The sequence below is a fragment of the Ictidomys tridecemlineatus genome, chromosome 11 (genome assembly GCF_052094955.1).
Source record: "Ictidomys tridecemlineatus isolate mIctTri1 chromosome 11, mIctTri1.hap1, whole genome shotgun sequence".
In the NCBI taxonomy this organism is placed as follows: Eukaryota; Metazoa; Chordata; class Mammalia; order Rodentia; family Sciuridae; genus Ictidomys; species Ictidomys tridecemlineatus.
In genome coordinates, this window is record NC_135487.1 from 46,092,228 (window position 1) to 46,164,316 (window position 72,089).

Below are 72,089 nucleotides of genomic sequence, written 5' to 3' on the forward strand. Positions count from 1 at the left end.
GTTCTAAGGAGAGGAGAAATTTTAGTGGATGAAGGTGAATTGGCAAAATGTAAATTTTAAATATAGAACATTGTTGTATTAGGCAAACCTGATTTTGGAACCAGAGATCTTCAGGGAGGATTGAAAAGACATTAGTAGCTTATGAGTGTATTAGACATTCATAGATAGGGAAAGGACACAGAAAGATTAGCCCTTAAATTGTATCTTTGAATTTTTTGTTGGGACAGCTTTTAGCTCCTCTAAATTAGACATTGTTTCATGTTTGTTAGTTATACTTTCTTTATAATGAAATAGAAGCAAACTTCAATTTTTTTTTTTTTGGCCTGGAAAGGGCCAGATATTGAAGTCTTCCCTTATCCATGAGGTATATTCTAAGACCCCCAGTGGGGGATAGTACAGAACCCAATATATATTATGTTTTGTCCTACATATACATACTAATGGTAAAGTTTAACTTATATATTGGGCATAGAAATAGACTAACAAAGTATTAAAGTAGGGAAATTATAATAAACATATAATAAAAGTTGTAGAAGTGTAGTCTCTTTTTTTCAAGATATCTTATTGTACAGTATCAATTGTGTTTGAGGGTAACAGAAACTGCAGAAAATGAAACTGGGTAAGGGGAAGTTTTTGTATTGTGCTAAGAATTTTCATATGTACTGTAATTAGAGCCTAAAAATATCATTAATGTTAAATAAATATTATCTTCCTCACTTTGCAGAGAAAACAAATTCCATTATCCAGCATGAGGGTAACTTTCCCCTAGTACCCAAGTATATGTGATGATAACCAGGCCCCACATGTTCAACTGCACAGTGATAGCTTCTTTAAAAATGACCTTAATTTTTATTCCTGAAATCCTTCTTAAATATTTGCAAAATGTTTCTCAATGAGATGAGGTTAAAACCGAATGTTAATAGAAGAGATAAGAGGGTGCATTCTCCACCAGAGACAGGAAATCAAGTCTCTTTTCTGTCCCCAGGAAGAGATTAAGAAGCATCAGCACAAATGTCCTTTGGTAGCTGGGCTCACTGTAAGTCTGAGAAAGAAATAGTTCTGAAAAGAATATAGCTTTTATTAAATTGATTTGCTTACTTCCTTAGATATTTGATTGCCCTCAAAGTTTTCCATCATCTCCTCACCATTTACAATATTGGACATAAAAGTAAAACATTTTATTGAACAATAAAAATGCTCTAATAAAATAAAGGTGGTAAATCCTTCCAAGTGGCAGCACAGAAGTCCTTCCATGCAAGCCAAGAGAATGGGCCTGAGTCAGGAAATGCAATCCTAGCTAAGGGCTAATACTTAGTTTTATTTGTAACAAACAAAACAAATACTAAACCCTTGCATATTTAGATCTACAGAAGAGACACAAAATGCTGTCTATGAGGGATGATTCAAGGCCCTGGCATGTACAAAATAGGCCACGATATTTCCACTTATGCATGTCCTGCCTCGACACTGAACATTTAAAGCCATCTCAAGTCACTTTGGTGGAGGGATTTATGGTTTTGGAAGGCAACTTGATTAAATGAGCCTCTGCAAATATGCTTGGTGTATACTTACCTGTCATAGACAATGGAACTGTTTTAAGAGGGTTTCCAGATTCATCCCAGTCTCCTTGACATTTTCCTTTAATAATACAGCTTGAAAAATAAGATGTTTAGCTAAGGCTGCTAATTCTTTGAAACTCTAATCATTTAAGCTGTCTAGTCTTGTTCAGGGTAATTATTTCTATCCATTATCCATCATGCTAAGAAATGACAGCTCAGGGACAAGGAGACTTTCCAAGCAAATGCTTTAAGACAGTGTTTTAGTTTGCCGGCACTAGCCAATGTTAATTAAATTATGTAAACAATGACTCATGGTATAAATACAGTATGGAGAAGCTCAAAAGAAAACAGTTCAGTAACTTTAAAACTATTTGTTCTTCAAGACAAAATAAAAGGTGGGCTTTCTTGTTTTGCCTTTGTGTTTATATTCCTGAAACTTTGGTGGTTGTCAAAGTGCTTCATCTCAGATTTGTGGGCGAAGAGAGTGGACATTTCTTTATTCTGCACTGGAGACACATTTTTTAAAGAGAGAGAAATAAGCTCTTTTAAAAGTCACAGGACCATGAGTCAAGTCCCTAGTCATTTTCTCTAAGTGGGAAACAAACCCCAATAAATGGAATTCTCACTATTATTAGTATAACCATCAATATATAGCTAATGCACATTGTTGTTGAGTGTAATAATATTTCTTTAGCATCATTCTTTTTGATGAGTATCTGAAAAGTTCACGAAGGTTAACATTTTTTTTTTGAAATTTTTATCCTGTCATATGGATAACAATGTCAGAACCAGGGGCATATATTAAAATGGATAGTCACCATGCTTTACCCATTAATCACCTTCCCTACTTTGAGGGGAAAATATCTGAAAGATCACTCATGTCCTTTTATGTATTATAAAGCCAACAGCATATCAGCCATCTAGAAATTTAAAAATCTGCAGGGCTGAATTAAAGCCTAGAAGGAGAAAGAAGTTGCTGGGTCACTCTTGCCTTCCATGGATTTCCCTTTTCCTTTTTCATGCATGGTGGAGCCATAGGGAAAATTAATGTCCACAAACATACCTTCACCATGTCAACATACCCTCCTAATTTAGGGGAGTCAGGTAAAGTAACTTGAAGTTCCTTGAGGTTGGAGACCATGTCTCATTAAGGTTTGTATGGCCCACAGAGCTTAAAGGGGTGCTTCGTAGGGCCTTAGTGGTACAGCTCGTGTAGCAGCTGTTGTAGTCTGAGGAGATAAAAGATCACCATAGGACCCAAGCATGTTCATAAAGGAGAGGAGACTATGTGCAAGAGCCTATTATTTGAGCAACTGATAAACCTGGAAAAAATATATTCTAAAGCAGGAAAAAAAAAACAGGATTTGAGGGTTTGAGAGTAAATTCAATCTTTCTCTGCCCCCCTTTTTTTTTCTATTCAGATCCTTATCAATTGGATGAGGTCACTCACCTTGGGGAGGGCCATCTGCTTTACTCAGTCTACAAATTCTATTGTTAATCTCTGTTGGAAACACCATCATTGAACACACCACAAATAATGTTAGCCAGCTATCTGGGCATCCTGTGCCCTAGGCAAGTTGACACATAAACTTAACCATCAAACATGGTGTTGGAGAGGAGGAGTGAGTATTTTACATTTATTGTTCATTTTTTCCATTGATCCAAACCCCCATCAATTCCTAAATGAATTTTAGCTTTCTGTAACTCTGATAAAAATGGGCAAGTAATAAGTAAACACAGGCTCATGGTTTCAGAGGTCTCCATCTATAGAGAGCAGACTCCATTACTCTGGGTTCAAGGTGAAGCTGAACATCATGGAGGAAGAGTGTGGCAGAGGAAAGCAGCTCACATAATGATCAGAAGCAGAGATTGATCTCCACTTGCCAGATACAAATATATATCCTAAAGCCATGCCCCCAGTGTCTTACTTCCCCCAGCCACACCCCATCTGTCTTCACTTACCACTCATTAATCCTATTAGGTGATAAATTTACTGATTGGGTTAAGGCTCTTGTGTCTCACATGTGAGCTTTTTGGAACACCTCACATCCAAACCATAGCAACAGGAGTAGCTATATTAATTTCACATGGAGCAGAATGACGACCAAGGAAAGTTATCTGGGATAAAGAGGGATATTCTTTAATGATCAAGGAGTCCATCCTCTAAAAAGACCTAATCCTTGACATTCATGCACCTAAAACAGAGCCTCAAAAACCGATAGAACTGCAAGAAGAAGAAAAAATATAGCTGAATCCTCTATTTAAGATGATGACTTAAACATCTCTATCAGAAACAAACAGATTCATCAGGCAGAAACTCAGTAAGGACATAATTGAACTTAGCAACACCATCAATCAACTGGGTGTAATTGACATCTATGGAATACATCATCTAGGAAGAGCAAAACTCATTTTATTCTCAGGATTGCATGGAATATTCACTAAGGCCATATGCTGGGTTGTAGAACACACCTAAACACATTAAAAGAAATAGAATCTATGCAAAAATATATACTGAAAGCACAGTGGAATTAAACTAGAATTAAGTAACAGGAAAATAGCTATACTACCCCCCCCAAAAAAACCCACTTGGCAATCAAACAATACATTTTAAAATAACTCATTGATCAAAGAAGAAATTTCATAATATTTTTCACTAAATGAAAATAAAAACAGAACTTATCAAAAAAATTGTGGAATGTAGCAAAAAACAATTATTAGAAGGAAATGTATAGTATTTAATGCATATATATTGATCTAAAATCAGTTGTTTTCATTGCAGGAAACTGGAAACAGAAGAACAAATTAAATCTTAAGTAAGAAAAATAAATCATAAAATTAGAGCAGGATTAAATGAAATTGAAAACAGGAAATCAATAGATAAAACTATTGGATCCAAAGTTGTTCTTTGAAAAGACACATAAAACTGATAAGCTGTTATCCAGGATTAGTAAGCAAAAAAAAAAAAAAAAAAGAGAGAGTTAACATTAATTACTAATATCATTTCTATAGATCTCTCACTCATTGAAAAATAATAAAAACTCTGAACAACTATAGGCCCATAAATTTAATAAACTAGATGAAAGAGATCAATTCCTAAAAAAACCCACAAATCTGTCAAAATTCTCACAGGAAGAGATAATGCATATATTCTAAATTGTAATTGATTCAATGATTAATAATCTTCCATACTAGAAAATATGAGGGTCAGATGATTTTGCTGGTGAATTCTACCCCAAAGTAAAATTACCAATTTTGTACTATTTTAAAAGATTGAATTTTTCAATCTTTTAAAATAGTTAGGGAATGTTTCCTAACTAATTTCTGAGGCAATCATTACTCTAATACCAAAGCCAGATAAAGATATTTTAAGAAATATAGACCAATATCTCCTATGAACATAAATGAAAAACCATCGATATTGAAAATTGAATCCATAAACTCAACTAAACAATTGTGCACCACCTAGTTATGTATGACTGATTCAATATTCAAAAATCAATTAATGTATCAACTAAACAATTGTGCACTACCTAGTTATGTATGGTGATTCAATATTCAAAAATCAATTAATGTAATCCATCACATCAGCAGGGTTAAGAAGAAATATCACATGGTCATATCAATAGATGCAGAAAAAGTATTTGGCAAAATTCAACACCAATTCATAATAAAAAGAAAACTAACTAGGAATAGAGGGAAACTTCTTCAACTTGATAAAGAATATCTACAAAAAACAGACATTTAACATCATACACAAAAGTAGAAGCTTAAATATTTCCCTCTAAGATCAGAAACAAGGCAAGTGTGTTTCCTCTCACCACTGAGTTTCAATATCATACTGGAGTTCTTAGCTATGCAATGAGACAAGAAAAAGAAATAAAAGGCAAATAGTTTAGGGGAGAATAAATGAAAAATTGCTTCTTACAAAGATGAAATGATCATCTATGTAGAAAATCCAAAAGAACTGACAAAAGAACTAGAATTAATAAGGAGTTGTAGCAGAGTTGCAGGATATAAAGTCAATGCAAAAAGTCTTTCACTTTCTTATGCAAATGAACAATGATAAATATTCCATTTACATTGGCATCTTGAAAAATGAAATATTTAGGCATAAATTTAACAATGTATGTACCAAATCTTTATGAAGAAAACTACAAAACGCCAATGAAAGAAACCACTTAAGAGCTAAGCAAATGGAAAAATATTCCATATTCAATGATGGCAATAGTCAATTTTGGCAGAACATCAGTTCTTCTCAATTTGGTTATAGATTCAATGTAATCTAAATCAAGTTTTCAGAAAGTTATTTTGTGGAAAGCAAAAACTTGAATTTTAAACTTATTTGGAGAGGAAACAGACCCAGGATAGCTAATGCAATATTGAAAGAGGAGAATGAAGATGGAGGACTGACACTACTCAACTTTAAGACTTACTACAAATTACAGTCATCAAAAGAGGATGGTACTGATAAACGCTTAGACAAATAAATCAATAGAAGAATAGAGAGCCCAAAAATGGATCCATAAAAGGTTTGACAAAAGGAAAACACAATATAAAACAGGTAAATTTTTCAACAAAATGTGCTAGAACAACTGGACATCACGTGCAAAAGACAGGCTAGCCACAGACCCTACACCTTTCATAAAAATTAACTCCAGGTGGATCTCAGACCTAAAGTAAAATGAAAAACTATGCAACTCTTAGAAGATAACAAAGGAGAAAATCTAGAAGACTTTGAATTTTTTAGCAAGATGATCTTTGGGCTTTTTACATGCAACACTACCATAGTTTGCTTTTGGTTCCTCTCAAAAGCATATGCTGGAAACTTAATTCCCTAGGCAATAGTGGAAACAAGTGGGATCTTTAAGAGGTGATTAAGCTGTGAGGATTTTGCCTTCATGAATGGATTAATGTTGTTATCATAAGAGTGGGTTCATTATAGCAGGAAGGATTCCTTTTAAAGGCAAGTCTAAGCCACCTCTTCTCTTTCTGTCATGTTACAATGTAGCAAGAAGATCCTCTCCAGAGGCCAGAACCTTGATCTCACACATCCCATCCTCCAAACTGTAAGAGATAAGTTTCGATGCTTTTAGAATTCCTTAGTCTCTGGTATTCTGTTATAGCAGCACAAATAGACAAAGACAAATTCTGAAGTCATGATCCACTAAAAGAAAGAATAGTAAACTGGCTTTCATATGAATAGGTTATTTTTCCACAAATGATATTGTCAGGAAAACAAAAAGACATGCATCAATCTGAGAGAACATATTTGGAAAATACATATCAGATAAGGGACTGTTATCGAAAATGAACAAAGATTTAAAACTCAATAATCACACAACCTGATTAAAAGATGGTTCAAAAAACCTTAACAAACACATCAGTGAATAAGTTATACAGACAGACAATGGGCACATTAAAAGATGCTTAACATTGCCTGTCATTAGGAAATGTGAATTTAAACAATAATGATCCCAATACACATCAACTAGAACGGCTGAAATTTAGAATGGTGACAACATCAAATTCTGGGAAGGATACAGAGCAAAAGGAATGTTCTCTCATTCATTGCTAGCAAAAAGGTAAGCCATGGAAGAAAGCATAGCAGGTTTAAAAAATAAGAAAACATATTTTGCCTATACAGCCCTATACTTGAATTCCTTGGTTTTTGCCAAAGAATTTAACAGTTTATGCTCACTTAAAAACAGGTGCATAGTTGTTTACAGCAGAATTATTTTTACTTAACATTTTTTTTTTAAATTTTGGGAGGTACTGGGAATTGAACTCAGTGACACTCAACAGATGAGTCACATCCTCAACCCTATTTTGTATTTCATTAAGAGACAGGGTCTCACTGAATTGCTTAGCATCTCACTTTTGCTGAGGCTGGCTTTGAACTCATGATCCTCCTGCCTCAGCCTCATAAGCCACTGGGATTACAGGCGTGTGCCACTGTGCCTGGCACCAGAATTATTTTTAATTGTCAAAACTTGAAGTCACTGAGATATACTCCAGCAGGTGAACAAATACTCGTATATATAGATAATGTAATATTATTGTTTGATGACAAAAAGAAATAAACTATCAAACCCTGAAAAGACATAAAGGAAACTTAAATATTTATTATTATATCAAAGAAACCAATCTGAAAACATTACTTAATGTTTGATTCCAACTGAATGACATTTTGGAAAAGGCAAAACTATGGAATAGTAAAAAATTTAGCAGTTGCCTGGGGATAGGGGCAGGGAGGCAGAAATCAGAGAATTTTTAGGGCAGCAAAAATATTCTGTATGATATTATAATTGTGGCTACATGTTATTAAAAACTTGTCTAAATTTCTGGAATGTACAAGACCAAGCATAAATCCTACTGGAAACTATGGACTCTGGGTGATAATGATACAGCAATGTAGGTTCATCAATTTCAGGGAATGTACCATTCTGGTAGGGGATAATGATAATGAGGAATGTACCATTCTGGTAGAGGATATTGACAATGATGAGGCTGTGCCTGTGGAGGCAGGGGCTATATGAGAAATCTATGCATTGTTCTCTCAATTTCTCTGAAAATCTAAAACGACTTTACAAAATAAAGCCTGTAAAAATAATGTATGCAGTTTATTTGCATGTATTTTTTATAAGATACACTTATAAGCAACACAAACTATAGTGAGTTCTTAAATATATTTGAGACTCAGTTTCCTTACTTACAATATGAGCATAATAGTATGGATCTCAAGAGGCTGATAATACCAATCTATTCATCTAACTAGAACTCATCAGATATAAAGTCTGCTCCTTAGAGGAAGACCACTAAATGGTTCTGTCATATAATTAACAGTCATAGAAATTGTAGTTTTAAAAGTGGCAGAATTCTATAGTTACTTGTATTTGTCTCCTGTTGATTGTAAAATAATCTTCTTCTATAAATCAAACAACCAACTAGATGCAAGTTAAAATCAATGATCTCATATTACTGTATTTTAATTATTCTACCATATCAACAAGGAATGCACTGGTGCTCCCCTTGTGCCAACATTTAATTGACTACTCATTTAAGTAATAAATTTATTTAGCACCTTTCACAAACCACAAGGAATTAAAAACTAGGCATATAGGGTCATTTAAATTTCTTCTATCTCTGGCTCTTTGCCACTACTGTATAGAACCCACACAAGATTCTAAAATGCTATTCCAACTCCAAATCTAAAACATACATGCTATTCTTTTTCTTTATTAGTAAGATAGAATACAGATCCCAATAAGCCAGCCAAAAAATTTTTGAATGTCAGATAAAAACTTATTGAGTTTTTAAGCTGACTTCCTTACTCTGTTAGTTGGGCTAACAAAGATAAAATCCACCAAGAGTATAGGTATAGCCCAGGACCTTGGGAAAGGTACAGCAGTGATGAAGACCGCTCAGTTCACTGTCTAAATAATCCAAAAGTGTCTGATCTCTTTGGGAACCTACGGATCACTTAGTCCTAGGTGCTCCAAACGTGGAAAGGGAGCAGTGGGAAACAGGAAGGGAACTGGCAGGACTCTCAGCCTTCTTTTTTCTTGAAGAATAGCTTCAACATTTTTGGGGGGGGCATTACAGTATGAATTCATTGAAGAAGAAAGTGTTGTTCCTTGCCAAAAATTTTGAATCATGATCTAGTATAATCGCTTCATTTTCTGGTTGCAGAATGACACCCAAAGAGTGACTTTGTGCAAATTTACATAGCTAGTTAATTGCATTGTTGTGATCAGCATTCAAGTTTATGGTCTTTCAGTTTGCTATTTCTTACCAAAAAAAAAAAAAAAATATATATATATATATATATATACACATATAAAAGTTTGCTTATTTTTTTATTTTATTTGTTTTCCTACTTTGTTCAAAGTCATGTGCTAGGTGACAGGGAAATGTCTAATGCAAAAATCAGATCACTAAAGCAATTATTATGATGCAGTATTGTGCTTCTTGGTGATATGCAAAGTCACCACGGTGAGGGAGAAGATTGTGCTCCATGAATGGCAAGCAGATTGGCGTAGCAGGAAAGCAGGCTACAAGGGAGGGAATCTGCTAGAGTTCAGATCTGGAATGTCTCCCAAAGGCTCATGAATTACAGGCTTGGTTCCCATATTTGCACTACTGGGAGGTGGTGGAACTTTTAAGAGGTTTGAGGTCAGTGGAGAAGTGCCCTTTGATGGGACATTGTGATTCTCGGTCTCTGTGTCTTTCTCTTTTTGATTCCTGGTTGCCACAGGTGAATGGTTTCCTTGGCCACTTGCTACTTCCATAATGCATTGTATTAACCCAGTCCAAAAGCAATCAGGCCGGCCTGGATTGAAATCTCCAAAGATGTTTGGAATTTTGTTTCAGGAATGCCAAGCTGACAGAGTCATGTGAGAGAAGAGACCTGGGAGGTAAACAGATGCCAGATCACAGAGGTCTAGAGTATCTCAGTCCAAAAAAGCTGAGGATGGAGTCACAGATAACCACTTCTGTGTCCTGCTGTCCCTCTGGTCTCTATAGTGATGGATGGCCAGACTTTCTTCCCTCACCTGATCTAACCACTTGCACCCTAATGAAGACACAATATTCCAATCCATTTCTAACTAATTGCCTGCAACATTGTCTCTGCTCTGTCATTCTTAAGGGGAATTTCTCCAGCTAACATCTTATGACAATTAATAAATTAAGGAAAGAAGATTAGAAAATATGTGTACAAGATATTGGTTTTTATTAATGTTTTCTTTGCTCAATCTGTAAAAATACTCCAACAATGAGAAAAAACAATCTGTCCTGTTTCTGTTTCAGGTCTTGTCCTGTAGATGGTTTATAATCTGAGCATGGGTTCAGATCTGTAGTAGAGACACTGGGAATGAAGGAAACATTTTGAATCAGAGCTCTGATTTGACACTGCTTTAAGTATACAAAAAATGAAAATAAAAGCAAAAACTCAGGTAATAAGGATGAAGGCATTGATTGAATCAGAAGTGAAAGCTTCTCATAACAAAATGTACCTTATATTAGTAATATCCCTGCTCCCCCTGGGAAAACATGCATGCACATCTACACCAACAAGCAGCACCATAGTGTCAGAGGCCATCAAGATGAATTGCAAATTTTGTTTGTTTTTATGTTATTTCTGTCTTAACATAATTCTGGAACACTATATGTCTCCAGGAGAGTGAACTTTGGAGAGTCAACATACCTGGGTTTAAATTTCAACATTTTTTCTTGCTAACAAGGTATTCAGAGACCAGTTATGCAACCCTTTTAACTTCAGTGTTCACATCTATAAAATATAATAATAATAATAATAATAATAATAATAATAATAATAATAAGTACTTTCTTTTCTGTGAAGCAAATTTAATTGAGTTAATTTGGAATATATAACTTTTATTTGGGTTTTTATTTGAATCTATGGTACACATCAGAAGACATGGGGTTAAGATTCAAATACACATCTTTAGGGACTTGTAGCTAAAAACTGGCCACAACTAATCCTTCCATAGCACTGATTTAACTGAAACATTAAACCTGGCAGGTAGGAGGAGGCAATTGAAAGACTACTAGGAGGGTTATAGTTATTAAAGGTAAAGTGTTGTAATTCAAGTAAGAACTCCATGACTTGGGTTAACATCAGAGGCAAGAGATGGATATATTATAGAATCTGAATCATTTGCTTTTAAAAAAAAGCAATTAGCTGTTCACTGCCACATAAACCTTAGGTAATTATAGTCCCCAGAATTCTGAAAAATTAAAATAAACATCATTAAAAAATGAGGAAAGTAATGAAAGCTATTTGTATGGTTCCTAAAGTGCTTTTCCACAGATTGGTCTACCAGGACTGTCAAGAACATATCTTGAGTCTTGTTAATGTGATCATTTATCATTGAAACCTCATTACTACTCTAGCTAATTGAAACCATTTAAATTAAGCAATAGAAAAATTTAAGGTAGATATGGGGCTTGAGACTTGTCTACTAAGTGATGTTCAAAATAACTCACCAGGACCCTTGTTCCCTTATGATCACAGAATCTTTATTTGAAGGGACGGTGTTAGCTAGCTTAGTCTCTAAGGAAGCTGTGCTGTAAAATGTCACTTGGTGTGCTTTTCCAGAATTTTCTTGAATAATTTTGCAGACAAAATCTCACTAATTCATAAGAAAGCCTTTGTGAGTTCTAGTTATTAGAAAGATTTTTCCATATTTATATGAAATCTCTTTCTTTTGCACATATATTTTTTTTAATCTCCAATTCTGGTTCTGGATTACAAAACACTCCCTCTTCTGTGCAAAAGCTTTTCAGCCATGAAGACATTTCTCCTGCCTTCCTTGAATCTTCTCAACTCCAAGATAAACATTGCAGTTTCCTTAAATGTATTCCATGATAAACTCCTAACTTTCCTCTTCTTAATGTGATTCAGTTTGTCAGTGTTTTTCTATAAAATGACCAGGTATCATGGAACATAATTTTTTTTTTTCAGTACCAGGGTTTGAATCCAGGTGCGCTTAACCACTGAGCCACATCCCCAGCACTTTTTAATATTTTATTTAGAGACAGAGTCTCACTGAGTTGCTTAGGGCCTTACTAAGTTGGTGAGAGGGGCTTTTAACTTACAATCCTCCTGGCTCTGTCTCCCAAGCTGCTGGGATTACAGACAGGCCTGAGCTACCAGGCCAGGCTGGACCAGGTTTGGAACATATTTTTGATGTATGAACTCATCTGTATACATTTTTTTTCAATTTTTTTTTCCTTGAGTTCTTATATTGACTTTTTGGATTTACATATTTGTGGGTGGATAAAAACCCAGCAATTGGATAGATGAACAATTATTTCATAAATCTTAGATAAATCCCCTTTTAAAACCAATATAGAATTCTGAGTTAACAACCTATGAACAAGAAGATAAACATATAAACAAATGTCAACATTAAAATAAATAAATTAGGATAGCTTGGATTAATTTAGTGTGCTTAATTTTTGAATATTAAGCCAACTTTGATATATGCCATTTGAGCATGGTGTACAATTTTTGTTTGTTTGTTTTAATTAGTTACACATGACATGGTGTACAGTTTTTAATAGTCTGCTTATTTCTGTTGGATAGTTAAAGATTTTGTGTTTATATTCATGTGGGGTATTTCACTGTAGTTTCATTTGATACACTGCCTTTGTCTGATTTGGTACACTGGGGAAAATTTGCCTCATAAGACAAATTGAGCACTCCCTCCTCTACAATTTTATAAAAGAAATTGTGTAGAATTGGAGTTAATTCTTCTTTAAAGGTTTGAGAAGAAACTAACAAATCCATTTCCAAGCCTGGAAATTTCCTTTTTGAGAATTTTAAAATTATGACTACATTTTCTTAATGGTTGAAGGGCTATCAAGTTATCTATTTTTTTGTACAACTGTTTTTTTTTCTTTTTATATATACATGACAGTAGAGTGTATTTTGGCATCTACATACATAGAGTATAACTTATTCTAATTAGGATCCAATTCTTGTGGTTGTATGTGATATGCAACTTCACTGGTCTGTACATTCATATATGAACATAGGAAAATTATGTCCAATTCATTCCACTGTCTTTCCCATTCCTCTCCCCCACTCCCTTCTCTTCATTTGCCTTTATCTAATCCACTGACCTTCTATTCTCCACCCTCCCTTGTGTGTTAGCATCTGCATATTGAAGAGAACATTTAGCTTTTGTTTTTGGGGGGAATTGGCTTATTTCATTTAGCATGATAGTCTCCAGATCCATCCATTTATGAGAAAAAGTTATAAAGTCATTCTTTTTTATGGTCAGTAATATTACACTGTGTATAGACCACATTTTCTTTATCTATTCATCTGTTGAAGGACACCTAGGTTGGTTCTGCAGCTTAGCTATTGTGAGTTGAGCTGCTATAAATATTGATTTGGCTGCATCACTGTAGTATGCTGATTTTAAGTCCTTTGACTATATACCAAGGAGTGGTATAACCAGGTCAAATGGTGGTGCCATTCAAAGTTTCTTTGAGGACTCTATATACTGCTCTCCATAGCTGTGGCACCAATTTGAAGTCCCACCAGCAGTGTGTGAATGTACCCTTTTCCCCATATCCTTTTCAACTTTTATTGTTGCTTGTATTCTTGATCATTGTTATTCTGCCTGGAGTGGGTTGAAATCACAGTAGAGTTTTAATTTGCTTTTTCCTAATTGCTAGATTTGTTGAACCTTTCTTTCATATTTTTTTGACCATTCATGATTCTTCTGTGAAGTGCCTGTTTAATTTTTTAGCCCATATTTGTTTTAAAAGGGCATTTATCTAATACTTGTGAAATAATTGTTCATCTTTCTAACTGCTGGATGAAATCTTATTGACAAGAACAGAATGTTCTGTATGTTTCAAAATAGTTCCTTTTCCTCTCCCCTACCAGAAGCATTAAGAGATTTTCCTCTTATATTCATTGTGAGAATCTGGTCAAGCTCCAGGGGTAAAACTCAGAAAAGTGTGAGGGCCCTAAAGGACAAGAACCCTGGAATTTTGTATCATTCAGACTTACCCATGCTGAGCTTTCAGCCATTTGTTAGTTTGGGTTCAATTTTTCCTGTCTTGGCACTGGTTCCCACGGAGGCTTGTGCTCATGGGGTTCTGCTGCAGCATACCACAATTCTCATGTTTTTCCATTGCTTATTCCAGTTGGAGGGTAGTGTTTCCCTGTGGCCAAAATTCTGATAGGAAAAAGTCAGCCCCAATCTTTACCTTGCACTATATTCATAAATTAGCTCAAAATGGATTGTAAGTCGAAATATTAGAGTTAAAATTGTAAATCTTCAGAGAGAACATTCATGACTCTGGGGCAGGCAAATTTCCTGAGGTAGAACACAAAAAGTACAAATTATACTCTTTTGGATAAGAGGGGCAAGGGACTTGAAACCTGCATGTGTATGTGTGTGTGTGTGTGTGTGTGTGTGTGTGTGTGTGTGTGTGTGTGTATGAGAGAGAGAGAGAGAGAGGGAGAGAGAGAGATATATAGATATCAAGGTAGTATTAATCAGAAGATTTAATCGATAAACTGAGATTAAATACTCAATGTACATATATTTTAAAAATATCATTTTGGTGAAGGTTTAGGTCTGATTTAAGGACTGATCATCAGAAAAACTAGGACATAAAAACTATGAACTCTGGGCTGGGGTTGTGGCTCAGTGGTAGAGTGCTTGCTTAGCACGTGTGAGGCCCTGGATTTGATCCTCAGCACCACATAAAAATAAATAAATAAAATAAAGATTTTTTTTAAAAGATAGTGCTGTAAAAAAACAACAACAACAACAACAACAAAAAACTATGAACTCCTTGAAAAAGTTTTAATATGTGCAATATAGAAAATGTAATTTTAATGCAAGTGACTGAAGTGAACAATAATTGTATGATTCTATAAGTATTGACTATTCACTTAACACTTTTTAAAACTATGCATTTTAGGAGAATGCATATAGAGGGAAACAGAATAGGAGAACAGGTTGTAAAAGACATAACATGTAATCTTTGATGGTGGGAAGTCAGTGAACATGTCTCAAGTTGAAAAAAGTAAAGAAAAATAATATAAACATGTTATTAGAAATAAGAAGCTAAATATCAGAGTAACAAAACCACTAGACAACTTGAAAGTTAGGAGGGGAGTAAATCTAAGGTGTGTATGGTGTGGGCGTGATGTGGAAGTCCAAAGAGAAATGAAGCATGGGTTTTCTGCTTTTAAAACATTAGTAATATTTATCTTTAGATGCAGTGAACAGGTCTTGCTTTGGTTAAAGCAAAATTACACACACACACACACACATACACATATACATATATGGAAAGGAAGTGGGATAGGGAAAGAGGAAAAAAAAAAGAGAGAAAACATGGTAGTAAATTCTTTCATTGTGGGCTGGGGATGTGGCTCAAGAGGTAGCGCGCTCGCCTGGCATGCGTGCGGCCCGGGTTCGATCCTCAGCACCACATACAAACGAAGATGTTGTGTCCGCCGAGAACTAAGAAAAAATAAACAAATGTTAAAATTCTTTCTCTCTGTCCCCCTCTCTCTCTCACTCTCTCTTTAAAAAAAAAAAAAATCTTTCATTGTGCAGATAATGAATGTAACCTTGCAGGATAAATGAACTAAAACTAGCTGAATGTTATTGTAAAGGGTATTTATTGCTTGGAACAAAATTTGTTATGACAACATCTTAGAGTTGTAAAAGAATCTCAAATGATTTAAGCAAAAATGAAGATATTTCTCAGATGATTTCTTGTGTGTCAGTATTGAAAATTAAGACATTAAAGTGCAAGATGCAGATACAGAAAGTAATCACAATGGCTAATATCTATTTGACACTAACTATACGCCAGGCAATTGTCTTAAAAATTTATTTTTTAAAAATTAAATACCCACTTAGCCCTATGGGGTAGTAACTGTAATTATCACCATTTTATAAGTGATGAAACTTGTCCAAGGTCACAACTATTAAGACAGTGCTAGGATTCAATCCCAGGCAGTCTGATACTCTGTGAGTATCAAGTGGAACAAAGCCATATTTCTGATATAATTTATTATTATGCATAATACATTAGAATGTGTATAATTCAGTATGTGAATATGTCAAATACAAAAAGTAAACATTTTGTTATTTCATCTCTATCATTAAGACTTTATATATATATACAGTTAAGTTAAAAACATTTTGGTTGGTGGAGGGCAGGGAATCTTTTTTTTAATTAATTTATTTTAATTAGGTATATATGACAGCAGAATGCATTTTGATTCATTGTACACAATTGCAGCACAACTTTACATTTCTATGGAAGTACACAATGTAGCGTCACACCATATGTGCAATCATACATGTACCTAGGGTACTGAGGTCTGTCTCATTCCACCATTTTTCCTACAGCCATACCCCTCCCTACTCCTCCCTCCCCTTTGCTCCATCAAAGTTCTTCCATTTTTCCCATGCTCTTATCATTATGGATTAACATCCACTTATCAGAGAGAACATTCAGCCTTTGTTTTTTGGGGGACTGGCTTACTTCACTTAGCATGATATTCTCCAACTCTACTCATTTACCTGCAAATGCCATAATTTTATTCTCTTTTAATGCTGAGTAATATTCCATTGTGTATATATACCACAATTTCTTTATCCATTCATCTATTGAAGGGCATCTAGTTTGCTTCCACAGTTTAGCTATTTTGAATTGAGCTGTTATAAACATTGATGTGGCTGCATCACTGTAGTATGCTGATTTTAAGTCCTTTGAGTATAGACTGAGGAGTGGGATAACTGGGTCAGATAGTGGTTCCATTCTAAGTTTTCTAAGGAATCTCCATACTGCTTTCCAGATTGTTTGCACCAATTTTCAGTCCCACCAGCAAGAATGAATGTGCCTTTTCCCCCACTTCCTGGCCAACATTTATTGTTGTCTGTATCATTGATGACTGCCATTCTGATTGGAGTGAAATGAAATCTTAGAGTTGTTTTGATTTGCATTTCTCCAATTACTAGAGATATTGAGCATTTTTTCATATATTTATTGATCAAATGTCTATCTTCTTCTGAGTAGTGTCTGTTCTGCTCCTTAGCCCATTTATTGATTGGGTTGTTTGTCTTTTGGGTGTTAATTTTTTAGAGTTCTTTGTATCCTGGAGATTAGTGCTCTATCTGATGTGCATGTGGCAAAAATTTGCTCCCAAAATGTAGGCTCTGTCTTCACCTCATTGATTGTTTCTTTTGCTGAAGAGAAGCTTTTTAGTTTGAATCCATCCCATTGATTTTATTTCTTGTGTTTTAGGAGTCTTATTAAGGAAGTCAGGACCTAATCTGACATGATAAAGATTTGGGTCTACTTTTTCTTCTATTAGGTGCAGGGTCTCTGGTTTAATTCCTAGGTCCTTGATTCACTTTGAGTTGAATTTTGGGTAATAATAAAATCCATGGACTGTGCAAAGAATCTTATTATTAGGAAAATCAGACAATTTGCATTCATCATTGCTACATTTTATAGCAAATTTGTCAATTTAGGAAACTTTTCCTGACCAACATCCTAAGATATTCATTTCCTCTTATGTGCTTTCACAGCAACCCATACATTTTCTTTATGACAACTTAATATAATTAAACTTAAAAATTTCACTGTAAATTTCCATAATTATAAGTTTTGCAAAGGTAGTTGCCCTATCACTGATTTGTTTCCTAGCATCAATAACAGGGGTGTCATATAACATGAACTTAACTTTTGCTTAATAAATGAATAAAACTATCCAATATGTGAATATGTGAATATATTAACATTTTAGAAAGTTGTGAGGTATTTAAGTCATTTCTCTTCTTTATTTGTAAACATGCATTAAAAATAATGCCTAAATGCATGTATGTCTTTTACATTTATCGGATAGTTTTAGTCACCTTTTTCACCACTATGACTAAAAGACCAGACTAGAACAACTGTAGGAGGGGGAAGGTTTATTTAGGGCTCACAGTTTCAGGTCTCGGTCCATAGACAGCAGCCTCCATTCCTTGGGGCTCAAGGTCAGACTAAACATCATGGCAGAAGAGTGTGGTAAAGGGAAGCAGCTTACATGGTGATCAGAAAGCAGAGAGAGAGATTCCACTGGCCAGATATAAATATAGATCCCAAAGCCAAACCCTAATTCCCACTTCCTCCAGCCACACCCTACCACTTCAGTGGGATTAATTCACTGATTGGGTTAAGACTCTTACAACCCAATCATTTCTCCTCTGAACTTTTTTGCACTTTCTTACATGTGAGTTTTTTTGGGACATCTCACATCCAAACCTTAACACTGATTTATTTCCTTAGGACCAATATCTACGCATAAAATTTTAAGGTAAATGTCATTTACTGTAAATTTATAACTCAGCCACATTGTATGCATTCACCAAAGGCAATGTAAGTTATTTAAATGGATAAACTCAATTCTCAATGGCTTAACAAGAGGAAAATTTATTTCTAACTCAGATGAAGTTCAATTGGTGTGGATTCCATAGTGGAAGTCCATACAGTCAATTGGCAGACCCAGACTGATGGAATCTGTCAACTTCTCTCTGTGGATTCCAAAGTCTCTCCTCACTTCCAAATCCAGCCAACAATTACAGGAGGCAGAGAATGGAGGTATACATGTGTGCAGGGGGTGGGCAGTGGGGAACAGGAATGTGATGGGGCTGGACTGAAGGTAGCATTACACCACTTCAGCCACACATCATTATCCAGAATTGTTTCAAATGACAATTCCTATGTTCAAATGAAGAAAACGTGCCTAGCTGTGTACATACCTGCTCTCTGTCAGTGTAAGAGTGCCCATTCTGCGCTTTATCATAACAGAATATAAGCAAGCTTTTTAACCTTTGCCAGTCTGAGAGGGTAAAAGGTCTTATTTCAATTTCTGTTTTTAAAAAGCTCTAGTGAAAATGAACATATTTTATATGTGTTCTTGGTCTTTGAATATCTTCTTTTCTAATTGCCTGCATTTACTCTATTGGGCAGTCTTTATTTGTAACCTCTTAACATGTGCTTCATACCTGTGTTTGAACTCAGAATTAAGTTAGCCTGATTCAACTCCTATTCCTGCTATCACCATTATGACTCAATAGAAATTAAATGCTTATTTGCAAGCCGTGTATCCATAAGTATTGCTGTCTGACAGCTCAAATTCTACTAGCAAATTTACACAAAACTATAGATCTTGTCCTTTACTGAGTGACCCACAGAAAGGACTGCAAACCTGAATCTTCAGAGTATCAGAGTCAATCCAGAAAATCCCCAATCAATCAATAAGTTCAAAGATAAGTCCAAGAGAGGTATGAAAATAAGGGAGGAGGTCAAGGCTAAGGATGTTAATGGAAAGGGAAGGAGTTCAGAAGAGACATGAGCAGAGTCTTGGACTATAACAAGTGGAACTGACTTGGCTTTGGTTTATTTTTATTGGCAAAATAACATTTAGTTTATGAATTTAATTATATTCACACTTTTAAAATTATATATTATATAAAATAATAGCATAATTAAAATACATAACTTTTCCCATGCTTACATTTTATGAAATTATTTTATTAGGATTTTTGACATGCACATTTGACCTAAATATCTTCATAATTACAGGACCCATTTTTCTCTTTTACAGATTTTTCTTTAAATAAACACACTTTAATACTCCAAGCACCTCCCCTCTCCAACATTTTTATATCAATTCTGGTTTTTCAGTTTTCCATACTATTCTTGGTTTATCAGTTTTGCATACTATTTCTAGTATTTTTAGTGCTAAACATATATTAAAATTCTAAACTAACATTTGCCTTTCTCTCCTTTATTTATAAGTTATGTTATGTTTGGGTGCATATAAAAGAAAAACTAAAGTAGCAATAGTTTAAACAACATGAGTTTATCTATCACATAAAATCAATTCAGAAATGGGAATTATAGGGAGGGCTGAAATGAAAATTCATAGTTATTATTAGTACCCAGAACATATCCACTATTTGCTCTATCTTTCTGAGGTGTAATTTCCACCTTTAAAATCAGTTTATTATGGAATTTGAGCTATTTAACTTACATTTCATGAAGGAGGAGGAGGAAGGCCTAACTGAATCATATCCACTTAAGATAACATTAGAGATATCTCAACCAATATTTATTTCTTGTTGACAAGAATATTCACTAATAAAAATACCTCATTGCAAGAGGCAACTGAGAAATATGAAACTTTAGTCACATTGTCAAATCTCAAAATATTTTACTTAATAAAGCAAAAAAAAAAAAAAAAGGATATACTAGTAGGTAACTAGTAGGCTTTGCAGCCTGTCCTCCCAAAGAAGATGAGGGGCTCAAGATTATCATCAACTAAAAGTTCTTTAGTTTCTTCTCCCATTTATATGTTATGACTAGTATCTTTTTTTTTTTTTTTTGGTACTAGGGATTGAACCCAGGGATACTTAACCACTGAGCCACATCCCCAGCCCTTTTTAATATTTTATTTAGAGACAGGATCTCACTGAGTGATTTAGGGCCTTGCTAAGTTGCCAAGTTGGCTTTGAACTTGAGATCCTTATGCTCAGCCTTCCAAGCTGCTGGGATTTTACAGACATGTGCCACCGCACCTGGCTTTTGCCTTGTTTTTAATTCCTCTTTTTTTCTTAGTCTTCTTTTCTTGTTTCTTATGCTCAATTCTTATTTAGATTTATGGTGTCTCTTTTACCTTCTAACTAAAATCCCCTTGCTGAAATATAGCTTTCAGAAGTTCTCTAAATGAGGGTATGTAGAAGTCAAACATTTTTAGGCTAATTTCTGAATATCTTTATTTCACTCCTAGTCTCAAATGATTGTTTACTTGGTACTAGGAGAAGAATACATTTTCTCCAGATTTATGTGTTGAACCCCTAGTCCTCAGTAAGACTGTATTCGTTATAGTGCTTTTGTAATAATAGTTCATTTCCTGTGCTGAATTAGGAGATACTCTAGAAAAACAAGGTCAAAAGCAGGAGGTTCTGACCCATAGGGCTGGTATCTTCAAATGCAAAGGAAAAGGCACCGGGGAAGCACTCATATAGAGGATAGCCCGTGTGAGGGTCCAATGAGAAGGTGGCCCTCTGCAAGCCATGGAGGATTTCCTCAGGGAAAATTAAACCTGTGAACACCTTGATCTGGGATTTTCATCCTCCAGAACTGTGATAGTCAGTCTCTGTTGTTTGAAGTGTGTGGCTGGGTATTTTGTTATGGCAGTCCCAGAGGATTACTACAGTTCTGGATAGAAATCTGTATTTGTGTTATTTGTCCTTACCACTTAATCTGCTACTGTCTAGCATCTGCTACTGTTACTAATAGGAAATATTGTTGTTATTGTACGGACAGTCTGCCTTTATTCTTTGGTAGACCTTGTTTCTTCTTTTTTTACTTGATGAAAAGTGTACTCCCATACATTCATGTATTTCTTAAGTGATTAAAAACTTTCAGCCATTATTCATCTATGACTTTTCCATGATTTCTTTATTTCCTTTTTCTGGAATTCTCAATTAACTAGTGTGCATTGTAACGCCTCTTTCTTCCCATATTTTTTTTACATTTTTAATATTTTGGATAGCTTCTAAGATAATTTTTTAATAAATATAAATTACTCTGTCTTTTATTTTTAGATTTTAATTTTGTTGGCTTTATCCAAGTGCGGTTGTTTCATTGATTTATTCTTGACTTGGCTCAATTTTTGTTAAAATGTAGTTTTTAATTGTAGAATAGTTTTTGATTACAGAAAATTCACCAAGATGTATTCTTAAGTCAATTTCTCCCAATGGGGGAAAAAAATCTGTCCCTCCTAATATATTTGAACATAATGAAATATTTGCTGTGTCTTCATTTTCAATTTATTTTATTATGTTCAGATGCTTGGGTTAGAAATCTTTCCACATACCTAATCTGTTGATTCCTTCCTATGGTAGACATATTTCCTCATCTTTATCATTTTTATAAAACTGAAACTATTTTTGTAAAGGGAATTGTCTTGCATATTTTTCCCAGTTATAATTTAACTAAAGAATGTAGAAATGTAGCTACAGGATGGATTCCTGCTTTTTTCTAATTGGTCATATGGGTTTTCTAAATTTTACACTCCCTGCCCCCATTATTTCTCAGATGGGATTTTGCCTAGTATGAATTGTGTGATGTAAGACTTTTTAGCCTGTATTTTGCACAGATTTGGAGTTCTGAAAATTAATGGATGGTTCTTTTTTCACTCACAGGTCAAAACAGGTGATGAGTCTTCAGGATACCTGGACAAGTAAGTGGACATGTTCTAGATATAAGTATACATGTGGGACAATCCATTACTTGCACATAGCAGGGAACTTCCTTTCAGCTTCATACATTATATCAGTTCCTATAACCTCAAGAAGACATTAAAATACCAGGTCTTAATTTTATGTCCTCAATCTCATCTATATATTTTAAGTTTGTGATTTATAGTTTATTTATGCTTTTTACTTTTGGTACTTAGGAGTTTGAAGATAGTTGAAGGGTGTTGGCCAACCTCTGTCTGCTCAGTTCATTACAGTAACTGGATTTTGAATCTGCTTATTAGTTTAGAGAAAAAGCTCATCAACAGAGAAGTGAAACTTGGAAAATATGATGAAAGAAAAAAAAACAGAATTCATCTGGACCTCATTGTATTCATATTATAAATAAAGATAAATGAAGTTTGATCTAACATTGCAAATTCAGGGCATAAAAAGAAATAGTGTGGTAGCTGATTAACATGTGTCTAAAAAGAGCCTGAGAGGCATAGTGACTAATTTAGCCATTACATTTGAGATACACATTTCTAGACTGTTAATTTAAGAACAATGATGGAGCTTGTATTTTTCAGTGCAGTTCATATGTTGCTCAATAGGTGCTTAGTAAACATTTTTTTTTGAAACATTTAAAGGCAATTGCCTTAAATCATTCCTCATCTTTCACTGCTTTAGAACTTGACTATCTCCTCTACCAGATTTTTTCCTCGTTTTCTTATGTACATACACACTTCATTCTATAGTTCAGTTATCTTCCTGGTTATAGCTTTAGCTCCTCACCCCAAGTAATTCCTGCTTTATCCATCAGCAATGAGATGGCACCCAGCCATTGCTAATAGTTGTAGGTCTAACTTAGAGCTACAAGAATCCTTTCTCCTTTGGTAAATCCTCTAGCCATCCACATTATATTCATCACTCGTACTCAAATATCTAAATTCAATCATGAGGAAATCTTTCTTTTATATTTATATTTAATTAGAAGCACAAAACAATATTCTAATTTCAATGATGTGGGGAGATTAAAGTTCTTTGGAGGCCTTTCCTCGGTATACAAGTGAAACAGTGTAGTTTTGTTAACATCTCAGGTTCAGTTACAAACAAAGAGATTGATCTATTTTAAATAGAATTGACTCAATAATTAAAGGTAGGCAATTAGGACATCATTGAAGAGGGAGGCCTATAAGAATGGCTCTCCCAAACCATATGATTGACATTCCACAAGGACTATCATCTCTGCTACTGTCAGGAAGGTAGTGCCTCAGGAGTCCACTAGTCCATGCTGGTCCCAGGATCCCAATATCCTAATTTGATTCAGGGATCTGAGAACTGCCACACAGACTGTTGAGTCCAAAAACACATTAGTAAACTCTGATCTGGAAGTTAGGAAGCTTCTGCCAGAAATTTTAGCCCTTGTCACAATGCACCTGCTGGTCCCATACCTTGGAATCAGACAGACTTGGATTTGAATACAGGTTCTCTTATATATTAGCTATGTAAATAGTTTTGTATTTATCAGCCTTAGCTTCTTCATTTGTAGAATGTGGATGGTAACAATTCATGGATTTGATATGAAAATGAAAAAGTTTCTGAGCAAAACGTGATACATAATTAATTCAACTACATATTATCTCCTTTCTAATTTGACTCTGCCTTTAGCTCACTCTGTGACCTTGAGTGTGTCAGCCTGCATGTGATTGCATTAATTTTCTTACCTGCAAAATGCAATAGATTTATTCTTTCTCTTGTCACAGGATTATTGTGGGAACCTGGTAAGATGGTATACATATAAAAATACAAAGCTCTTTGGATTGTTAGGTAATATTATTTCTTTTGTAGGCTGATTGAGCTGATGTAATGGATTTGAACAACCAGCTTTGTCTGAGGATATAGTTGAATCCTTTGCAAAATCATTTCCCAACCACTGCGTTTCTTTCACAGACAATATATCAAGTCAGTCAAAATTGTTAATGAATTTATATATGTGGATTTGCATCTAGAAAGACAAATGATAAAATAATAAGATGGTGCTATTTATGAGGAAGGCTTAAGGGTACACAGATTATTCTACCTGTAAAGATGATTTATGATGGGTCTTCAAGCAGGGAAGCAGGCCTGCTTCAAGAAAACTCAATACCTAAATTCTGATGCTTACAAAACCCAAATGAGAGGATAATCAATCACTCCACAAGAGGATTCCTCATCCTTCAGACAGATTTTCTTTTATATAGGGAATATCCCAAATAGAAATCAATTAAGTTTATAAAATTTAATTTGCCCAAAACATTTCAGCAAAAGGAGATCCATCTGTCTAAATGTCTCCTACCCTGAGGATGGTCACCATCTGTTTTCTACGCCTTGTGAGGCAGCAAATAAAAGATTGGATTCTAAATCGTAAGATTCGAGTTGATCTAAGGAAGGAATTCATGTCTATGTTACCTTGTTAGTCATGAGCTCTAATGAGTGAAGGCAAGTTATGAACTTTACTACATGTTTTCAAAACAAAATGGCCTTCTCTGTTTTCTCTAGAAAGATGGATGGAGAGTGCACTTATCTGAAGACTGGGGTGGTTTCGATGACCTTTGGAAAATTGCAGATCCTGAGACACCAAAGCTTTTGGGAGTGCAGATAGTATTGGAAGCTATTTGTGAAAAGCATTAGGAGATATCTTGCCATATGGAATAGATTTCTCAATTTGAGTTGTGTGTAGAAGACAGAGTAAATATAGAGGCAGCGGAGGGCTGGAAGACTTCTCTACAGCAATATGCTTTCTGAAATCCAGGACACTTGTTTTGCCAAATTGGGTAGAAAACCTGGAGAGAATGTACTTTCTTGTAAAGATTTTCCTGAAGATTTCCACAATTTCTCTTCATGTTTAGCATAGCCCAACAGGCGTATACAGAAGCACAGAGGCAAAATGAGAGAAAGGATGTTTTATACATGTTTTAATGACTCAATTCAAATTTGGCTTTGTTCATTTGTTTATTTGGTGATTTGATTTAATTTGAAGAGATGATAAGTTTAAGATAATTGATCTTTCTTTACTGAAAATCATCTCTGTAGCACCATATTTCTAGTAGAAAGCTAGTAAATATTCAACAAATGGCTCTCCGAGGGGAAAACAATTTCTTAAAGCTCTGACACATAGCATTTTTCAATTTCTACAATGTATATTCTTCCACTATGCACTATTTCAAAGGCCCAACAGGATGGCAGGAAAGGCAGAGCTGTGAAGAGCTGTGCGTGATCAGTTCTCATGAACAGGCACCAGCACATGACTGCTTCTCCTTTCTGACATTTTGTCTCTATTATTGAGTGACAGACTCATACCTGCCTATCTTCCCCATTTTGCTGTAAACCTACATTCTTGGTTCTTCTACCTAGGGGCTTGGTTTCTTTCTCTGACTGGTTTCTGTCCTCCACTGTTCCTATCACAACACCTGTACTTATTCAGTGCTTGACTGATCTCTATGGAGAGAATGACTGAACGAATTAATGATGAACTTTTAAATTCTAAATTACACAGAAGGCCTATGAGGAAGAGTAAAATCGTACTGTCTTAACTTTAATTTTTTTTGGTATTTCAATAGTTTTATAATATTACAGATATCACTGAGCTAATTCTCCTCTTCTTTGGCATTCAATCTCTGATTTTTAACTAGGTTTTGGGCAGCAGTACACTCAAGGATTGTGGTCCCTCCTTGGGCCATTATGCTGATACTTCACCATACTTCTGAGACTATTTGCTGACAGAAGAAACAGAAACCAATTCTATTAACAATACACATGTGGGAGTCTGCTTGGAGCCTATTGCCAAAGTTCTCCTCCACAGTGAAAAGAAATGTGCTAAAAGAAAGCCTCACTTCTTGTCTTTTCCTGGTGCCATGTTGACAGGATGCCTTTAACATGAGCAGAGTCCTGTGCTCTGTAATGAGATCTAAGAGAATCATAGAGAAACAGACTCATGTACACTGTTGACTCACTGAATTAACCAACTCCAAATTGCCTGCCCCTAACTTTTATTATGAGATAATAAACCCATATTATTTAAGCCACATTTAGTTAGGTATCTCATTATGCACAGTCTGAAGGCCTCCTAATCCATCCACTGTGGTATACATTCTGCAGACTCCTCCATTGCGCTCACAGGTTCTCCATTGGCTGATGCAGCTTCACTCCCTCCATCTCACCGTATCCCAGCTATTTAAGTTCTTTTAGATATGCAATGTGGCTTCTCATGTTTACTTAAACATTTTCTTCTTTTGGGAACATATACTCTAACATCTCAAACCTCCATGCCCCCTTTGTCTACTCAGGAAATTCCTACCTCTTTAGGACACATCTTCTCTGTCTACTTACAAAAAAGATTTCCGTTAATCTACATTGATTAATTACTTCCTAGTCTGTGGTCCATATTGTACCTTAAATATACTGCTATAGTATTTAAGTTGTTCTTTGTTTATCTCTTTTACTAATCTTTCTCTTTCACTTCACATGTGTGTGCATACTTATGCGTATTTCCTTTGCTTTATGTCTAATGTCTAGTTTGGTGGCTGGAATGTGGATATAAATAGTAAGTTAAAACAAATGAAGATTCATAAATATGTACATAAATGCTGTATTTAATTGAATTTATATGCTACTGAGAAATTTTAGTATTCAATATCTTTATTCTTCAATTTAGGAAAATTCATGGGAGTGTTGTATCATATTCCATTTTGTAATATTTAAAAATTTTAAAAATTCATGTTTATAATACATATAAAGAATTTCTCCCAAATTCTTGCTGCCATCTACATGGCACTAGATAGTTACTAAATTTTAGATTTTTCTTTTGTTCTGTCTTCTGTAGAAGACTTAGTTAAGTGTCTGTCATAGTCTCCAACTTCATCCAGTAGGATTTTGATTCCCAAAATTTGACTACTATTATTTTTAACTAAAGACTGAGATTCTGACTTATTAGGTGCAGATTGAGGAGGAGCTCTGGAGGGCGAGGGGCCAAAGCTGTTGTATGAGGAAGAGTTTAATTTGGGGCCCTCCAGGTAGCAGGGATCCAGGTCACTTCCTTACTCCTTCACAACTCTGCAGAGAAGTGGTAGAGTTCTCCATAGGGAAATAACACTGGACAACTTGACACCCACTTTCAAACAATAGTCCCCATGACGAACTGTGAAATGAGTGCAGCAGAGCTCTGTGGCTGTACGTGGTCTTGGGCAGTAAGTGTTTCAAGGTCTAGATGTGGGTTGAACATGGGGATGCTTGTCTTGAATATTCCAGATAGTGTTAGTCTCTGGGTGCCACCTTGTGTGAGGGAGAGAACCCCAGCAATGACTAAAATTGAGACAGGATGAAAGTTCAAAAATAGATGAAATGATACAGAAAGTTAAAATATGTTGTTGTTGTTTTCTTAAAATAGAACCCAAGTTGCTTAGTATACCAGTAATATAAAGGGGGAAAAATCAGGTGGATTGGGATTTTTGTTTCAAATTGGCCTCAATTTACTGGTGTAAATGTGGCCTGAGAATATGCAACAACCAGGCTGGGATTTCTATTTTAGAGAGGTAAAAGATGAGTTCCATTTCCCATCAAAGTTTTCTACTTCTTTTGGCATTTCCTTACCCCAAAGGAAAAACACACACACACACACACACAAAAAAAAAAAAACCACAGAATTGTGTAAAAGCATCAGTAAAATGAAAGTGTACAGATGGAGAAAATTTATATTTATGGTACACCAACTATATGGGTGACACTTGAAATGCATTATCTTATTTAATTCTCAGAAGATGGTGAAATGTGGCTATTCGTTATTCTACTCACATGTGAAAAATTTAAGGTGCAGGATGATAAAAGAGCTTTCTGGAGTCATTCCCCTCAAAGGGGGTAGTGATAAATTCCTATCAGAGACTGGAGATTCCTTCTTTCAATACAAAAAGGAAAACGGAAACCAAAACACAAAGAAGATTCCTCACCTGTGCAATAGAGTGTCTAACATTTAGAGAAAGGGCTTCTGAGGATGTCCTCTGGAATAAAGTTTGCAGTTTGTTGAACTTGACTCGGCTTTCTAGCATCTTACATCATTCCCAAGGTACCATTTCTGACTGACTCACCATACATGGGTCAAGTAGTCCTCCGTTTCTATTGTGCATTCATTCTTCAGAGAAGCAGTTATTAATATCTCCTCCTGAAAAACATGAATGCATGCATTTACATGTAATGTTAACAGAGAAATAAGATAAAATTCAGTTTGCCTCACATTTCCAATCCTAACTGACTCAGCTTGGTTGTAATCCAATTCAAGTGTAGTCACGATCAATCTAAAATATGCTCTTAATGACACAATGCAATAACCTGCTTAAAAACAATTTGAAAAATTAAGGAAACCTGCCTGTGGGCTAGTAATAACCTTCTTTGTCAAGCTATTTCAATAATTCTAAAAGAGAAGACAGCTCTCAACTCCATAGGCCCATATATAAAAGAGTGAACCCTTCCCAAGCGACTAAGAAAAGAGCTTGTAAAAGAATTTCATGCAATTACATTCAGGGAATATTAAACCTTAATTAATGTATTGGTAATTTCAATAATAAAATGCCCAGTGTTGTCTAAGAACAAATGGAAAGCATTAAACCAATGGTTAGATTTATGGCTGAATAAATCAAGCACATTGTCAAATTCGTCAAGGAAATTTCTCCACCTATATATGTCCTTGGTTCTAGAATGCTCCCTCCCAGAACGCCAGACATTCTATCAATGACACTCTGCACTCATGAATTGTGACTATTGCAATATATTTAAATTATAGATGGGGCATTTTCTGGGGAGCTGTGTGTCTGTAAAGTGACCGAAGGCACAGAATCCTCTGCTTTGCTTCATCTAGTCACTTGTATACATCTGTGCATGTGCTGAAGGTTTGAGACTGGAGACAGGGTGGGAATACGGAGCCTGTGGTTGCTGGGCTTAGTGGAAGAGAGAAGCAGCTGCATTGAAACATAGGAAAAACAAAGAGCCAAAAAAATAAAAAAGTTTTTTTTCTTATGAATATATTTAACGTGTTAAACAGATTCTGGCAATTTCCTGATGGCTCCAAAAGAAGCCTGAGCTGAGATTTTCACAGAGAGTGTTCCAGGCTCTGAATACTGTACCTCGTGTATTGAATCACATCTGCTACAGAGAGGAAGCAATGAATAATTAACTCGGCCTCCACATTACTGCCATAGATTACAGTCATCTTGACTGCTGGACTGCCTTGCCCAACATAAACCATTTAGAAAACTTGGTTCCTCTCTTTCCTTTTAAATTTGTCTTGCTATCACTTACCACTTAAAAGGGTAAATCTTTCTCTAGTTTTAATTAAAGCATTTAAAATAATTTACATTGAAATCATATGTGCTTGGGTCTGTCAGAATTGATGCTTTAATAACATGCCATCCCTTTCTCCATTGCCCTGAAATCTGTTAAAATTACCACTAATCTAATTGGGAACAAAGTTGTCAAATGCATGCAGCTCTGACAGTTTGTCTTTCTGCAAACTGCCGACAGATTGCAAGTTACGCATGTGTTGAGCAGATGGGTAAGTTAAAAGGAACACCCCCCCCCAAAAAAAAAGCAATTTATTAAATCACCTGGAACCAGCAGCTCCAGTCCAAAAATAGTGAGAATGAAATATAGCAGGAGCTGGGAGTGCTGGCACTAGAATATACCAGAAGGTACCGGTTACAAAACAAGATAAACATTTGGAGATGCCTCAGCTGTGTTACAGAATAATGAGGAGTTATTTAACCCGATAGAGATTACCAGCCAAAATTAATTTAGGGTGCAGCTTTTTTGGAAAACGGTTTGCAAAGTGATTGCTTTAACCCTTTGCTGTCTTCTTGTTATCACAGGACAGGCATGCTTTTCTCCTTCTCCTATTCTCATAAGCAGAAGCACAAGTTTGCATGTATGTTACTGACACCTTTGCACACACAACACCCTGGCATACATTTGCACATATTTCCATACTCATATTCATATGGACATAGGTAAATATGTGCACCCCATACTAACATATGTGCAGATGCATGATCTCATATGATCTTGTATGTGTGTACACACAACCATGAAACACATATGTGAACATACATCAATACCTGTCTGCCTTTCTGCCTGTTTACCTACCTTTGATTATGTCCATGAGGGTTGCTTGTTTTCTACCACCTGGAGCAAGGTTCAGCGTAAGTCATCTGTGCGTAGATCACTCAGCCTCCTGCTCTGCTGCTGCCATAATGGCCTTCTTGTCTTCTATGGGGACATCATCTAGGTAGGTGGTGAGGAAAAACTGAGGTAAGTGTGTGGGAGAAGGAAAGTAGGAGAAGGGGAAATGAAGCCAACAGCCTCATTTCCAGTTGGCTTCATATACCTACAATGTGATCAGGACTCTTGAGAAATGGTCTCAGAATACTTATGTGGAAGGACCCCATAAACATTAAGAGGCAGTTGATAAAGAAGGCATATTTTAACTTACATTTGTCTCATTTAACTAGCATAGTCCTGTACAAAATCATTTATTCAGTTTTAAAGAACGATAAATCAAAGTTAAAGATTTATTCTGTCTCTAGGAGGAGATTTTGACGGGCCCAGAGACCAAGAAAATTAACTCTCTTTTGTCCCTGGCCAATACAATTACTTCACGGACAATTTTTCCTGGAAATGTAGATAATCAGTAATGATGAACCAAGAACTGAGCATGCTTAGGTCCTCAAGAGCAAGGCAGGGGAATCCGGGTATGGGAAATCCTCTTCTTGGCTCACTACCTCCACATTTCACCTGTACTTTACTTGCTTCTCCTGGGGATGTCACCCACTTTCATAGTTCTGGCCTCCATAAAGTCTTATGGCTTGCAAATCTCTTTCTTTAGCCTTGGTTGGTCTCTGTTGGTGTGAGAATCCTTTATCCCAACACCAGTGGCAGATCATCACCTCAATATTCCTTATGCCTCTCAAACTCCATGGGTTTAAAATGGAATTCCCCGATCCTCCACTAACTTTTCTTTTCCTGTATTTCTTGTTAGTTGTTCATATCACTTGATGCGGTATCATACAAGTTGAAAATATGGGAAGAATCTTGAGCTCCTATCTGTCTGATGGCCGTAACTCGTCACCCAGAACCACCAGAAAAATATCTCCTTCTCCTCTCTAGTCTAATACAACATCTCAGAGTCAAGGTTTCCTCCTTACTTGTGTGGATGAATGTCAGCCTAGGTTTTTCCTTTCCAGAGCTTCCTGCCTTCCCTGATCCATTTCCAACATGGTTGCATGCCATTTTGCTTTCCTGCTTGCTGTGCTGGACATTCTCTGTCTAGCCCAGCAGATCTGCTTTCTACCTTTCTGTACTGTCACTGAAGACTATTTCTTTTGTGCTGTCCTTTGCCAGTCCACATATGGGCCGTGGTTACATTTCTCTTTCAAAGGCCATAGCCGTTGTTGAAGTACCTTCTTCATCAACCGCATTGGCTGGAACTCTCTCCAGGTATTTGTAAGTCCTTCCTCCCTTAGTCCTTTAAAGTGACAATGGTTACTTGTCTTCCTCTCTTTGCTAACCCCAGGATGCTTTACTGGGCCTTGTTCATTTTCCTTTAATTCTTCCCATACTTTTGTACAAAGTTCCTCCATGAGATATTCCTCAATTGCATCTTTGTAGGTACCATCTGCTTCTTCCTGGGGTATCAACTGATGGATTCCTCCATTGCCAACAAGATGAAAATTTAAAATTCATACTGTGGCAACAAGGCTCTTCAAAATATAGTTCTTGCCAGCTTCTCCACTTTCCTTCTCTTACCCTCATGAGCTCATGTATCGAGGCTCCCTGCATATATCATGTTGGTTCATACCTCTCTTTCTCTGCCCATGCCCTTGGTATGACATGTTCTTCTCAGCTCCCAGTCCATGTCCTGCTCTCGCCTAAATTGACTCTCTCTGGCTCTCACTTCTTTTCTCTTAATTAAAGATTCAACTCGGGTACCATTTTCTTCTAAAATCTTCCCTGAGTCTTTGGTGTTCCCACATCCAACCATGGTCAAAAATGGTCAAAAAGCTTTTGTAAACTCAACAATGAATATGACCTATTAAAGTCTTTAGAAAGTTGAATGAGTGTTTAGATTGTTCCTGCTTTCCCTCTTCCTTTCTCTCTGTCTTTATTTTCTTTCTTTCTTACTTTTTTTTTTTTTTGGTGCAAGGTGTTAAACCCAGGACCTTGTTCATGCTGAGCGAACACTGTAGCACTGAACTACATCCTCAGCCCATTCCCTCTCTTTCTTTCCAAACAGTTACTGATTATATCATTTAATCCTGATAACAATTCAACAAAATAAGTCCTATTATTATTTTTCAAGCTGAAGAAAGTGAGAATTAAGAAAGGTGTTGAATGTCCTATTCAATGGGAACACAGTTAAGTCAAAGATCCAAGAGGTCAAAGCAGAGTTTTACTCTAGAGTCTTAACCTTAATGATAATGTTAAAGCAGTATTTTTTTTTAATGTCAGGGTATTGCTTATACTCACAATATGTGTTTGAATATAATCCTCACATACAAATATAAGGTTTGTAAAAACTAGAAGCAGCCAGTATATTTTAGTTTTTTTTTAAATTTACCATCTTGACCATTTTTAAAAATATCTTTATTTTTATTTTTATGTGGTGCTGAGAATCAAACCCAGTGCCTCACACATGCCAGGTGAGCGCGCTACCACATGAGTCACATCCCCTGCCCCATATTTTAGTTTTATAGATTAAACTAAATGCAACATTCTGTTCTCAACTCAAGGCTAAATTCAGGAGCTTTTGGTGTGGTTTTAAGATACTACAAATTAATAATATTTTATCAGTTTTTCACTTTTCAAGAAGGCAATTTCCTATATATCTTATGAGCAAAAATATATATTAAAGTATCCCAAATAATTATTAGAGAAGATGGAAATGGTAACATATGTTTTCCAACAAAACCCCAAATATCTTATATGGTTCTAGCCAAGAAGCTACAAATATATATGAAGAGAAAGTCAAATTCACAGAAAGGAAAATGCAACTAATCTGAGAACTTTGTTGGACAAAGATCTTCCATTGCTCTGAAGATCATCATCATCATTATCACCATCACCACCACCACCATCATCATCATCATCAACTAAGCAGACAAATTTTGAAGGACCCTTTTTCCACAGAAGAAGGACTCCTCAGTGAGTTGGTCAGTGCCTCAAATTCTCAATACATTGATAGATGTCTTGGCAACATGTTACAATTTACTAAGACTTTACAAAATAAGATGAACATATGAAAGAGTTGTGTGAACTGAAATACCATATGTGATTGTAAAGTTTTATTATTCTTATCCTTTAGGGTTATATGCAGTTTAAAAATCTATATCAAAGCTATTTTATTACTCATGTATCTATTTACAAATGAAATCTCTATTGGTTCCTAAGCAAGGTGCATATTATGATCAGTAGAGAAGCTTTTTAAGAACATAAAAATCCGTAGTTCATACCAGAAGATTCTGATTCAGTAGTTCTGGATAAGCATTAGCTTCTATATACAGAAAAATCTCTCCAGATAAAACATATATCCACCCATCTCCTATATAGGATGGGTGAGGTTATGCTGCAGTAACAAAATAAACACATCGAAATCTCAATGACTTAACACAACTAAGTTTATTTCTTGCTCATGCCATATGGAACATATGGTTTAGCAGGGAAAATACATCTGGGTCACCTATAGATTCACATTGACTGAGACTTCATTTGGTTACATCCTACTTTGATCTACTTTGACCTCTCACCTGACCTCTCCCCAACCCTGGCCTATTGTCATGCACACAGCAAACCCTCTGGGCCAATTCATCTGACTGGCTGTTAGAAAATGTGAAGAGGATAGTCAATCATGTATTCTATGGATCTTCAAGCTTTTCCCAGGAAGTATGGTTTCTCACCTTCCATTTGTCACATATAACTTCACAGTCATAGGGGACTGTGTATTCTACCATCTGCCTGGAATGGAGGAGACCTGAAATTATTTGTGAACATCTCTAATGGCTGCCAAAATCTCTGATTAAGAACCATGATTTCAGTCTCTTTAGTTTGCAAAGAAAGAAAGAAGTCACAGGGAAATTAAGTGAATTTCTGAAATCACACAGCTAATTAGTAGACCTTGAATTAGCATAATGGTTTCCTGACTGTACAACTCATTTCTCAAAGTATTCCAACTAACTTAACCTACTCCTGCCACACATTCTTCCCTTCTCTCTACCCTATTGACAGAAAATTTCAAAATCAGAAAAATATCTTCCCTTAACAATAATTTAGGGTTTGTGATTTATTTGATGGCAGTTTTAAATAAGATGTTTTTAACCCCACTTAGAAACAGTCCACTTTCATGATTTATTACAACTTTCTTTCTCTGGTTAATTAAACTCATTTCTTAGGAAATGACTCATAGCTAATCACACTAAGAATAAAATTAGTTATATTGCCCTCTTTGTTATAAAATGAGTGTAAATAACTTTTAAAGCAATTTTTCTAAAATCAAAAAAGCATGTAATAGTCCCCAATTCAGCAACATTATGTAAAATAGCAGACTCAGGGAGCAGTAAATCCAGATGCTGTCCTATTATTGCATGAAACAAGGCAGAAATTTATGTTCCTTTATTATTAAACCAACTTCTATCGATTGAATTTCTTTGCGGAAATGCTCTATTTTGGAGGGTTAAAGTACCATTAAAAAAATTCCTAGACTCAAACCTGTTGTACACTTTCTTTGCCCACTGGAGAGATATAAAACCATTACATTTAAGTATCATAATAGCTAGCATATGCTGTTTCTTAGAAATGACACCACCATCTGGATTAAGGTCTACTGATGATTTCATACAGTATTCCAGTTTTCTTTGGGTAAAAAGAAGCCAAACTGTTCTGACTTCAACCATTCTGCTCTACTAATGGAAAATAGTAAAAGATCATACTTACTTTGACCTAACTGCTGAAGATCACATACTTCTCTATTAACAAGTTTTATAATTACCCTAGTAGTTGGGAATGCAGAATGCAAGCCAGATGCCTGTGTTAAAAAATGTGAGTTGGAGACATTTACCAGTATTACCAATTTTTCACCAAGCAGATCATGATATATTACTGGTTGGTAGAAGCACTATTCTGTAGTGCAAAGCCCACCTGCCTGTGTTCAAATCTTGGCTTTCCTGATTGCTTATAGTGGGACCCTGGCCATGTTACTCAATCTGTCTGAGCCTTAATTCCCTCAACTACCAAATGAAAGTCATTCTATCTATGATAAGTTTATTAAGAGATTTGAACTAGGTGGGATGGTGCACACTTGTAATCCTAGTGACTTGGGAAGCTGAAACAGGAGGATTAAAAGTTCAAGGTTAGTCTCAGCAATTTAGGGAGGCCCTAGTCAACAAGACCCTGTCTCAAAATAAAATATAAAAAAGGCTGGGGATGTAGCTCAGTGGTTAAATGCCTCTGGGTTCAATTCCTGGTACCAAAAATAAAATTTAAAAAACAGTTTTAAGACTTAGAAAAATCTCTAGCAACGTACTTTTTTCACATATTAACAGGTTAGAAAATTGACACTTTTTTAAGGCATTTTCACCCAGTTATGAATAATATAATTAGTTTTTCTTTTCTCCACTTATCTTCATTTCCTTCAACTTGCACACAGAGAAGCAAAGCAAGAGGTTAAAAACAAAGATGGGGTCAGGCTGTGGAAGAAATCAAACTGAAAATGTGATAAGCAAAGACTACATCACACATTATGTGTCTGTTCTTGAATAGCTTACTTAATGTGGCAAAATTTCTAGACAATAAAAATATGCTCCTGTGTAGAACATGATAGTAGAATTGGTTCATTTTCATGTAAGCCATTCTCATGGCTGGTATCTTTAAAGGCCTTTTGGTGAACTCTTGCTGATAAAACTGGTTTAATCCCTTTGATGAACTGAAGTCATTAAACACAGGAATGAGTGAAGGTGGGGGATGTGGTGGGGAATGTGGAGGAGTGGAGGAAGGGGACCCTCTCACCTGACTGCTTCCTCACCCTTGGCTATTGTCATGCACACAGCAAACCCTCTGGGCCAATCCATCTGACTGGCTGTGCAGGGAATGGGGCAGCCTGGATAATTGATGGGCTCAATCTGACCAGGCACAGGTGGCACGGAGACGGCATACAGCAGCTTCTCGGGTTTGCCAGTGCCATCTGTTGCCATAAGAACATCTGTCGTCAAGGTCACCCTGTCACCCTCTGTTAAAGTTACAGGTTTGGTGAGTAGGATAATGTCACCTAAGAAGAAGGGGTATGTATGTTGGGGGCTGGGAAGGAAGTGAAAGGGAGACCAAGACACAAAAAGATAGTAGAAAAATCTCTCTTTTTTAAAAAAAAATAATTGTGAAAGATGAATAATAACAAGAAATACTGAAGAAAGTAAGTGAAGAAAAGCACATATGATTTTAAAGGGGAGCTTCCTTGTAAAAAGCTTGCCAAAAGATAATATTGTCATTGTTCTCTCTGCCTAAAACATTAGCTCATTTTATAGAGTAAGAACATTTTTACCAGAGGCATGATACACATTTGTAAAAGAAATTCGATATGCAATTATAGTGGGATTTACTTGTAAAGACAAGCACTTTCCTCTCTGCTTGCTAACTTTAAAAACCAATTTTTGATGTGATCCTTTTGTATAAGCACATTTGATAAGGCATGTGTGTGTGTGTGTGAGTGCTGGAGTGCATTCCCAGCACGTTCAAAGAGGGAGCAGAATGGAAGGGGGCGTTGCATTTATCAAAGTATTTAACTGGCATTTGAGCTTTGCACTGCTGCCAGAGAGAATGACCCATTTGTTAATAAAGAACAATTAAGTTAATAGACTCAAATGAGCTGGTGGACGAAGTACTGTAATGAAGCAAATGTAATATTGGATTTTTAAGCAGTGAGTATTACATGTGGCCAGACTTCCAGCAGCATTGGTTTATCTTTCTCCCTCCCCTCCACCCCATGTTTGTTGCTGACACTTTTTAAAGCAATTTCACCCAGTGGCAAAGAAACATCATTCCCATCTGTTTAGGAAGTGCGACTTTACTTATTGAACCAATATTGCTGGCACTGTGGGTTTTCAGGGACTTAATGATTATTATTGAATGGTGAGATGAGAAGGGGGAGATAATCTGCTGGGTTTTAAGAAACACACTCACATCTTCCCCATCACACCTAAAGGTAGAGGAGGCTTGGGACAAGAGCTCTGGGAAAGAAAGAAAATGTTTATGGACAACTGCAATTTTAGTGTTGCTGAACATGTGGATGGATGGAGGTGTATAGAATTCAGTTGTGCTCCATGATCCAGTGGCTCCATATTTCTAGGAAAAGGATGACAGACAACAATTAAGGGTAATCCCACCTCCACTCTGTCTTTTACTTGGGACCACAAGGAGGGTATCTCTCCTGTCCTCTCTTTATGATACTCTGTCTCTGGTATAAGACAAGTAATGTAAACATTTAGTTCAGGGCTGGGGTTGTGGCTCAGCGGTAGAGCGCTCGCTTAACACATGCAAGGTCCTGAGTTTGATTCTCAGCACCACATAAAAATAAATAAATCAAATAAAGGTTAAAAACAAAAACATTTAATTCAAGCAAAGGGGTTGTAAACATGGATTGCTCTGCATTTCAAAATTTCTTAGTGATATCCAATCATATCTATATTCCAAATTAACCAAAGGATTATCTCAATTATTTAGCTTCATGTGATTCACAAAAATTGAGCTTCCTTATAAGTCAATTCTTGTTGGGGCAAATATGCACTAATATTAACATGTGAATTCAAGGTCACTTTTTTCTATATTGTGATGCAATTGGTAAGCAACTGGATTTGAGCAGCTAACTGGCTATGTGATCCTAGGAGAGTCACTTAAAGTCTCCTAGAATTTATGTCAGAAACCACTTATGTAATTCTGGATTCAAGAGCAATTGGTTTTCATATGTGTTTTCCTTCCTCTAGTCCCTAAAAATGAGTCCCTTTCCCGGCTTTATTATTTGATCCCAATATCCTAGCTCATTCCTGTCTCATCAGCTTTATGTCCCAAGTATGTTGGTCATATCTGGTCTCCCCAGATCTAACAGTCTTAACAATTCACTTTAAGGACTTTGTACCTTGTTAACATTGTTTATTTGGGAAATAAGAATTTTGTTTTGGAGCATGGGCTTCAAAGTCACTCTGAGAAGTCAGCCACCTAGTAACTGAATAACCATAGGAAAGCTGCTTAACCTTCTTAAACCTTGGGTTGCTCATCTGTAAAATGGAATTTAAAATGTTAATTATTGCATAGAATTCTTGAGGATTAAATGCCTTATAGAATGCTTGACATATAGCAAATGACAAGTCAATGACAGGTATTAGTATTAACATTCATTAGCTTAAACTAGTATTCAATACTTTGTGTCATTTTTTGGGGGGAGTATAATTATTTCCAACTCCTGGCTTAACCCCAGGAAACTTACCTCATGAGTTCTTCATCCAGAGTGAAGAGTCCTTCTAACCTCGGATCCTTACTACTTGTGGTTGATTTAAATAATCACCTTTTCTCATATGTCAGCCTGGACAATGTGTGTGTGTCTATGTGTGTGTGTGTGTGTGTGTGTGTGTGCATGGGGTGGGAGGGCAGTTCCCACAGTGGTTCTCAGTGTACACTGTAAAGTACCAAAGACCTTCATAGAAAGAATATGTTTCACTGTGAAAAGGAAAGACTACAAAATAGCAATACTTTCCTTAACCTCTCCTTCTTAACCGTGCAGCTTCTGTTGATAAACAAAACATTTGAAGTCTTGTTCTGTACCTAACACATTCAAAACCTACTGTATTTGATATTCCATTCAGCATTAAATATTCTAATTTCTAGATTTATGACTAAATATGTCATCAGAGGAAGCAATAGATAAAAACATAATTGATTATATTTCTTGATGATTCAAGGAGTTCATGGTAAACCCAGGAGTTGTGAAAGGGGTTACAAGGAAAGGACTTGAGTCTACTTGTGTAGACTCAACCTCAGAATGTGTTGTGCCTTTCAATGTTCATGCTAATCAGGTGCTTCCCTTTTGCCATGCCAACTCCCTTACCTCTTTCAATTGACTGCTACTGGTGTGCTGTCAACTAAGTAACTAAATAATGAAGCTTGTTAATTCTTTGTGCAAATTGAGTAATGAGGCTAGGAGGGATTACATCAAGGTCTAACTTTAGTGAGATACCTTCTTAGATTTTGTCCATTGGCTTGTACTTAAGGAGCTCATTTCCTGGGTTTGGGCTTTGTTCTCTATAGGGAAGATGATCTGATAAGTGTTTATACCAGGTGAGTGTGGAGGAGCCCCAGATTGGTAGCATTTGCTAATTTCCATGGTGTAATAATAGCACCATGATGAATTTTAAGCTACCCGTTGTGGTGTCACTAAATACAGACTGTGCTGAGCATGGAATTGGGAATAGGAGAATACAAACTGGCCCGTATCATATAAGAGATATTGTCAAGTATCTCTATTAGAGATATTGTCAAGTAAAACTTATGTAAGTTAACCTGCTGCTCTGTTAAATTGGCATTCACCTGAATACTTAAAACTATTAAAACTATGAAGTTTCAGAAGGACTGAGCCCACTGGAGCCTTTATAACTGCTAGCCATTCCTTCTATAGATATTGGCTTATTTTAAAATTTAACATATATTAATAGCATGTAAGTCCTGGACACTGGTCTAAACAATAATATGATTCAGCTCATAGAACAACCCCATTAACCACATCTTAAAGATTATAAAATTGAGACTTAGAATGGTTAAATAACTTATTAAGAGCTAGTAATGGAGAAAATAAGAATTTGAATCCAGTACTTTTGGTTTAAAATTCCACATTTTTAGCTACTATGAGTCATCTTTTCAAACAGCATAGCATGTTTGACTTGTGGCTGTAATCTAGCAAGTTAACATGTATATACCACACCACACATACAGCTGAGAGAGGCTCTATGTGAATTTGTTTTTTTAGCAAAGAAGAAAAATTGAGAAATGTTAAAAATAAACCTTTATAATTTGTATTTTGATCCTTTCAACTATTTTCTCTTTCCATATTCTTTTTATTTTTGGCTTGTTTATTTACTGAATTTAAAAATCTCCATTATTATGCAAGGTATATAGCATGGCCAGACTAAGTCAATGGCTATAAAAAATAAAAATAGATCAAAAGATCAAATAAAAGTCTGATTATTTTAATCAATATCCATTAATTCAAAAGTACCATAATAGAATATTGGTTTGCAAATAATATGCCAGCAACCATCATACAGACACATAATTTAAGCAACCATAAATGCAATGCCACTTTATAGAGGGCTTCTAATTTAATTGAGTTTAAAGTAGGCCAAAGTCAGTCATTTATACCTCTGAGTAGATTATACTTAAAATTACTTCCCAGAAAAGAAAAACAAAGCATAATACTCAGAAGGATGATCAGCCCCTTCTAGAGAAGAAAACTGTTTCCTCCAATGAGTTACTTTGATGTGGATCCATGGGGTCAGAAAAATAATGTGCCTGAACAATCCCTATAATCAGTAGCTTTTGATAAGTTCAAGCAGATATTGAAGGTGGTATTAAAGATATTAAAGGTGGTCCAGCAAAAAGGTTTTAGTGTTTACTTGATACAATTCTTTCTGATCATAATTCCCAGTGATCTATTTTCCCAGGTATCAAGGAAACATAAGGAAACTGGGATCAAGTGGAACTTATCCTTGTGTCCTATAGCTTTTTGCAAGGGAAATGAAATCTGCATGTGTATGCATGCCCTTATGTATATCGCTATAACAAAATGGTAGAAATCCAGACCCAAGAGCACATGCTAGTTAGCAGGGTCTGCAGAAGTTCAGGTGATGAGGGAACACACGTTTTCTCTCTTATTCCACCTCTTCCCAGCCACAGTTAAAAACAGGTAACCCTATTATCTGTGTTTGGTAGTCCCTACCTAATTAGATTTTGACAAGAATGCAGCAATATTTAACTACAGAAAATTAGCATATGCATTTCTCTACAGGTTCTTGGGGGAAAAGGGAAATAAAGCCACATGCAAAATCTTTCCAAAAGTCAGCCAGACTTCTTTGGTATCCACATACTTCATGTCACATTAACTCACCCAGCCAGACGCCCAAAGCTACACCCTCCAGCTGAGTGGCAAGGTTAGGCTTTCGCTTTTTAATAACCTTCTTATACATTTAGACCTATATATCCAGGATCTATGAAGTACACAGATGATTATTTAGGATTAATGGATCATCCAAAGCGCCAGTTGGCACGTTTTGAGTAAAAAGTGTAACAAATGCAGCTGTTTACTAATAAATAAAGCCTCAGCTGTAAGAGAAATAAATTAGATGCATTTAATTGGTAGGCTGCAAAGCTTCCCTCTTTATTACAATGCGGCTTCTTGTTATTTTATGATGTCAGGGTAGATGGCGGACTGACAGAGTGTTTATGAATCACAGTTTGCAGATGGCACTCTTGGTTGTCGGCAGCTAGGAGCACAAGTAGAATGAGGCCTCAGTAGCAGATTTTGCCAAAGACGACCCCCTGAGAATTAGCTGTCTCCATTTCTCTTGTGCCAATCTCTCCCTGGCAGAATCCTACTCAAAAAACCCACCTTCAATAAATTCCAACTTTCTGGCAGGGGATCAAAGAAAGCTCACACCCAGAGAGTGCCCTCATCTTGAGGTGATCTTTTTGTCACTGCTGAGGGCTGTGTGGGGATTCTCAGAGCAGGCATCCTGCAATTTCTTTGGGGGAAGATAACCAAGGATCAGGCAGGACAGAAACCCTCCACCTCCATTCATTTAGCCCCCTGTACCCACCCTCCCTGCAGTTGACAGGAGTGATATCCAGTCTCTCAACACAGCATAAGGTCCCTGCACTTGGGATTCAGAGCTCCCCTAACTAATGACAGCTTTGTCATCATACAGCTGAGGATGGAGTGAGGAGGGGTCTGCCCAGCTCATGGAGCTGAGGCTCTCCAGCTTCTGCACTTCTTGCATTCCCCTGGTTACTAGTCCCTTCTATGGCTGGGAATAACACACAGGAGATACGCACTCAAAATTGTCAACAGATTTATACAGTCACCAGTTATATTCACAATGGATCTTTATTCTGATGGGCTATTTATTAGATTGGAAGACAAAGTCCTTTTGCATAAAACAAAGTATAGGTTGAACACATAGTAATAGTAATGATTAATGAAATGAGTAATGATTAATGAAGGTTAATAAAAATTGTAGTAATGATATTAATGTCAGCAGCTACCATTTGAGTAATTACTATGAGATAGGCTAAAATGGCTTCCCAAAGGATTACCAGAGTTATCTTATGATAGTTTAAGACATCAGCTTTTCCCATTCTGTTTCCTTGTTTTACTATTTCTTGCAGTGTTTAGGCATATTAGCTCTGGCCTTGTATTCAGGGGTCCCCAAGAGAAATGCTAGGATTACTCTCTTTTTCAATTGTGTCTGTGACTCCAGTGGAAAGGATCTGGGCTCTCCAGCTACTTTATGAAATTTGAACTAGAATTGCTTTTGATAGTCAAGCTAGACTAGGCTGAGAAACAAAAATATATAAATAGCATTTATTGGTAGATATCAAAAGCAGCTTTGAAAACTTCAGGTGGGAAAGGAATTGAACTCACATTTTTCACTTTAGGCAAAGCTTCCTATTCCAATATAATGCAAGTGATTTATTTCAAATGAGGAATAAGAGGGGTGAGGGTAAAGACCAGTGGTAGAGTACTTGGATAGCACCTGAAGACCCTGGGTTTGATCTCCAACACTGGAAAATAATAAAATAATGTTAAATGAGGGATAAACCATCTGTGTTTTGTAAAATATCTGTATATTTCTTCAAAGACCAACACAAGTCAAGGAGTCTGTTTTTAATTAATTAATTAATTAAATTTTTAAAACATTGTTTATTCTAATTTGTTATATGTGACAACAGAAGAGCCTACGTCTTGGGAGCAAATATTTACCCCTCACACATCAGATAGAGCACTAAGGTATATAAGGAACTCAAAAAGCTAAACACCAAAACAACAAATAACCCAGTCAATAAATGGGCCAAGGACCTGAAGAGACACTTCTCAGAAGATGTTGTATAATCAATCAACAAATACATGAAAAAAATGTTCATCATCACTATCAGAGATAAATCAAAACCACTCTAAGATTTCATCTCATTCCAATCAGAATGGCAACTATTATGCATACAAACAACAATAAGTGTTGGTGAGGATGTGGGGAAAAAGGTATACTCATACACTGCTGGTAGGACTGCAAATTGGTGCAGCCAATATGGAAAGCAGTATAGAGGTGCCTTGAAAAACTGGGAATGGAACCATCTTTGACCCAGCTATTCCTCTCCTCGGTCTATACCAAAGGACTTAAAAACAGAATACTACAGGGACAGAGCCACATTGGTGTTTATAGCAGCACAATTCACAATAGCTAAAGGAACTGTTTTTACCACTCTGATATTGTATTGGAATTTCAAAGCAGCACAAAATGTCATCAATGTATGAATAAATGTGTACATACATACTTGGTAAATATATAAAATTGAAGCCATCTAGATTAAAAGGAAGTCATAAAACTGTCTTATTCATAAATGACATGCTCTTGGAGGTAGGAAATCATGAGGAATCTGCAAAAACTAATGAGTTCAGCACCACCACAACACACAAGAACAATATACAAAAAATGTTTTTATATAATTGTAATGAGAAATCTGAAAATGAAATGAAGAAAACAACTCCACTTACAATGGTACCTCTAAATATTTAGGACAACATTTAACAAAAGATGTGTCAGGCTTATACACCACAAACTATAAACCATTGTTGAGAAAAATTAGAGATGCACATAAATTGAGAGAGATTCCATCTTCATGGATTGGCAGTCAATATTGCTAAAATAGAAATTCTCCTCAATGCCTGTAATCCAAGCTACTTGGGAGGCTGAGGCAGGAGGATCATGAGTACAAAGCCAGCCTCAGCAAAAATGAAGCACTAAGCAAGTCAGTGAGACCCTGTCTCTAAATAAAATACAAAAAAAAAAAAAAATAGGGCTGAGGATGTGTTTCAGTGGTCGAGGGCCCCTGAGTCCATCTTTGTACTCCCCCCACTCCCACCAAAAAAAAAAAAAAAAAAAGAAACAGAAATTTCCCTCAATTTTATCTACAGAATCAATATAATTCCTAATGAAATACCAGCTATTTTTTATCTATAGAATCAATACAATTCCTAGTGAAATCCCAGCTATATTTTTGTCATTTTGGTTGTTGCAGAAATTGATGAACTGATTATAAAACTTATATAGAAATATAAAGAACCAGAATATCCAAAACAATTTTGAAAAAGAACAAAAGATCTTGCATCTATATTTTTCAATGACAAAATTCTGTATAAAGTTATAGTAATCAAGAGAGTTTGGTAGTGGAGTATGGTTTGACATACAAATTAATGTGACAGAGTAAATACAGTGTGCTTCCATTTATGTGAAATTTTAGAAAAAGCAAAACTAACTTATAAGGACAAAGAACCAGAAATGAATTCCTAGGGTCAGAAGTGAAAAAAAATTGACTGGAAAGGGTCTTGAGAGCAATTATTGGAATATTCTCAATAATCTGTGTCTTGAATATTTATATTCAAGTGTTTACAGAAGTCTTTTCATCTGTCAAGTATCATGAAACAGAATGATTAAAATAGCTATAATTTTTGCTTTTGAATTATACCGTAGTAAAGTTGATTTTAAAAAAAAAGTGCACCTTAAAATTACTAATACTGACCCAAGAAGTGATCAACCTGTAATTATGAGAGATACTGAAATAAAATTACTTCTAAAATATGCATTGTCTTAGTTCTTTTGGACTGTTAGAACAAAACACCATAAATTGCTGAATGTATACTCCAAAGTGTATGTCCTGGAAACTTAACCTCCAATGCAAGAGTGTTGAGGGGTAGGACATTTAGGAATTGATTATTTTGTGAGGGTTCTGCCTTCATCAATACATTGATGCCTTTACCACAGGAGTAGATTCATGACAAAAGGATGAGCTCATTCCTCTCTCACTTGTTTTGGCCCTTCTGCCTTCTGTCATGAGATAACACAGCATAAAGGCCTTCACCAGATGCCAGCCAGATGGGTTTCTTTTATAAGGGCCCTAATCCCATTTATGAGGGATGTGCTCTTATGACCTAATCACATCCCCAAGTGCCTCACCTCCTAATACCATCACCTTGGCGGTTAGGATTTCAACATATGGATGGGGCAGGGGGAGTAGTGACACAAACATGCAGACTATAGCATTACATTTTAACCCTCCAAAATTGTGTGTCCTTTTTACATGCAAAATGCATTCATTCTATCTAATAGTCCCCAAATTATTAATTCCATTCAATATCAACTCAAAAGTCCAAAGTCTTGAGCCTCATCTAACTATCATTTGAATCAAATATGGGAAAGGAGCAAGGTGTAATTCATTTGTAAGCAAATTACTCTCCAGCTGTGAGCCTATAAAATCAAGCATGTTAAGTGTTTTACAAAAAAAAAAAAATAATATACAGACATAGGATAGATTTACCCATTACAAAAGGAAGAATAGGAAAAAAGAAAGGAAAAACCGGACCTAAGTAAGTTTGAAACCTAGAATGTTCTTTTAATTTTTGACTCAACTTCTGCCATAGAGGCCCACTGAGGCAGGGTTCCTGCCTCTGCATCTTTATAGAGGGTTAAGGTTTGGCCTCTGAAGGCCTGGAAAACTTTGCTCCCACAGCTTTGGGTGGCTTCAAAGTCTCACGGGTTGGAGTCAAGTGCCTACAGCCCTCCCAGTCTACAAGTGGCACTACAGCCCAGTCTCCCAGACAGGTACAGCCTCATCTCCATGGCTCCTACACTTTACATGCTGATGGAGATGTCACTGCACAGACACTTTCAATATTTACTGCCTGTGTCTTCCAGAGAGGTGGCCACAATGACCCTCACTGTGCCAAGGTCCACTAGAGACAGACCTGAGTGGACTGGAAGGGAGGAAGCAGAGACTTGAGGTAATGCTAGGCACTTAGCAACAAAGTCTTGCCTTCTGTCTTCAAATCATTCTGTCCCTAAAGCAAGTACACTCTGGGCCTGTGGTGGGAGACTCTTCAAGGTGATCTCTGAAAAGCCTTCAAGGTCATGCTCCCATTATCTTGATGAACAGCACCTGGCTGATCCCTACTAATCTCTTTATCAAATGATCTCTTGATCACACCCTTGGTGTCCTCTTCTGACCATGCTTTCTCATTTTTTTTTATGATATGGATAAAATAAGAATTTTACAGATGTTTTAAGTTCTGCTTCCTTTTGGTTAAAAAGTCCCATCTAGAAATTATTTCTCTCTTGCATTTTACTGTAAGTGTTCAACACTTAGTACTTTTTTTCATCTAAATATCCTATTTCATCACTCACAAGTTCTACCTTACATACAGAGCACCAGGACACAAACACAATTCATCCTGGTTTTTTTTGTTACTGTAATAAAAATCTCTTTTTGAACATTATTCAATAATATATTCCTCATTTCCTTTTGAGACCTCATCAGAATGAGCTCTACCATTTATACTTCTCCCAACATTTTGTTAGATATTCTCTAAAAGGATTAAAACTTCCTCAATATCTTTACCAGACTTTACCAGAATCACCCTTTATGGTCCATTTACAGAAATATAATATTTTGCTGGTATGTATTCCAAAACTCTTCTGGCTTCACTCATGCTGTAGATCCAAAACCAGTCCCACATTTTTATTTTTATTTATGTTTATTTTTTATTCACTTATTGTGGTATTAGACATTTAATCCAGGGGCACTTCACCACTTTACCACTGAGTTACATAGCCAGCTCTTTTCCTTTAAATTTTATTTTTAGGCACCAATTCTTGTCTTAGTCTATTTGGGATGCTGTAATAAGACACCATGAACTGAGTAGCTTGTAAACAAAAGAAATATGCTTCTTACCAATCCAGGGGCTGGGAAGTCCAAGATCAACCCTCCATCAGGTACAGTGTCTGTGAAGGGCCTGCTTCCGGTTTATATGTAGTGCCTTCTTGCCGTGCCCTTCCACGGTAGAAAGAAGGAATAAGATCCTTTGGGTTTTTTGTTTGTTTATTTGTTACATAATGGAACTGATCCCAGTTAATGAAGGGCTCCACTCTCATGACTTAATAATCTCTCGAAAGTTCTCCCTTCTTAATACCATCCTCTCCAATGTTAGGATTTCAACATATGCATTTTGGCGGACTAAAATATTTAGAACACCGCAGAGAGTAAACATAAGATAGTTTATTATAATACCTAATAAATATTCAATGATTAATTATTGTCTATATTACACAAAATTTTCAAGATTATATAAAAAGATACAAAACTTGTTTTATGAGCCTATAACATATGGAGAGCAAAAATGAACAAAAGTAATTAAAAGGAGAAGGAAAGGTCAAAGTCTTTTATGATCATAGCCTAGTGTTCAACAAAATATTAGGGTATTGAATAAAGCGGTTGTTAATACTAATGGCAACAATTAGATTTTATCACAGAAATGCAAAAGTGCCTTTTAGAATTTTTTTTAAAAAATATGTCTCTCCACTAAAATTAAACAATCAAATAAGCATATTGAAGGATAATTGACAAAGCACTAAACAAAATTTAAAAGCTTCCTGATAAATTATTTTAACAAGCTTTCCCCTTACTTTCTGAAATTATGTAATAGACAAGAAAAAGTATAAATCTGCTTAGTTGTAAACTGCACATAATGACTATTTAGACATAAAAATTTAAAGCAGTCAACTGAAAATCTATTCAAATTCAGTTAGTTTCTAGGCAATGATTAATAAACAAAGACCCTAGTTTTCCAGTAACAAGAAAAATAATGAAACAGAATTTAGAAAAAAAAACCATTTAAAAAATATAAAAATTAAGTACAATCTAAAATACCTTGTAGTGAACCTGGGAAGAAATATGTGAGAATCATATGGAGAAAATTATAAAATTATAATAGCTATGCAATTCAGTTAGAACTGAATAGGGAGGTATTTTCTCATTTTAATAAAGTTACTAATTAATAGTTAATATGTATATTTTATGTTTCCCTTGAAAAAATATTGCTCATAATGCCAGAAAAAATGTTTGAAATGAATACACAAAATTAAGATTTCTAGATTATGTGTGTGTGTGTGTGTGTGTGTGTGTGTGTGTGTAGGTGGCTGTGTATCATCTTATTAATTGCCTAATCAACACTATATTTTCTCTCAGTTGTACTAATGTTACCCTCTGTTTTTCTTACTCAAGGGCAACGTGCTCAGATAATCAACCACATTTTTTTCAATCTCTCTTATGGTTAGGTGTAATCATGTATAGGTCATACTGAGGGCTTCTGGGAAACCTCCATAGAAAGGAACACTTAGCTCATATACATATCTTCTGCTTTTTACCTTTCTTCTTCTTGTCTGGGATACAAATGTGATGCTGGAAGTAAAGATATGAGCTAAGTATACCATAATGGAACTGATCCCAGTTAATGAAGGTATACTATACATAGAAAGGTATACTTAGCTCATATCTTTACTTCCAGCATCACATTTGAATCCCAGACATGATGAAAGGTAAAAAGCAGAAGATATGTATATGAGCTAAATATACCTTTAGTAACCATGAAGTAAATTGACCCAAGACTGAAGATCACATTCAAGATAGTTGGGGAGTATAGGAGGCCCTGTTTCTAATAACAACAGGGCCACATTAGCCCTGGACTATCTAACTTTCAGCTTTCTGATATGAAAGAATAATAAATTCCTAATTTCAATAAGCTACTTGTGGTTATTTTTCTTTATTCTATTACTCCAAGAAAAACACAATCCTTGATAAAATGCTTCAAACTGCAGTGACTTAAGTACTGTGTGTGGTTCTATTGATACTGAAATAGTGCATTAATGGACAGTCAAGATTGATATTTGTAAATATCTACATATCTAATAGTTTTCAATAAATTAAATCTTTAGAATAAGTATCATAAGTGGGGCGGCTTTATTTAAAGTAACCAACAGATAAAGGAAGACTTAGGAGAGCGGATCTGACCATTGTTGGAAGTATTCCTGAATTCTGAAACAGCAAGACTCTGTCTTCACAGCCCTACCGTGGTCCCCATTTTCTCTGTAGATTCTGCCTCTCCTCCAATCACACAATGTCCCTAGCTCAGCTTATTGCCCTCACTTACTGAAACTGCTCATCCTTGGTTTTCCTCTGAACCAGGTGAATCTTTGTCCTACCCTGTCTCAAGTTGGTACCTTGTGCTTCCTAACGTTGGAATTAGGTAATTCCAACAATTGGAAATTCTTGCTGATTGACTCCTTAATTCAAAAGTCAATTTTCTTGAGAATGTTCAGTATTCCATCCTCTGCACTCTTTTTTTGCCATCCATTTATGTTGATTGATTAGGTCAGAAAGCCCAAGCTTTTCATTTAGTTCTTCCTAACACCCTTGTCATTTAAGTCCATTAGTATTTGAATAGTGGATTTTAAAATATTATATTAAATTTTATTGCTTTTTGACAAAGGCAGTTCAAGAATAATTTCTGAATATCTTATAGAAACCATAAAATGTCAGAACTCCAAGGGCCCTTAGAGATCATCTGCTATTACCTCTTATTTTATGGATAGAGAAACTGCAGCCCAGAGAGGGGAGTGACTTGCCTATTTTTGCCCATTTTGTTAATGAAGGTGCTGCAGATAAAAACCTTGGAGCCTTTTTAATTTTCATCATAAACTCTAGTTATCCAGGTTTTATTCTCTGATTTTTGTAGGGTTACCCTTATTTATTTAAATTCTTGTTTCCATTAGGGGATTCTTGTTCCCTTGCCCCCATCCTACTGATAGAACAATTCCACTTCCTCTTTCCACCTCCTCACTTGCTCTAACCAGCACAGGGGGAATGATTTTTCTAATTGGAGAACTGCTAAGAACCTGGCAACTACACTAACCAGAAACCAAGTCAGGGCTACAGTATCTCAGCAGCGTGGGTCCATCTCTATCATTCTTTTAGATGACCTGGTCATACCCATGGTGGACTCTTGTGCTTCTAGTCCCTCTGCTAGAAGAGCACAGAGACTGGTCTTTGCTTCATCACTGCCCTCTACGGTGGGAGGGTTGAAAGGTCAGCTTATGTGGGTTCCTTGTGGAGGTGGGAGGCCTTTCCACACTCTTCCGTTTAGCTTTACTCTTAATAAAACTGGTATTGCACTTCAGTCCCCACTTGATCTGTTCAGGAAAGCCTAAACACCCCTAAGGGAGGAAAAGTGATAAATGGGGCTTGCCCTGATAGCCAATACTCACTTCTGTTTGAATATCTACTGTGTTCTAGGCATTGGATTAGATAGAAACCACAGGGCAAGGTGCCTTCGAGGGGGCGTGTTTAAAGGTCCTTAAATAGGCCAGAGAACCTGGTTAATTACACAGCATCCTAAAAGGAAATCAGTATATAGGTATCATTCTCCTAGTTGAAATGCTTGTAGGGCTTCCATGCCCTACAACAGTATTTTTCAAATGGGTGTGAATACAATAGGGTGAAGAATGTGATGCTGATGGAGAGGAAGAAAATGTTAGAATACCTGTTTGTCTTTATTTATTTATTTTTTTAATGAGTTTTTTAAAAATATTTATTTTTTAGTGAAAAACCATCAGATGAAAGAATAAAGTACGTGTGGTAATATTATAACCTTTAAAGTAACAATTTATGAAGGACTAAAAGCATCTGAGAGAAAAGAATTATCTGTGTATTCCTGTGTATGTGAACACATGGTATCTTCATCTTAGTTTAGGATTCAGGATGAACAACAATACCTTTATTTTTATTTATTCATTTTTATGTGGTGCTGAGAATCGAACCCAGGGCCTCACACATGCTAGGCGAGCACTCTACCGCTGAGCCACAACCCCAGCCCCTGTCTTTATTTTTTATAACATGCTTTCCAATGTCTGTTTTGAACATTTTATGATGAATACTCTATAGAACAAAGCATGTGAATTTATATATTATTATAAATGCATAAAATTATACATTTATATGCCTATGTTGAGTGAGTGCTTAAAAAGTTTCAGTAGGGTGAGTGATAAAAGTTTGGTGACTGCTGACCCTGAGTTTCAAATTCTTATTAGACATGGACGTGTTGGCCTATTTGTGATCAGACTCCTGTTTAACATTTTAGCCTCATCTCTTTTTCAATCCTCTTATTTGCAATCATTTTTTCAATCAGTGTTTATTGACAATATTCTGTGCCAGGCACAGTGAGAAGCTGCAGGGAATGTCATTGAGCAAAAAAAGTACAGCTCTCTCCCTCAGGGAACTGACTTCCTAGGCAGGACTGGGGGAGGCACATTAGCCCCCCCATGGAAGTTCCCCTAAGGCATCCTTATGAAAGTGGCATTTGTGTTCTGAAGGACAAGTCCTTTCTAGCCATAACAAATGATGGGAAGCCCCTGGAATTTGTCATTTTGCCACAGAAGACCCTTTGTGGTTTTTGGTCCTGCTGTCCTGAAGCTCCTTCCTCCAGTCTGCACCCACCCTTTTATCTAACTTTTCTTTCTCACCTTGCTTTCTGCTGGAAGCCTGTTCCTTTTCTGTGTTGCTTATGCTGCACCACTTACCACATATATTAAACGTTCCTCTCTGTTTTTTGGCCCTTTCCACTAACCTGCGCCTTGTTCTGGTTTCTATTGGCAGCACATTGCTTGGAGTGTAACATGTTGTGTTGAATAGAAACTCTCGAACTTCTAGTCACATCCAACTATTTTCTATGTGATTCATTTGCACAGAATGCTCTCTGTGCCTGGGAAGTTCTTTCCTCTTTTTCCTGTTTAAATCTGTTATCCTTACACATTTTCATCCTGTTGGGGAAGCTTCTTTTAGTTATGGGAAGTTGTTCTTTCCTTTCTTTCTAGACTTTCTACAATGCAGAGTACTTGAACATTCCACAGAACAGCTAATGAACCGTGTTGTAATTATGTGGTCAGTGGTCTGTCTCTACTACAAAACCACAAGCCTATGGATGGGAAGGACATTTCTTATTACCTTTTAATTCCAATGTCTAACAGTATACACAGCACACAGTACATCTATGAAAAACCATCAGATGAAAGAATAAAGTACATGTAGTATTATTATAACCTTTAAAGTAACAATTTATGAGGGACTAAAAGCATCTGGGAGAAGAGAATTATCTGTGTATTCCTGTGTATGTGAACACATGGTATTTTCATCTTAGTTTAGGATTCAGGATTAACAACAGAGACAGTTATGGTGAATTTATATAATCCACATTATTTACTTGTTTGCTCTCTGTCTTTTCTTCCTACATTTTAAAGCACCTATTTATTGCTGTGTCTTTAGCTCCCAGGACCAGTACACACTAGGTGATATGTTAGAATTGGTTAAATAAGTAAATAATTCTTATTTCAGATTTAATATTTACAAATAGTTAGTCAGGCATCTTGCATACTCTTTGCCACTAAATCCTCACAATTGCCCAGTGTTAGAGATGAGCATAAAGGGGTTAGTTGAAAGAAATAATGTGAGAGTACTGTAGTTATTGAGTGCTAAGGCAGCTACTCAAACCCAGTTGTTTGCTTCCAAAAATCCTCATTGAAAGTGAAGTCAAATAATTCTTACATTTTAAAAAAATGTCCTGGAGTACATTTCTTAATCTCACCTCTGGTTTAAGAAGAAAGAAAATTAAAACCTGGGAGTAAATTATGTTGTCTTATAAATGGTGAACTCCAAACTGAATTGAGAATAAAGTAATTGTTACCAGAATATGGCCACAGCACAGCCATGAATGGATCTCTCAGCAAGTTGGAGAGACAGAGGAGGAGAAATATGTACAAATTGAGCCCAGTCTTTCTGCACTTCATTTCTGGAGGACTGACAACAGAGCAGCCTTTCTTATGCAGACAGTCAGACTGAGCTCTTGTCCAGATACTGGAAGGTGACTTTGATTTTCAGTTGTTGGGCTTCTAAGTAAGGAAAGGAGGACATGGGCAAGAGCAGGCTCCTTTGACCTCACCTGGCAGCATTTAGTCCAGCCTCTGTCTGCCTTTGGTCCAAGAAACATTTTCTTCCCAAATTGCACATCCTTATTCTGACCTCCCATTTAGAATCAGTTTTGTTCCAGGGCAATAACAAGGTTCTGGATGCTCCCATGGCTGACAACTTGGTAACCAAAGACAAATGGGAAAGGCCGGCGGATCCTGGGTGCCATGTGCCATTACTTTCTTGGCTGGATGATGTTAAGTTTTATGTGGTTTCCTTGGCAGCTTCTGAGCCTGATCTATGGTGATGGAAATAGCAGATGAGTAATTGTGAACATTCACATGAGAGTGTGGAGAGGGATAGCACTTTTGAAGCAAAGAGGAATTCCAACTCTATCCAATCTTTGTCATTACATATCTTTTTTTTTTATTCGAATGCATTTCATATGTTCACTGTCATTTTGCTCCTATTGTAGTGTCTGACTATACATACAGGGAAGTTGTAGTCTCTGTAAATAGGATGTTTAACAAAAAACTGAAGGAAGTAAGCCATGGTAAGGACTTGGGGACTGGTTACCAGGCAGGGACAATGCAAAGACTCTGAAGTGAGAGCAGCTCAGTTTGTTCTAAGAAGAGCAACAAATCCAGTGTGGCCAGAGCAGAGTGGACAAAGAGGACAATGAAAGGAGATGAGATCCAAGAAGAATACAGAGATTAGAGAAACATTGTATGTACCTCTTAGAGTTTTGTAGTCTATGTAATAGAAAAGACGGAAACCTTCTGGGTAGGAGACTTGCATGCTGAAAGGAGTACTCTAATGTACAGTGGAGAATGAATTTTGGGAAGGGGCAAGCAGAAGCAGGCAGACAAGTGAGGAAACCAGTATATACAAGTGTCATAACATCACACCATGCCCCATAAACTCATGTAATTATTATTTGTCAATTTAACAAAACTAAAAAAAATTAATTATAAAAAAGAAGTTACTTTTCCTATTCAGGAGAGAGACCTTGACTTGTGAGTGAAGATAGTAGTGGAACATGAGAACAGTAACACTCAATATCTATTTTCAAGGAAAAGCCTTATGGACTTGCTAATATACTAGATATGGAGGGTGAGGGAAAAAAGAAGCTAATAATGACAAAATTTTAGCTTTTAACACTGAGTATATTATGGTGGGGAAGAGTGCAAGAAGAAGGTAAATTAAAAGATTTTTTCCCCACATTTTTAGATTGGATATCTATTATCCACCCTAGGGAAAAGTCAAGTAGGTAGTTATTTACAAAGGTCCAGAATTCAGTTATGATTAGAGATAAAACTTTAGTAGGTGGAATTAAATATTTGAAGTGATGGGAATGGTTATCAACTAGAAAGTAAATGCAGGTAGAGAAGAGAAATCTTGGAAAGATGGACTGGTCTCTAGGGAACTCCAATAGTTTATCAGCGAGGGTTTCATTCAACTTCAAATAATTCAACATATGCTTTGATGAAGCATTTTGTGTGACATTATAGAATTTTCTAAATGTATAAGACAAAGACCTGACCCTCAAGGAAGAGAGATTGGCATATTACAAAGAACTCTCCCAGTGAGCACTAAATTTATACCTACCTCTTATTAGAAGTGTGTTCTTTATAGATTACTTAATGTATTTGAATTTAAATATTTTTTGTCTTACAAGTAGGGTACTAAGTACCTATATCATAGAAATTTTATGAAAATTAAATTACATACCAAGTGTAAGATATTGTATAAATTCTAGCTTCCTTCTCTTCTAAGAACACATTTGGGCAAACTCTTCCCCACACATCTTCCACCTTGTCTTGACTACTCAAATTTCTCATCTGTAAAATAAAGTGAAAAATAATCTCTTCTTTTTTAGGTGGTTATGAGAGTTAAATGAGATGGTGTGTATGGGATATTTAAAAATACCTTCTGAATACTGTATATTATTAGTAGTTATAGTATAATTTTTAAATATAAGCAAGAAGCAAGAGAGAAAACTGAGACAACTGCCTGGTACATGCTCAGCTGTTAATAAATGTGAGAAATGATGACCATGATATTGTGGATGACCAAGGAGAGAATGACAAGGGAAGAAATTATGATTGGTGCCTATGATGGGTATGGTAAGGGGATTAAAAAGAGCTTTAACTGTACTTCATACCAAACTATAAGCTGTGGAATACATCTTATTATTCACAACTTATGAGTGAATGAACACATGAATGAATGAATGAAGAATGAGCTCTACCTATTCTGGCAAATATTTCGGAAACAATTTATGTTTACCTCTTTGTATCAGGAATCTTTATTTCTTCCAGAAGGCTGACACGAAGTCTTTTGTTGAGTTAAAAAAAAAATCTCAAAATCAACTAGCCAGATTCTTCGTTTTGCTTTGAGAAGTTCCGAGGAAGAAAATAGGTCAGCATAAACTGAAGCAATATTTTCAAACTGACATATTGGTCTCTCTGTTCTTTGGCTGTACTCTAAGACAGAAATTTAAGAACAGTGTTTAAATGAAGGAGATAAAAGTCTGCCATGTCAAGTTTGGGGCTTGGCTTGGTTCTGTGTCATATTGAGAGTGACATTGGCATAGAAGGGTTGACTGACTGGAATAGCAAAAGGGCTGGAAAACCCATACACATGAAGAATGTGGAAAGAAATACACAAGGTTTCACCCATTTAAAAAAAGGGGAGGGGACTAAAGAATAAGGACCACCCTATCTTTACATATTAAAAGAATATCACATGAAAGAAGGAGGAGACCTAGTTTAGGAGTCTCCAGAAGACACTTTTCAGTTCAATGCATGGGAATTTCAGGGAATAGATTTGAGTTTATGATAAGGAAAAACTTGCTAAGCAAGCTGCTTAGCAATGCTTCTAAAGGTAGAAAAAATGTTAGGATTTATATTCAATGTACTCTTTGTATTTTTCTGCTATTTTCAGTCATTCTTCAAAGAAGTATAATTCATACTGTGGAATTACATTGACCAAATTTTATTGTTATATTGTGTGCATATACAAATATGTAACAACAAATCCCACCTATGTCTAACAATAATGCACCAATAAAAATATGGAAAAAAAGAATCATAATTTTATTATAATCAGAAAATAAAACAATCACATGCTACAACATAAAAGAAAGAGAGAATTCACATTTATTGAAGAGGTATTATTTGTCAAATATTTGGCACATGTCACTACATAAACCGGTAATAATGTTGGTTGAGTATATGCATGAAATATTCTTCCTTCAATCACTGCTTCAAGATGTGCCATACTGAATCTTCTTTTATTATCTTTTGTTAACTCTCAAGTTGACTGTCATGACTTTCTGTTCATTTTAAGTTATTAAAAATGCAGCCCATATGGAATTAAACTCTTTCTCCAACCCCCAGTTCAAGTTTTACTGAAGGCTTCAGGAATTGCAGGTGTTTGTATGTGGGCTGTGGAAACACTTCCATTTCTTGCCCTATCCCTTTCTCCTTCTTTTTCTACCTCCTCAGGAGGAAGGCATTAGGAAAAATAGGAAAATGCCTTTGCAGCTACTCTACTGAATCTGCAATTGTATCTCTGGGGTGTTGTTCTTCCTCTTCATGCTAACAGATTGGTCTTTGTTGCAGGTACCCAAACCAGGGTTGCTGAGGGTCTCACTAAGTTGCTGAACCTGGTCTCGAACTTGCGATCCTCTTGTCTCAACCTCCAAAGTCACTGAGAATATAGGCATGCACAATCGCACCTGGCTGACATTTGGGTATTTACCACCTATTTCCTCTTTGTTTGGAGTCCTATACTACAATTTTAGGTCAATGGGAAAATTTTCATTTACTGTCCATAATATACCCATGATCCCATTTAATTCTTATGAAAAGTTATCAAGAAATATTACCATTTTATGGACAATGATATTGAGTTCCAAGAGGGTATAAAAGGTAACTTATGTCACTTATAGTAAGGAGAAAAGCCAGGAACAGGAATGCATTCAGGCCTGACTAAATTCAAAGGCTATTCTTTGTATGCTATACTAGAGTTGGCCACCTATGCAGCAGAGTTTAAAAACATTGGCTGTATATAAGTCCAAATTTATACCAGTATGTAGGGTATACTTCTCTGAGGCTTAGATTCCTCCTATTCAAAATGGAGATGAGTTTAATATAAAGAAATGTTAGTACAGTCCTCAGAAGACTGTTGGAGGGATTAAATGTGATAATAAACCTCTGTGTCCATTTTGCACTTACCAAGTGCTCAAGAAATTGGAGTGTTCTGTCATGTCAAGGGGTCCTCCATGCATACCACACTGTTGTAAATATAAAATAAGGGTTAGAGGGGAAAACTTACCAATGGAGAGAGAGAGAGAGTACACATAAGGTTCTCACCCCATGTAGAGAGGACTTGGCAAAAGGCACTGCTATGCCTACCATAAAATAGTCTCATAGACGGGGATTCCATACCTGTAATCTCTTCTTATGCAAAGGGAAGAAGGACAGGGATCTTCTGAGTGACTTCCCATCCTCTGAATTCAGCCTCTGGAATCAATCAGACTATATGTAGAGGACAGTAGTGTTGAGGAGACTCCTGTGTCTACTGTGTAAATGAACTTCCCCAGTCAGCCCAGATTTACCTCTCCTTGGGGGTTACAGCTATTGCTGTAGTTTTGTTAAAAATAGTAATGATCCACATGGCAATGACAATAATAATAAACACAGATGATTATACTCAGAGCTACTCACAAATAATGAGCTCCCTGTTCCTGGAAATGGTTCAGCTGAAAGCTGGGTGGCCATCCTTCAGCCATTTGAATCAGGATTCCAGCACTGGGTTGAAGATTGACAAGATGACCTGTTTGTTGCAACTCAACTCTCTTCTCTCAGTCCAAGTGACTCGAGCTAGTTTCATAGATCCAAACCTTCCTTCTTGGCTTAAACTACTAGATGCTATTTCCATTTTGAGCAAGCGAGTACCCTGTCCCCAAGGGTGTCCAGTCTGTCTACACCACTGAATGGTAATGCTGACAAAGAAGAAAAACAGAGCTCATTCTTGGAGCCAAACACACCACATTTGTTTTTCCTCTTTCCAAAATATGCAGTTTATTTAGAGAGTCTAGTGGCTCAGCTCTTGTTATATATTATTCCCAGTAGACATGTTTGCTCACATCCATGAGTCTGTTCTGTGGGAGAGCTGTGAGATTATTCCCTCCATTTTTCTATATTATGTTTAATACAGATGCAAGCCAGATTTTTGGTAGTATGGCATAATCTCATCAGAATGATCAATTCCTTCTGTTCCAGACCAATGGACATTTAAACTTGCCAAGGAGAAGAAGTGCTCATTGGAAACCTTTGAATTCCCATATCATTTTTTTTTTTAAACTGAAATAAATACTGTGAGGCCAGACTCACAGCTTCATTTCTTTGGACATACAAAGACTTTTCAGGTTGGTTTAGCATAAACTGCTGGGTGAACAACTACATCTGTGAAAGTTAATGTCCTGTACCTTAGCCCAGATGAATAAATCCATCTCTTTATTGGCACCATGAAGATTTTCCATTTTTTGAACATTTAAATTCTTTTTTGTATGTATTGGGATAATTTTTTAGCCAAGACCACCTGATTTCTGAAACAGATTTTTGTTTTTTTCCAGTTACATAGAAATGGCAAAGATGAAAAATCAAAATAATAAAAATGAAAGAAAAAAAAAGAGGGAAAGTCAACCGACCACACTGAAAAGCATTTAAGTCCATTTATTTATAGACTAAATTTCCTCAATATAGAAAAGCCAAGATGTTGGAAGCTTGATTTTTCTTCTTTTTTAAATATTACTCTTTTTCAATTTATTTTTATATTGGTAGATGATGTGAGAGTCATTACATTTTATAGGCCTGAACAAAATCTTACAATTTCTTACTAATATTATGCAATGACATAATGCCATTTGTAGAGGTGTCGCATAAAGCAATTGACTTTTACTGGCTTCTGATGGCAGGGCTTGCCATTTTATATTCTGTTTTATGTTAGCGTTTTCCAAATTTATCGACCTCACAGGATTTCTCAAGTTGCTTAATTATGGTAGGAAGAAGATATCTCTGTGTCCTGACACAAGAGCTTATTGAAGCCCTTTCTCTTTTAAAAAGGAAACTCAAAAAGTGGGTAGGTGAATACAGTTGACATTTAATATATGCCCACTATGGGTCAGATGCTGGAAAGTTGAGATGAAAGAAATGGTACCTATAATGAACCTGGCACTGCCTTGACAAGAGACTGCAAGCTGCAACTATTTTCCTATTCCGCTAGCTGAGCAAACTGCAGCTCAGTTGTTATCCTCAATGTCACTGTCATTATTATAAGTAGAGGCACTAAGATATCACTTAGGTTTGACTTCAAGCCGATTCCACAGAATTCCAAAACACAAACACAAACAAAACAGAACAAAACCCAAAACACAACAATGCTTACAGCATAATGAATCATTTTTACAGAGGAATGCTTTGCAAGTGGACAAGTTACCATTTTGAAAACTTCTTGCAACACACAAGGACTCATGAGGCCCTTTACAATATATTAAAAAAATGGAAATTTTAATTCATCTCCATTATCCCTACCTACTGGGTTTCAATGTTTAATTAAGGGAGCTCTGCACTATACCAAGGAAATGAGACTCCACTTTGTAGAAAAATATACTTTTTAAATTCATGCAAAACATGAAAATGTACATTGCAGCTCCCCATATCTGAATATGTTTCTGAGTTCCTCCCCTGAGGAGTCTGTCTTTTTCCTTTCACCTACATTCATAGCCTCTACATTTGGATCCAGCAGCAATTCTTAAGACTAGGTGTGCTGCAGAGATACCAAGTCAAAGAAATCCAAATCATACTGAAGACATTTCCTAAGACATTTCCTAATCAAGATTTTACCTTCCAACTGGAGGAATTTCAGGCCCTGAAAGGGGAAATAAAAATCTATTTCAAGTTTTGGTTTATAATTTTCACTGATCCAAACCAATGGAATAAGTGCTTGCCTATGGGGGGAAAGGATATATAGTTGCAAATTGATGGACAGGTTTCCAACTGCCATTTCCCAGGGAAGGGTCATGGTTCCCTCATCACTCTGAGTTTATCACTTTCATATCATTGACCCTAAGAGTGTGATGATTCTATGGTGCTACAATCAACCTCTTTTTTTTTTTTTTTGGTCTATTTCTCTCATCCTCCATTCTCCCATTAGTCCTTAAGATCATTTTCTTTCTTACATTCCAAAAATGAAGCAAAAATAAAGATTCAAAGTAATTATTTACTTCCTTGGGAAAGGAAGATTCCCAAATTCTTGGATGCGTGTTTGTAGAATCCTTGAGATCAAATAACTCTGGAAATGGAGGAAAGGAAAGACAAATGGTAAACAAATAATTTATGTGGGACAAGAAGTATAAGTGAAAGGGACTGGACAAGTAGCACTTGGATTTGGAAGCAGAAGGAGTAACTTCACTTGGGATCAAGGGAGCCAGTGTGGAAATACAGAACAAGCTAGTCAGTGTCGGCACTCACCGGATGGATGACCTGCTGTTGACACTGGTGGACATTGGCTAATCTGTTAATGCAAAGTGACTGAATAAAGGAAAGGGATGTTGGACACCTTGGTGGAGACAGTGTTCTGAGGGAAGAACTTGACTTCCCTATTAATATGGAAAAAAAGAAAAATGCTTGTAATTTTCCTACAAGTGGTACAGCAGAGACATACCCACATGATCACATGGGACATGGTATTCACTTTCTTTTTCTTTCCCTTTTCTACTGGAGCAACGTGTAGGAGAGCTGTGCTGATCTTTGTGTATATCCAGCTAGCTATTAGTTTCTCATGTGCAGCAGGCTCTTGGAAAAAGTTTGTTGAATGAGCAAGCCAATATATGAAGTAATTTGTCCAAATTAACAGCGAGTTTAATGACCTGACGAGTATCCCAAACCAGGGCTCAGATCCAAGTCTAGTGGTACTTTCAAATGTTTTCTATCTTTGCATAGGCTTAAATGGATGGATAAATAAAATAGATAAAGAACAGAGCTACTCTGATAGAAGTGGTTATATAAAGCACCATCTAAAATGCACTTTCTATTCCAAGCACTGATTCTGTCACCCCTCTCAGTAACTCTGGCTTCCAGGAAATGTAGCTACTTGAGCACAAAATATCTTTATTTGATTTATGTTGACTAAGCAGAGACTACATTACAATATTGAAGATACAGGTACTTGTGGCTTTGAGATGGATTGCTTGAAATTTTCTCCCTGTAGATTAGGATTTTGTCTTTATAAGCATGTGGCTGCAGAGCTATGGTCAAACTTAAGTAGCTCCAATACCAGCTAGGAGAAGTAAGTTTTCCTAGAGTACTACAGCAAAGGCGGTTGGCCACTGGGGTTCAGTTCTGAGAAATGGAAGGATCATTGAAAAACATCTCATTTAGTGGTTCTCAACTGGGAACGATTTTTGTTTTCTATAGGCTCATGGAAATCTCTGGAGACGTTGACCTCCAGTGTATCTTAGTTTGGGTTGCTATAACAAATTTTTGTATACTGTGTGCCTTAAACAACAAAAATTTGTGTCTCACCACTTTAGAGGCCAGGAGGCCAAGATTAGATTGCTAATATGATTGCATTCTGGGAAGGGCATTCTTCCTGTTTTTCAGATGTCTGTCTTCTTGCTATGTTCTTATGTAGCAGAAAGCAGGAGGGAGTAAGCAAATTCTTTCCTGTCTCATCTTAAAAGTGTACTAATCCCATCATGAAGGTTCCATCTATTATGTCCCAAAGGCCTAATCTCCAAATAGCAACTCATTGGGGATTTGGATTTCAATGTGTGTATTTTTTTTGAACAACACAAACACTTGGTCCAAAGGACAGAGGATGCTCCTGATATCTAGTGGGTAGAGGAAGAGGATCCTGCTAAGTATCTCACATTCATAAAACCACCCACTTTGCAACAAAGAAATATCTGGCCCAAAATTTGTATAGTATTGCTGTAAAAGTGTCTGATCTAGTTCATAAACTGCCTAAGCTTATTTTTTTCTACAGGATTCTGATATAAAAAATTTAAGATTCTGGTTGAAGATTTCCAGAGATCTAGTACTAGTTTACTCTTTCAGTGGTACCAAGTTATGGAACCAGCCCAGTGCCTATCAATAGATAAATGTATAAAAAAAATGTGGTACATGTACACAATGGAGTTTTACTTGAAAGAATGAAATTCTGTCATTTGCTGGTAAATAGATGATGAAATTGGAGAACATCATGTTAACTGAAATAAGCCAGACTCAGAAATTCAAGGATAAAATATTTTCTCTCAAATGCACTAGTTAGAGGAAAAATAAGAGGAAAAAAAAAGAAGTAGGGGGAATAGTTTGAAAATAGAAGAGAGATGGAGAGTAGAAGAAGAGGTTCGATGGGGAGGGAGTAGGAATGGGAAAAAGAAGGAACCACAGAATGAAATTGATCCAATTATGCTATGTATGCCCATGAAATATGCAACAGTGAATTTCACACTTGTGTATATTATAAAGCACCAATTTAAAAAAAAACAATAAATAGATAAAAGGAAGATCAGTTGAGAAAAGGAAGGAAAGCACAGGGAGGGAAAAATGGAGGGAAAGAGAAAGTACTGGGGACTAAAATGAAGCAAATTAAATTCTGTGCGTGTAGGATTATGCCAAAACGAACCCAAGTCTACTCAACTAAAATTTGAAATGGGAGACCCTGACCACAGGCTGTGTTGATCTCTACACTGCTCTTGCCTTTGGGTTGTCCTTGTGAGTTTGGGAAGCTTCACATACTCTTACTTGGCACTTTTCTTTCATTGGAAGTAAAATTTCCTATAAAAGTGCCGACACTGGGGTAAAATGGAAAATGTTTTAAAATCAACAAGTTTAATTTGCTGAGTGCTGCATTAAAATCATTGAAGTGATTTGGGCTGGCCAATTCCCAAACTCTATTGCCAAACTGAGAAGCACTTTCTTGATGTTGCTTTAAATGGCCACGATCCATTGGACCATTGAGCCTGGACTAATACTGGAGGAAGGATACAGCATGGAAACCAAATCCCCTGTGGGGTTGAGAAGGCCAGAGTAACAACTAACCACACTTTTCCTACTCTAGTTTAAAGCCTGTAAATAATAATAAACTTCACATTTGTAAAGAGCGTATCTATGTCTTATACATCTGTCCCACCATATTAAAATGTGGGAGAGATTTTTATATTAAAATATTAATTTATAGTGGCATAATGCAACATTGGTATCATCTTTTTCAGATAAACCATCTTCAGAGAAATTTTTATGATAGGATGCTACATTTCTTGATCATTCTCTCACTTGTTTATAACATAAGTGGGTGGAAAATTTGACATGACATAGAACGTATTATCTCTTTTTGAGACTTTTTAGTAGTTAATTGTAATTATGCATGTTAGCGAGATTCATTTTGATGTATTCATAAATGCATATTACATAATTTGCCCCATTTCAATTCCCATTCATTCCCTCCTCTCCTCCCTCCCCTTGATCCCCTTCTTCTACTGCATTGGTCTTCCTTCTATGTATTTAGAGTGTTTTAACTGGTATATTTAATTTACACATAAAAATGGGATTCATAGTGATATTGTCTCATACTTGCATAGCATAATTTGGCCAATTTAATTCCATATTTCTTCCCCCCTCCTACCTCCCATTATCTCTTTTATTTCACAACTTATCTTGTCCTTTTCCCCTGGAATTTTCTTTTTCCCTTTCTAATTTATCCCTCAAACACACTCTTATTCATTCTCCAAGTCTCAACCCAAATACTACTTTCTCTTGGAAGATATCTTTGAATTCCCCAAGCAGTAGCCCCCTTCTTATTCCATCTGCTTACACTCAGTCACTGATCAAAATGCATGGTGATTAACTGTCTATAAAACCTTCTTCTTTTACAATCAGGAATCTTCTAGAGGCAGGGGATCATATCTTCTCCATTCTCTTACATCATCATTTCCCCAGAAACAGCAAAACATAACCCATAAGTCACAAGTTTTCAATTCTGTGAAGATTCCAATGAAATTGACATAGGTACACTAAAATAGGTTGGGAATCATAAGATAGAGCTCATATAATTACATTAATTATTATTAGCTAATATTATATTAATTTATTGCATAAATACATATTATATATTGTATATTATATGTTAGTTTTTAATAAGTGTTCTGTATTCGGAACATTGAGATTAAATGGGTTAAATTCATAACCAGGTTCCAAAGTGGGAAGCTTCTTTTTGAATATTCCGAAGAGACTCTGATGATACTTATTTTTTTTTAACTTTTTCTTTATTTTCTTCTCTTAATTACTCAATTTTAATTTGAACAATAGAAACTAATTAAGGTTCTAGTATGAACAAGGCACTGTTTTGGTTAAATAAAAATGTTTTTGTTATTTTAAAAAAGTGATGAAAAAGGAATGAAATCTATACCTTCTCTTTGCCAAGTACCAAGCTAGCATTTAATAAATAGCATCTCGTTTATTTCTCATCACACCCTATGAGGAGTAATTCTATTTGGAAGAATAGAAATTGGTCCATCCCTTGGAATCACTTCTCAAAGTTACACAAGATGATCTTCATATTTTATGAGAAATTTTAATCAATTTGAGAGAATATATCATTGTCTTATCCATACACTCACACATGTACCTAGAGATAAACACTTCTTTGGCAGTGTGCTATTTCTCATGTGTCAAAACTGTAGCATAGTGAGAAGAATCAAAGCTCTAGGTCTTGGGTCAGGTCTCTGTAACTGATTAGCAGTGTGATTTTAAATGCTGACAACATCACTTTCTCTTCCTATATCCTTTCTCCTGCATTCACCATGACCACCTGTCTCACCTCAAAGGCCTGCGTGTCTCTCTCTCTCTCTCTCTCTCTCTCTCTCTCTCTCTCTCTCTCTCTCTCTCTCTCATTTTAATTATATAGAATAATGAGTTTCATTGTTGTGTATTCATAATGCAAATAATATAATTTGTTCTTATCTACCCTCTCCTTTTTCCCAATCCCCCTCTTCTCTGTCTCCCTGATAATTTTTCCATAAATTCCACATGAGGGAAAATATGAAATATTTGTCTTTTTGTGTCTGGCTTACTTTGCTTAAAAATTATGATCTACACTTAAATCCATTTTCCTGCAAATGACATGATGTTTTCTTTCTTATGGCTAAATAATACTACATTGTGTATGTGTGTGTGTGTGTACACGTGTGTGTACACGTGTGTGTGTGTGTGTGTGTGTGTGTGTGTGATATCACATTTTCTTTATGTATCCATCCATTGACAGGCTGATTCCATAACTTGGCTATGACATTCTTCATGTCATATTCATATTCATATTCATGACATTCTTCATGAATCTAGAAAAAAAATTCTGACATGCACATGGAGACAAAACATCTGGAACAGCCCAAACAACCCTGAACAAACAGTAATGCTAGAGTCATCACAATACCCAATTTCAACAGAGCCACAGTAGTAGAAACAGCATGGCATTTGCATTGAAGCAGAGTTCTAAACTGAAACAATAGAATAGAGGACACAGAGACAAATTCACACCAGTTACAGCCATTTGCTTCTTGACAAAGATGTCACAAGGTGAAAAAAAAATCTCTTTTAACAAATGGTACTGGGAAAACTGGATGTCCATTCGTACAAGACTGAAACTAGACCCCTGTCTCTCACCCAGGACAAAGATCAACTTAAAATGGGTTAGAGACATAAATGAAAGCCCCAGAACTTTTAAACTGCTACAGGAAAACAGGAAAAACCTTCAAGACATAGGCACAAGCCATGCCGACCTGTATAGGACTCTGGTAACTCAGGAAATAATAGTAAAAATCATAAATGGGACTGAATCAGGTTCTAAAGCTTTTAACTTGCTGTCCGTCTTCTGGTAGGAAGTGGTAAGACTAAAGGAAAGGGAACTAAGTCAAGGCATTTCTTCCCCTTTCCCCTCCTCATACAGGTATAGGATAGGGTTTGAGAGTTGTCTGTTCCTGGGAGCTGGGTTGGTAAGAATGGTTCTCTTTCACTTATAGCTTTTACCAGATTTTGTAACAACTACCTCCCCTAGTTCCTTTGAGTGGTGATGTTCCTCACATAAAATCTCCAAGAGACTTAATCTTGACCACTACTCTGCACAGAACATCTCTATGCACCTCTTTAAGTAGCCCATCGTTCAAGTGCGCCATTATGTTGAGACAGGAACTGACACACTTAGATAGTTCCCTTCCTTTGTCTGAGACTCAATCTTCTCATCTGTTAAATGGAGACAGCATTGCAACTCAGAGGAATTTTGTGAAGGAAAAAAACCATACATATTGAAAGCACTATGTAAATTTAGAAGAACTAGCAAAACATTTATAATCAAATACATTTTTAGTTCTACCAAATGTCTACTGAGGATCTATTGTGACTAAGGACTTATCATAAATGCAGATAGAACTCTTCTGAACAGAGGTTTAGCTGAAGAGAAAAGGCCCTTTAGGCTTGATGAGGAAGGCAGGACTTAAATAGTAGAGAGGAGGTGACCTAGACCTTAAAGAGCAGCAGAATTTTCATGGGTGAAGTCGGGAAGAGTGGGATCAAGCATATTACAGGAGGAAAATGGGAGAGGGAATGTGCAGAGGTAGAAAAGAAAAAGGCATATTCATCATGAGTGAATAGACCATTTTCATGGGAGATGCTGGGAATTCAGTGATTTTCAAGGTCTTTATGAACAGTAATTATATCCTCTAGGAGCCTGGATGAAGAAGAGGAAAATAAATTCTAATATATTTTAATATCTTTTTCCTACTGTGGCATCTGTCCTATGAAAAACACCGCATAGAAAAAATAAATGATCCAGTGGGATTTGGATGTCTTCACACCATGATTGGATTGATTGTCCTAATGGATTTTGCAGCAGATTGGATATTAAGTTGGCCAAGAAAAGACTTGATTGAAAATAGCTAATTTAGACCAACTGGTACTTTTGTCAACAAACATTTATTGAACTTCTACTACATGATATTCTCTGGGGACCCAAGGAAGTAAAAAAAAAAAAACCCACACAATTCATTAATGTGGGACTACCAACCTCCTTTTCTCCTGTCACTTCAATCTGTGTTCCTCAGGTCCAGGACAAGGTTTGGGACATATGTGGTAGGTAAACAATAGAAATCTATAATTTTAACTTAGACTAAATAAATAAAATATAATCTAGTGCCATTTTCCCCAAAGAACTTCCTCTGATGGCAAAAAACCTTCCAAAGTTTTGCTGTCCTATATGAGTGCTACTAGTTACACGTGGCTATTGAGAACTTGAACCAATGCAACTGAGTGGTGGCTAAATATTTTAGTCCATTTAATATTATTTATACAAATTTAAATTTAAAAAGCTATATTTGGTCATAGATATCGTATTGGACAGCATAAGTCCAGAGAGAAGTGTTCATAAATAGTAAATAAAGTCCATTTTCACCCACTTCCTAATACTCCACAATGGACGAAGTCCTTTTCCATACAACCCAATAGCTACCGTTTTTGAACTATGATTTGAAGTTACAGAAACTGCCCAAGAACCCCACCTTGTTGTTCACTTTTAAAAGTTACTCACTTCTGTCCTAAAGCAGTGAAATGATGGTAGCGGGAAATGATTTTCCAGCTGCAATTATTATGATTCATTGAATGTGTTTACACCTGCTGTGCTTAAAATAGCACGGCATTAATTTAGTAGCACCTGTAGTCATTCTAATTATAAAAGCCTTGGTAGCCTGTGGGTATGCTGAGAAATAGTTACTGTGTGACTAGTCAACTGATGGACCTGCCAAGAACTTGTACTCAACAGATAGGATGGGTAAGCAGAGAGTGATTTTCTTATTAAATAATTTTTAAAAATCATGTGCATATATAAAAGACAGAAAATACAGACAAGTCAATACAGGATTTTCATATAAAATAAACCACTAAGAGAGCCTTCTTCATTAAGCATCCTAATATTGTGCAACTTCAAACTGTCATTGATCCATTTCAGGGGTCACAACCTAGATAGCCTTAAAGTAAGTCTAGGAAGTCCAAGGAAACGGGAATAAGTTACCTGGTTTTTCTAACTGTATGGAAGTATCCTTTAGTTCTCTGCATATTCCACAATTTTTCACATCACTTCTCCGTTGCAGTCCTGTGTATCCAACAGGGATGCTCTCCATCTTTATTGACTGATGGATTTCAGTTTGAATTGTCCTCCAGAATCAAGACAAATGGCACCTTCTTTCTTGTAACTTCCTGACTTCACAAAAGATGGATTGCAATTTGAACATACCTCCATTAGAACAAATGAACTGCTATGGATATTTGTTTTTATATTTATGCATTATGAGCCTACTGAAGGAACTGTATTCTGTTAATCTTTGTAATTCCAATAATTATCATAGAACTAAATGGTGCTTCAAATTTGTTAAAATAAAAAAAATGGGTCATCACCATTCAGAGCTAGAATAAATTTCAAGTTAATTTTTATTTCTATGCTTTTATAAATGATTAATCCAAAACAAAATAATTCCCAAATGGTTGGGATTGTACAGTAGAATATATTATTTTGGGATGCTTGTCTTTTGAAGTGTGTTTTATTGGGGACAATACTAAAATTTGTCCCTTTACTCATTACCAAGTAATAAAACCTCAAGTCTCAAAGCTTTAAGCTCCTGACTAATTTGATTAACCAAGAATATAAGAATATATTTTTTTATCTCTTAACTTACTACAATTACCTGTCACGGATCCTTATATTCAATTATTCAAATTATTGCAGAGAAGATTGTGTGTGTGTGTGTGTGTGTGTGTGTGTGTGTGTGTGTGTGAGTGTGTGTTTTCATAGTAAGGAGGTCTGTAAGAAAAGTCATTGCAATCAAGAAGTCATTATTGGGGTTGAGGTCAGAATTGATAAGGCACAAGGCCCTGTATATTCACCATTAGAGTTTGCCAAAACCAAAGATCCAAAATTAGAAGAGTTGGTTATTGGATAGAAGTATTCTATAATGTTAATTCACAAGTTTGGTTGAGTATTAGAGTCACCTGGAAATTAAACACACACACACACACACACACACACACACACACACACACACACACACATTTCTGGCATGTACCCTGGGACCCCTTCAATTATGGAGCTTTATTAATATCCTTTATCCTCTGTGTTTTGGAGGCTTATCCAAAAGGGCCTCTAGAGTAGTAACCCCCAACTTTTACACATATGGAGTTCATAGAAAATCATCAGTTTGTGCAGCACACTGGAATGAAGGAGCACAGTACCTAGTGGCCTGAAGCAACCATCCCAAACAGTCTCTAGCTTCTCCAGTTTGGAAGCTTTGATTTAGGAAAAGTATGACCTAACTCAATCCTCCAGACTATCCAGTATCAGATCATAATGAGGACATGAGGGTTGGGAATGTGGCTCAAGCAGTAGCGCGCTGGTCTGGCATGCGTGCGGCCCGGGTTCCACCCTCAGCACCACATACAAACATCTTTGTTGTGTCCGCCGAAAACTAAAAAATAAATATTAAAATTCTCTCTCTTTTGCTCTTAAAAAAATAATGAGGATATACTAACTGCTTAGATCTAGACTCCATGAGAGATATTTGCTTAAAGAGAATAAGAGAGAGTTCTACAATTTTGAAAGAAAAACGACTTCAAAATGAATAGTCTTCATGGAGAAATTCATGCAAAGAATATGCATGCCAACAAGTATGATTAGAACTTATATTACTCCTTATTTTCATATGTTTTGCTCAAAAGTCTTCAATTCAAGCACCTTACCTTGATATTGGAATTACTCCATGTCAGGGTCTTTCTTAATGTATTTACCTCTTTTCCTCTTCAACTGCTCTAAAGCTAAAAGAGCTTCCATGTATTTACCAATGAAAGATTTGTGCTTTTCAGCAACTCTTTTGTGATCAAACTTAATTCTCTTTTTATATCATTCATCCCTCCTCGAACAGCTCAAATTTCACTACCTTCACTGAGGCATTGAGTATTTTCTGATCTTTTCCACCCATTATCATCTCTTCTTCTTTTGAATTTTTATAAACTCATAGTGAGGCCTCTATCCTACTTATTGCATAGCTATGTTATATGTAGTTATTTATGCATGATCTTATTAGTGAAAATTAGATGAACTTAGGTTTAAATCCAATATCTGTCACTCACTATATGGATGACCTTATAAAAATTATTTAAATCTGCTGAATTTCAATGTCTTGATCTTACCGATTCCAGGTAAGGGTATCACTGTGCTGGAGGGGGAACCAAAATTCTCAGTCCCATCTATTTGCCTTTGGTAGTGTGAATTTGGAGTCATTCTTCAATAAATGATGTGTATTTACCTACTCTTTGAACTTCATCTTGTCTTGAGAGTTGCTTTAGCTAACAAAATATGACAAATGGGACAGTGTGACAGTTCCAAACCCTAGACCTCATGATTCAAGAGACCTATGTGCTTCCACATGTTTTTCTGGAATCATGCACAATTGTTATGTGAACAAGTCAATACTACCATATTCAAGCATGTAAGACCATATGGAACAGAGATGAACTGTCCCCATGGAAGATAATATGGATCAGTCAGCTTGCAACAGTTAAGTGATAAAACACAGGTAAGATATGAAAAATCACCCATTGAGCCCACCATATTTATCAACATTAAGAACTGAACTGAGAGTTGAAAGAATATGTGTGTGTGTGTGTGTTTGTGTTTGTGTGTGTGTGTGTGTGTGTGTGTGTATGTATCATTTGACCTAGTGGCTCCCAAAGACTAGTTTGCAATTGAATCATTTTAAGGAGTTAAAATACAGACTAATGGGTCCCACCCTCAGAATTTCTGATTCATAGGTCTTCAGGTGGGTCTCTATATTTGCATTTCCAACAAGTTTTCCTGTGGTATCGATGCAACTGGTCCAGATATCACATACACTTTGAGAATGATTGTTTTAAACGGATAGATTTTGAAGCAGTTTAATGTAGCAAAAGCTACTTGATAAACAAGAATGTTTTAAAGCTCAGTTATTACAAATTTCAAGTACCTGATGTATGACAGGCAATCAATAACTCTAGTTATTGTCAACCTTTTATCTCCTGAACTAGCCTATGAGGTCCTTGAAGAAAGAATTATTACACAGAGATTGTGTCTCAATTCTCATTCTTGCAGCATGTCCCTTTCAGTCCAACATCTTACACAAATAACAAGCAAGTACTTCAACAATTGCTCAGCTCTTTATCGTTGTCCCTGTCACAACTTAGAGACATTTTCTAAGGATCACTTAATACTACATCATAAGCTCTAAAGTGCCTTCTTATACCTGTATGTCTATGAACTTATGTTAGAAAGAAGTCACAGAAGGCCAAGATTTTAAGTGGTGGCTTAAGATGTGTAGTGCTGGCATAGCTTGATAGGCTGAGAATTCTGGTAGGAAGGTAGCTTAAGTAATCAAGGAAAGAATTAGTAGACAGAAGGAAAATGGCAAGAC

At 36.1% G+C, this 72,089-nt stretch overlaps 1 long non-coding RNA gene across 4 annotated transcripts; it reads right to left on the reverse strand.

The window, feature by feature from the left end:
- Positions 1–10,276: 10,276 nt before the first annotated feature.
- On the reverse strand, positions 10,277–47,611 carry LOC144368073 (uncharacterized). 4 transcript variants are annotated; one of them, XR_013427823.1, is made up of 6 exons: positions 47,477–47,611; positions 30,535–30,676; positions 28,354–28,565; positions 14,113–15,583; positions 10,768–10,851; positions 10,277–10,428 (listed from the first exon to the last, which is right to left on the reverse strand). It is a non-coding gene; the product is annotated as an uncharacterized LOC144368073 (long non-coding RNA). The 4 variants fall into 4 exon arrangements; XR_013427824.1 differs by lacking the exon at positions 10,768–10,851 and having other exon boundaries at positions 30,539–30,676; XR_013427825.1 differs by lacking the exon at positions 10,768–10,851 and having other exon boundaries at positions 28,492–28,565.
- Between the last annotated feature and the right edge of the window lie 24,478 nt (positions 47,612–72,089).